We start from the raw sequence: 71233 nt of genomic DNA, 5'->3' as shown, positions 1-71233 counted from the left end.
AATACAAGTGGTGGTGTTGCCAATGCAAGCCTGCAATGCTCCAAGCAGCCGGCTTGGCTTGCCACTCCAAACAGCATGGTGGTGAGAGATGTCCTGTCTCTCATGTCAACGCTCTTATTTTATTTTGCCCCAGAAAGGGTCAAGGGGTGTGCAGTGGTGCATGAAGGCTGAGAGCATTGGTTGACATCTGATGAGGTGATAATGGCACCATGGAATGAAGGTCCTGTGCTTGCATCAATACAAGTCAAAATGATGATGATATTGTTAATAATGTAATAATGTAGAAAACTATAATATTTCTGATATGAGCTGATAGAAATGGTTGATTGGATTGAGCCATGTTTGCACAGCAGCTCTGTACATACAACATACTATATGTTAAAATGACACTTCTTGTAAAATGTAAGACAACAAAGATATCTCTTTTTATATGGATTGTATAAATATCCATCCATGTCAAATATACAGTATAGAATATATTCATATAATTATTGCAACTGTTAATGAAACACAAACATGTTATCAAGAGCAGATGTGTAGCTATTCTATTTTTATCTGCTATGAAAAATATGAAAATAAATGTGCCACTATGTGCATGTTACTCACTGGAGGTTAATTAACCTCTGCAAGTCCCAGCTGTGTAAAATCCATCCACGAACCAAATCTTTATATAGTCAACACTCCACCACATGTTGCTGTGTACCATATGCTGTTAGCTTTGTAGGTGTTAAAATTTTAAAGCAATGCATAATTTTGCTTCAAAAGCATTAGCATAAACCTGCTAAAGGGCTAACACTTGCCTTAGGTCGCTCACTAAAAGAAAGGCAACAGACACAGCTTGCACTTACTTATGTATGAGTGCTGTACACAGATTTTGCCTTATGCAAATAGCTCTTCTCATCTTGCTCAGATCAATTGGAACAGCACCATTAATATGTGAATTTTAAAATGATTAACATGCATATCACATTATATGAGAAATGTATTATATATGAAACATTTGTTGACATAGCACAGCCTTAATTTGCTCATCTTTGAGAAGCAAATACACGCTTTAAGCAACTAAAAATATTTCAATGCACCTGTTTTCTTTGGTGACCCTAGACATCTTCTTTTTTTTACCCCTTAAGCATGCAGCAGCTACAAAAACCATTAAAATGCACCATATTTAAATGCAGATGTATTTTGTCCACGTATTCACACAGCGCTCCCTTTGATATAATGCCAGATTTTCCACAGTGCAATTCTCCATTCAACATTTCTGAAATAAAATAAAACCAAAGGAATATCCACTGAGGTTGACAGCTTCCCTTTTTCTTTTTTTATCCAGTGCTGGCTGTGGCTTCAGGCACACACTCTCTTCATTACATGCATAGCTCCAATGAGACTTTGTACTTTTTTAGAAGACTGATCTTTTGTGTGTGTATGTGTGTGTATGTGTGTATTTCTGAACCTGGTTAAGGGTCTGACATTGTAAGACAGGGAGAATACTCTTGTGTTATTGAGAGATCAAAGAAAGGCATGTCATTGTGAGATCTTACATCGCTTTGCTGTTGGGGCCAATAGGCAGACTGAAACAGTGGTCTGTTGAATGCTACTCTGGAGCTTGTCAAGAAATAGTGTGTTTTGTGAGTGTGAGAGAAACACAGACACTCTTAAAGATGGAAGAATCATCCATGGATTCCTCCAACAAGCAAACTTTTCATTGCTCTGTTTTATATTGCTACCATTTGGTTCACAAAAATAACCATCACCAAAACAGCTGTATCTGGTGTATTTAAAGCAAACAGAAAAGCTATTCAAAATGTTGGAAAATGTGTGTGACATTTGAGTAAGGTGTAATAATTGCTGTTTGGTTTAATTGTTCATCTATAAGAACATTTGTGATACTGTTCAGAAGTTGCTTAACAACAAAGTGAAAGGTATGTTGCATTTGATCTTAAAACTAAAAACCCATAGCTCTGTTAGAACACATGCTAGAATGGAAATTGTAGATAGAGGAGATGGAGGCTGTAGCAGTTGAGGACAAGCTCCAGTACAAACACACCGTCTACTGAGACTGTGGGTTACAAAGGGGAATATCTTGATGAAAGGATGGCGTCAAAGCAAAATCACTAAGGAGAAAAAAAGTGAGAGACTGAGGCTGAATTAGCCTTTGATAAAAGACACCAGAAATTAGCTTGTCAGATTTTCCTCATCTAACAAGACTAATGTCTTCATAGTGAGACCACCCTGTATGATCATCGTTTGTGTCAGTGCCATAACCTCGAGCAATAGCATAACTTGTGCTCTATCCTGTAGGCTTATACATTAGTCTCATAGATTCACAGAACCAATTTTAAAATGGCTCAAATCTTCCCCATTCGGTCCATTCATTTGCACTATGCAAGCAGCACGACAGACTTATGACATAACCATCATGGCTAATGTAATTAGTCTATAGTTATAAAAAGAAAGGCGGTAATGAATTGTTTAATTCTGGAGCGGGAGTAATCCGTTTTCCTGCTTAAAAGTTCTATTATCTCATTGTAACACATCCTCTCTGAGAGGAGATGTTGGACTTGCTTGTTGTAAATGTATGTAGTGCACAATGAAGTGATGGACAAATCCTGCATTAACACATGAACGCACAGTGGTAATAACAGTTACACAATCATGCACATGCACACAAGCTAGGAGCATCATAACTCCATGTCCTGTTGACCCTGTCAGTCTGATCTCCCCCTCAGGCGATGGGGGGAGCAGAGGTGGAAGGACTCTGGGTGGGAGTGCCTCAGGTCTTTTACCGAGGGGCCCATATAGACTCTCCTGTCTGCTGGAGGGTGAAATGAGCCCAGGTAGAGCATACTGAGTAGTGGTTGGTGTAGCGAGACCAGATAGAAGGCTCTTCCACCTTTAGCCCTCCTGCATGTTTTCCAGCTGATAAATTGCATATCTGGTCTGGGAGTGTGGAGCAGGGACGGTCCATCAGTTTTTTGAGTTGAGGCACTCAGCTTGTAAGTGTGTAGGGTGGTGGTGATGCTATTTGTGGCTGTGGGGGGCTCAAAATTCACTGATTCACTTGCAGTTGATGTTCACTTGGCTATCCATGAGTGGCTCAAAATCAATCAATCAATAAAGATCAATAGGGCACTAAGAATGAAACACAGCCTAACCACTAAGATAAGCTTTTCTTTTGACTGTATCATCATCATTGGACATATATGATGTACTACTGTATGCTACATGGCACAGGCAATTTTAGATGATAAATGTAATCAAAGTTAATATACTGTAGTTTTAGTACAATTGTGGAGCTCTCATGTTGAGGCTACTTTACACAGCACAACAAACTATAAAACCTAGCACTGTTTAACAACCCAATGCATCACTTCTCCCCAAGAGCAAAAACCAACAACTTTCATTAGATTGATTTAGATGCAAATGGTGTACTCACACATGGTGGAAAATGACACTTGTTTCCTATTTTCTTACCCCCCACCCCTCCTCCTCCTCTGTGCACTGCTTTGCAAATTAAGTGGAGTGTTTGTGACAGCTTGATGCTGGCGGAAGGAACAGCAAGCAGAGCTTTGGATTGCAAATGTTCCCTGAGGGGGCTGGCCCTGGTTTGATATACTTAATAAACTTCAAATCCGACAGCCTGGCAGAGGCAGCACGCTGCTGCTTATTTCTTTCCCTTCCCACAGTGAGATATGGGGCCCTGTAGAAATGGGAATGGGGAAAGTTTAGACACTTTTCCAGAAAGGATCAGCAAAGAAAGGTGTGTGTGTGTGCGTGTGTGTGCGTGTGTGTGCGTGTGCGCGTGCGTGCGTGCGTGGGCATTTGTGTGTTTGTGTCTGTCTGTTTCTGTGTCTGTGCCTATGTTTATGTGTGCATCTGCTTGTTATGGAAGAATAACAATATATTGTAGAGGTACCATAGTGTTTCTATCAAGTAAAGAAGTACCATCAGGGGGTGGACACATTGATATAAAACCTTCATAGTATAATGAAACCCGGTACAATAGCTCTGCAGATATACTATCTTCATGAGGCATACCATATTTAAATTCTGTTGAGACTTTGTCAAAGAAGCAGTGATTCACCCCTATGGTATTTTGACATTTGTCAGATGTCATATTGTATAATGTTCCTGTTATGGTATGCATATGTGACATGTAGAGAATGAATATTGATCAATAATGATAAGTTCACCATTGACCAATTTATGTAGTTATTTAAAATTAGGGTTGGGTTTGTTTAATTGATGGATCATGCCTATTTTCAAACAAGTGTGTATACGTGAGGTATTTCTTAAGTTATATCCCAGTATAGAAATTTAAAGCCAAGACAAGAGCTATCAGCCTGACTCACTCCTAGAACATGTTAAAACTTATCAGCTAAAAGTGCTATAGCATAATCCAGCAACATCTCTCATGAGTTCCTTTTAATCCTCCCCTAGTAAATTAAAGTGAGAAATTGAATTAGAAGCTTTTCTTGTCCAATAATACAGATTTAGAACAAAGTATCTGATAGAGAGCAAATACGGCAGTCTCCTCTATTCTGACATATTCTCACAAGTCTAATCTCTCACGTACATGCTGTGTTTGATGTCCAATTAACCAGAATGCACACAACTGAATATCCCATTTAAACCCCATTATCTAGACAAGGGAATGCTCACAGCTACCTCAGAGTTTCCTGTCAAAATGCCCATGATCTGCATTTCCAATGGTGCCAGCTATTTCCAGACTTAAAGAAGAGATAAGAGGGAGTGGTGAGGAAAGAAAATAATGCTGGCAGTTATGGATTTCCACTGAAATGAATTCAACGTTTACATATATACTTTCGGCAGCCCAGATTAAAGTAAATGAACACAAACCTGGCGATAATGATAATAGATGTTGTGTGAGGCCCCCATAAGAGCAGGCATCGGCTGTTTTTGTTCCCATGGCAGCCACATTGAATTGACAGTAAACTTGGGATGGGACATTCAGATAAATCAGTCTGATGCAAAGTGGAATTCACAACCACTTGCTTATTCTAGCCATATTTGTTGTTAAACGTTGAGCCCTAACAAGCTGTCATATGTCATCTACCAGCATGCACTTGCAACAGACTGGTATGAATGGACCTCTACTATTTGTCTTCAACATATGTGGATTTCAGATTGATCAAATAGTTATAAGATTATCCAAGGATAACTACTAGTTGATTTTATAAGGGATAAGAGTTTAATTTGCATTAACATTTAAGGCACCAGTGATTATACCTATTCCAAATGGCCGCACTGCTGCCACAGTCTCCTCCTGGCTGCCTCCTTGACTTGAGCACTGTAGCTGTTTGCACTCTTTTGCTTTTCTTTGTAGTCTAGATGCAATGAAATATACAAATGGAGATAAGGGCACATGGGTTTGTGCAGTCTCTCCTTGAAAAGATTCAAGGTGTAACACTCAGATTATTTGAAGAATTAAAAAAGAGCTTAAACAATAATGACATGCCCTCTATTTTAAGCATATTAAGATCTTAAGATCATATTCTAGCTAGTTAGCTCTCAGCAAGCTATTCTTGACTCCAGGATCAAGCAACAAATACTATATTGCAATATGTTAAAATCTATTCATGTCATTAGGAGGATTATAAAATCTTTTTCCAATTCCATGCATTTTCATATTGTTTCTTTCATCTCTGAAAGACAATAAATGAATGGGGGTTCAATTTAATCAATTATCTTATTACTCCTTGTCATATGACATTGGCATATTCAGCTCATCTTGCTAAACCAACGTAACTACTCCATGTTGTTTAGCTGCAATGCTGCAGAGGCTACATCCTAAAACAAACAAAAAAATCAAATGCTCCCTTGTTAGGTCACATTTAGTCAGTTATCTCAGTCCTAGCCTTTTCTCATCCACTATCTTTAGTGCACATAAAATGATGTACAATGGCAGTTTTCCAGAGTGTGACAGAAGTTCAAACTAGCAGGGACAGTTATCAAAATCTGTCCCAGATCTTGGGGCTAGTGGTTCAATAGACATCACATTTGATTACGGATCAGAAAAATTCCAGCTGCGACTCCTAAATAGTTTAGAATAAGCTTTACCTTGGGATTAACTTGTTGTTCTTTCCCAGTGTATCCCTCCTCTATGGGGTGTGTAACAGAGGAGTTCCATATCTGAGAAGAGCCAAAAGAGGAGTCATTTTTTACATGTCCTGAAAGTTATCAATACCCGACAATTTATGTGTCCTTGTCCAAGTTCTCTAAAATGCATACCATGTAATTACTGTTCCTGGTTTGATTCTGGCTTGGGAGTGGACCTTTATTGCATTTTATTCTCTTATTCTCTCCTAATGTTTTCTATCACTATTTAATGTCATTTGTAAAAAATAAAATTTAAAGACAAAAATAAAATTAAAAATCTTTAAAAATGTGCTTTGTAATATGACAGGCATGCACACATTTTGCCATTAGTTAAGGACAGCAAAACGCTGACTGGTGGATCACTTAATGTATCCTTACACAGCAAGCAAATAATGGCCATGAATGTGGATTATATTATCTACTTTATGATTAGAATCTTTGAAAACAGAATTTCAAACAAACCAGTGACCTTTCTGCTTAATGCTGCAGAGCCACTGCAGTGAGAATGTGTCTGAAGTACGGGTGACATGAGCCTGGTAATTGTGAACCTCTCTCCCCTTCCTCCACTGGCTGTTGTGATGGTAGCCAGCGAGCGTGTGCTGAGGTTATGAGAAGCCCTACCATTCCCTCTAATAAGCTCCTATGGGACCTGCAGGAACACTGCTGCAAGTACACGCAAACGGTCTGCAAAGTGAGAGCACCAGCTACTTTTGTGGGAGGGGGGGGGGGGGGGCGCACTGTGTGAACATTTACCGTTATAGAATAATGACCTAATATTGCACTCGGCTCCTTGGCAGGTTATTTCCAAATGTAGTCAGGTTAAAATAAGATGTCTGATTCAATGATGCTGTGGCGCTAACTAGCACTAATGTATCCTTGCATGAGAGCTGGACTGGTGAGATTATGTATGCATGTGTGATGCAAGTATATTAGGAAAGACATTTATTTAACAATAATGTAATAATAATAATAATAAAAATAATAATAATAATCAGTGCTATAGTGTTGATAACATAGAACATACAACATGAAGAAAATATGAAAAACATTCCTGAGTAGAAGGTTTTTAGGTCTTTTTAGGTCTGTGCTGACCTCAGATAGTTATGAAGGATGTTTCATAAGCGTGGTGCAGCATGGACAAGTTTCTCTGCATCTAACCCTCTCAGATGCAGATATATATTTGAGATGGTATAAAGACATTTTGCATAGATGTCTTATATGGTCATCAAAAGTCAGCTGAGGGTCAAACCTAGATTAGTGACTAGAGGCCAGAGAGCCATCAAAGGTGAGATGAGGTATGAGGGATGCCTGAATCAGGTGTGGAGTGTTTCAGTTTTGTTGCTGTATGACTGGAGGAAATTTGTGCTCATCCAAGCCTTAGAGAGATGGGGACCCTGCAGGCCTTTATCTCCTCAAGACAGATGCTGTGGGGTGACATGGCTACAGAAGGGCTAGGGGGCACTTGTCATGTACAACTGTACTGTACGGTATCAAATACAGCACTCAGGTTAAGCAGAATCAGAAGGGGACCCTGCATCAGCTGCCATCAGCAGGTCACTCACAACCCTGAGCAGAGCTGTTTCAGTGCTGTGTGCTGCTCAGAAGCTCAGAAACAAAGATATGATTTGAGCAGAACTCTGGGAATGGTCTCCTGGGCACAAGTAGAGGGTTTCATCTTCCAGAGGATTCACTCAATGTATTTTTGTCTGATGCCAGTGAAATGGAGTAGAAATGGGGAGCTCCCAGACAGAGGGTCAATGACATGAGGAGGCAGAGAGGAAGAGCTGGACATCAGTGAGGGGATGTTGTTGTTTTTGGCTGTGAAAAAGTAAATTAAGTTGTTATATCACTCTTCTGTAGCCTCAATTGATGAAGATTGTGGCTTCAGGAGATGCTTTATTGTAGAAAAAAGATGCTTAAGATTGTCAGATTGTTATTAATTAGGTTGGAGTAGAACTGTGACTGAGCATTTTTAAGGGACTTTGACAAAGTCCTTTGATGTTCACAGCAAGCCCAGAACAGCTGAAGCATCATTCCTGGATACATCCAGCTGTTTTGATTTTTAGACAGGTCATGAGTGAACCAGGGAGCAGGGCAACTTTCCTCAGTGGCTGAGGTTTTTAAGGGTATACGTTATTAAGTTGATATAACTGCCAGCTACCTCAGTGTCCTTATCAATATCTGACTCAACCTTGTTTACTCTGGAGGAAATTGAGAAAAATTTCAAATAGTATTTAAAGCTTTTCTTACCTTTCTTGCATTTCACACTGCACATTGAAAAAACTTGAACAGTAACAACCCCTCCTCCCTCCTATATCCCACCCCCGCACTCCCTTCCCCTCCACCACCACCCTCCCCCTCCGCTAACGTGCACTACAATATTGATGACCAAGACAATGCACATGCACACACACATAGTAACGTGAGTGGATGGGTTGTTACAGCAGAAAGTTAAAACGTGATCCGGTAACTGTAATGTTACAACAAATACAGCAAACGTAACATTATCACATATGAGACTATAGAAAGAGTATTGTATTGATTTTAAAAAGATTTATAAAACTAATTTCCCAGAAACATGATTTATGAGTTAGTGGCAAGCTCATGCAAATTAGAAGAACAAACTGATATAAGTAGTAGTAGTAGTAGTAGTAGTAGCTTTATTGTCATTATATTGAGCGTCAGACTACAATATAACAAAATTTAGATAGCACTAAATAAGAGAGGAACAGTGAAGACAGAAGAAACATTGACTGTTGTCTTGTTTATACATTCAAGTTGTGCAAGTTCCTGTCAAGTTGATTTCTCCAAAATGATATCTCTGTCTGTTGACACATAGACCTCCACAAGATCTTGTTTTCAGTCTCCGACCAAGGCTCTCAAGCAGAATGTCAAGTGCTGAAGATGGTGGCATGGGGGCGTCAGTGTAATTAATTTTCTGGGAGATTTGGCCACTGAGCTGCAGAGCCTCTTCCTTTCATTTTCTATCAAGTCCAAAGATCTCCTTCTAGCAGCTTGTGGTTCTGCTGCAGGGGTCTCCAGTCTTATCTGTAGCCCTGTCTTATCTTTAACTTGTCCCTGCAACCTGACTGCAGGAAGATTAGCTCTGCACCTCTTGTCAGTGTCTGATTTTTCCCTCTGTGACAACAGAAAGGAGCCCAACATAAGCCAAGATTAAACTGGTTCTGTTGTCGTTCTAACCATGTTTTTCTGGAGGTCCTTCAGAGCTGTTGGCGGTTAGGGGAGAGGTCAAACCTGTTTAGTTTAAGCCTTCACTTTTATTAAATAATTAAACAGAGAGGGGAAGAAAGAAATTCCACTGACAAAGATACAGTACCAATGATATCTATAGATACTTTGCAGTATAACTCCTCTTTTCTGTTGAAGCTTAGACCATCCCCAGTGTATACTTCATAGGGATTCCTTATGTCAGGCTCTCATAAAATACAAAAAATGTGTTCTGTTAAAGCTCAGTTATGACCACTTGTACAGTGGATCTGGGTCAGTTGCTGGCTCTAAGCTGTCACAGCGAGAGGGCTAAAAGCAGGAAGTTGAAGGCTCTGATGATGGGACCTTCTGGGAGAAATCACAAGCTCAGCCAATTAGCTGCTGAAAGGCTACCGTTGAACTTTGACCGTATCTGCTGCACTTTTATTCTACAGAGATCTCATTTTGTTCATTAAGCCCTGTGTGGTATAGGCGTTCCTGTCTACAGCTTAGAATCACACAAGCATCAGAGGCAGGGCAAGACCACAAATGGTCCAATTACAATTTTACCTCAGCATTTTGACATTTAGAAGTAAGAGAGAAGAAGCGTTCCACTGAGATGTTATTGAAAAGAAAATACTATAATTGTACATTCTTCTTGAAGAAATGAAGATCCAGACAATACTGTGACCTTGTAAACGTTTCACTTCTGTAGTCCATCTGTGCTCTAATAATTTTGTATTGACATGTTGTGTATTATACTATTTTAATTCTATACAAGATATGATAATCTCCAGTATCTGAATAGACAATAGTTTATGGAGGCTTTAGCAAATCTTTTATTCCAAAGACATAAAGACATGTTTATAATTAAACAGAATTCAACTGTCAGTCCCATTTTAATGGTAGCCTTTTTTGCAGGGATATTATTGTGAATATGTGTCCTTTGCAAAACAAAAACAGTGCTGTCTGCCTCTTATTCTGCCACAAAGAAAAAAATCTGGCCGGTCAAAGCAAAGCATTACTTTCCATCATAACTGTTGGTGTTTCATAAATAAACATGCAAATTCAAGTACATTCAGCTACTGCTTGAAGCTTTAATTATCTCCATTCCCCAAAATGCACTTTAAGAATCTGTCAGTTGACCGTTTCTTCCTATGGAAAACTGTATGTAACAAGAATAACACAATACATTATGTGTGAGATGTCCTTTTCTGTCGTATTTCACTCTGACACAGTTCAGCTGTAGAAATGGACATATGCAGTAAACATATGTATGCATATGCATACACGTATGGACATATGCAAGCTGTGTTAAACTCCTCCACTTTGTTTGAAAATATTGTTTTTCTCTACAGAAAATTACAGTAAAAAAATGTTCTGGGATTAAATTAAACTTGTTGGTAGTGATTAAGCCCCGCCTCCGTAGGTTACTGTTGCTACACCTGCCAAGCTTTGCATTTTCAGCAAGAAGCACAACAGTGATAATGATGTGGTGTAATTTGAGTGCATTGGGTCTTCAATTTCACACAAAAGCAAACAAAAGAAGGCTTCTCAATTCTTGTCGACTGAAATGATGACTGTCGCAAACTTCCTGAGTTGTTGCTAGCTAGCATGAGCTAATGCTTACACTGAAACTGAGTTTTTCCAGCTGACTTGTTTAAAAAAATGTCTTCAGTATGAACATGATGGCTACATACATCACATAAAAGATGAGGCAACATGTCCTGGACAAAGTCAGCATTCTCACAACTGATGATTGGAAAACATGGAAGAAACAGACTTGTTCTTGTATTGCAGGGTAGAACTAGCAACACATTAAATGATTTCTGTTCATTTTCAAACAGTATGCTTCAATACTGAGAAAAGGATTTGAGGATTTTGATTAGTATGCTTTTAGATGTAAACTGATTTCATTAGCTGGTCTATAATGATGAGAGCTGGCCCCCATCTACCTCATATAACTCTGTACTTGATTTGGCATTTTACATCTCAGATATGCAGCAAAGTCATACTTGTTTGTACAGCAAGCAACTCTATGTTTGTGTGTATATGTACTGAGGACACAAGGATACACATAATCCTGTCATTGGTATTTAAATTGGGACTGTCTTGCGTCATTTCCAAATAGTTGACCATCTGCATGCATTTCTCTCCACCCTTAGAGGGACTACATGGCTAACAGTCAGCCCACTGTGTTTGCACAGGAACACAGTCTGAAATCTGTCATGGCCTCTGTTTATACTTAGGAACTGTACTCTTGTCTCACCTCGCTGACAAGTAACAGTTTACAAATCCGTGGGCATGAATTCATAATTCGTTTATAAACATTACACATGGATCTTTATTTTTTCTCAACTGAAGCCCAGAGAAATTTCCAGTTGCCAAATGGTCAATGATGCAAATTTTTCTGTTGAAATCCGGTTAGTTAATAGTATTTCACAACACATGCTGTAAACACTTCAGAGTATGTTGGACATCAACTTTGTGCTTTGTTGTTGTTCAGGTCTTTTCTGGGATTCCAGTAAATATGGAGGTAATTTATTGTTATCTACATATAAATGCTTAGTATTTATATGTTTATCTTAGTATGAATGTTTACATTCTTATGTAGGCTTTTATATGTTTGTTTTATGTTTGCTATCCTAATTATGACCCTAATTTTGCCTTGACAAAACCTTCCAGCAAGAAGAGCTTAAACAAACAACATAACCATACCCTATATTTGCATAAATGCACATCAACATTCTGTGTATCAACTGTTTTTTGTACTTCTCACACTACATTTACTGTAAAATTACATGTTAAGTGCCTCTAGGATGATTTTCTTGCAGCCACATTAGTAAAGGGAATAAGGTGTTTACTGGACCAAAACAACTGTTGTGTGAACAGGTGTCATAGCAACCAACCCTCACAACCACAGTTTCTCATTCTGCCCACAAAACAGGAACATTTTACACAATAGGACAACCAACCAAAATGAATAAATAAATTTAATTTAAGCTACAGATAGAAAATGATTGTGGGGCTTATAGAAGGTGATGTATAAAAATTGATATTTTACAATATCCAAGTGCACCTAATTGGCTTTAGTGTTTTGTTTCCATGGTGTTAAGAGCACACTGTCAGGGGTTTGTCTTATTTTATAACCAAACTGACTTGTGCTTAGCTTTTGTTGTCATTCCAAGTCTTTTTGATGCTCATAAAAAATGTTTAATTTGAGTTGCTTGAAAAAAAGGTTGAAATTTTTATGGTCGAAATTCAAACTTTAAAAGGACATATCATCATCACATCATATTTGAGTCAAAGTCTGACCAGAAATATATGAGTGGACCACGCAAACACCCCCCACTTGTAGGCGTGTGCAAATGATCAGATATCAGTTTATTGGGGAAATAGAAATAACTTTACAAATAGAGCATAAGAGTAAATTGAAGCCAGATTTTTTACTTTCAGCATTTTTATTACATATTTACATAGTTTACAAGCTTTGACTATGTTTAACATCAGTCATTATAACATTATATAAATGACAGAAAATCACAAAAAGCACCATATGCCCCTTTGTGTTTCTACTGACATAATGTTGGGTGTTTGATGACAAAATGTGTATTTCGCCAAGATCCGCGGACACATTACACAATTTCTGTGTGGTGAACTCGTTAAACTAAAAAAAAAAAATCATTTACCCCTTGTTGTGACAGAGGGCCACCAAACAGTGAAGGCAGCTTTACACATGTGGTTCCATTTTTAGACATTGCGAATAGACAACTTTGGAGTGATTGACAAGTAACAGCTGGGAAGGAGGATAACACAAGCCTAGAATACAGTGTCACAGGAACACAGGTGTCACTCACAACAGCTAATTAAAACAAAGCCAGCAGTGTTAATGAGAAATGATCAGTGACTGTGCTGCAGTTCTCATTTCTGTCAGTTTACCTTTGACAAACTTATCAGCTAAGAAAGACTTGGTGATTTCAAGAAAGTACACAGACAAAGGAGAATTAACTCACTTTGACTTTGAAGTACTTTTCCTCATGCTTCTGTCCAGATGTGAAAGCAAACAGAGTGAGTAATGGATTAGTGGCAAGTATAACCATATTGTATAGCCACAAGTATTATATAAGTCCTGATTTAATTTGCCCTCTCATTTATATTCAGGTATAGGCTTGGACAATGACAACAAAGACCATGCCAAATAACTACAAGCAAAAACCTTTTTTGACATGAAAGCTCTGAACTGCACTCTACTCACTCACTGCCATTTCCCATATGATGTAGATTGCCTTTGATATAGGAAAAGAAGATCTAATTTTATGATTCAAATTAAGCAATTATGGTCTGATTATTATGTATGCAAGTGCTCTCTTGGGGAAGTGCTGTCTATAGAAACTATCACATGTCACACCCCCACATTCATACCACCTCACCTCATTTACAAGGATCAGAAGAGTCCCATCAGATACAGACAATAATGAGATTTTTTTTCTCACATTGTACCTTTGATATTTACACAGTCTTTCTAAAAACCATACTCATACATTACCTGTTATTATTATTAATTATCGCTGGGTTGATAACTAGAAAACTGAGTGGATGTTACTTTTGGAGGATCTGAGTAACCACAAATCTCTTGAGTCTGTTTCTTTCACTTCTGTCTATGGTGAAACCTGCTGAGATGTCTGCATTCATGGATTTTTATGGCCACTTGAGAAGCATCACAACCAGCTGTAAACAAACCAGCGACACATTATCACCTATATTGCAAATGCTGCTTATTTAATCTTTCAGCTTAGGTGGATAAATTGATGAATGTAAGCCCATTTTTCACTTCGTGTAGCTATATTCTGATGTCGACCAACTTCTCAGGGAAATATATGGCTGTTTAGCTGTTAAATACTCAACTGTGTTACAATGAGCTCAAAGATGCTCCACTGAGTTGAGTGGAATAGTTGGGTGATAATTGTCTATGGGTTTCTCATTATCAGAAGTCCCTTTCACACAAGTAGTCATTTGAGACATGTTAATATAAGCAAAATTTTTCAACCAGGGTTTTGTAAGGGCTCTACATATTGATTGCAGGGGAATCCATGAAATGTGGTGGTATGTCACTAAACTGTCACCATATAACACTACTTTAAAAAAAAAAGCAATATCAATGTTTTAATGCAGAATATTTGAATTTATGAACAGATTGAGGTTCACACAGCAAAATGTTTTGATATTTTGTCATATGAAACATGAAACCCTGTATATGAACATGAAAAATTAAAATACTACAGTTTTGCTTGTAAAAGTTTGTTTTTTCTGCTGTTTTAGATAACAGTCCATTAAGTCATCATTAAGCATGTTGATTTGCAATTCTCATACACGAACCAGTAACTTACAGGCAAATGTGCTGCTATGACAGGCACTTGACAAACAAGTTGGCTACTACCATACTGTCCTTTTAGCTGGGTTAATGTTAACTTTGCAAACACAACAGTGGAACCATTACTGTTGCATGCTTGAAGTCCTTACATTGCTGTCCCTAATGCCTAAATATGATTCAAACTCTTCACTCAAACATTTCATACTCTGAACTTCCATCAAGGGAACCAGATCCAGATCCCAGGTAGTCATAGTCATTACGTTCTTGAGCCAATTTATTGATTATGCCTTGTAAGCGATCTCTCTCTGATTCCAAGGCTTTATTTTCCTTTAGTAGTACTCTGAGTACTTTCTTGCAGCAGAAGCAGAACTGGGTTGAATTCTGCTGAGATTGGTCAAGCTGGCACACCTCTTCTATTTTGGAGAAGTTAAATGAAAACTGGTCTGCATCTTCCCTTGAATAAACTGGAAAGAAAACAGAAGTTGTGGGTTATGACAAAGAAATGTTCCACTGTGGAAATAGTTTTACTGAACAACAACTTTCTGTTACAAAAGTAATTGATAAACTTATTTTGCATTTTTGAGACACAACTTACAGGCAAGACGCATGGAGAAATTGAGAGTGGCTTGTATGATACATAACACTCCTAAAATTAAAAGCCCAATTTTGAGGAGTCTTCTTTCTGTGAATGACACACACACACACACGTACAGGCATGATTCTATAATTCAGGTTTAAGACATTTCCATCTGAATAACTAAACTTTGACCACACTTTGTCTTCTAATGTATATGGCAAAACATCTTTGAATTAAGGTTCTTGAAGGATGATGATGACGTTGTTGACTGATGCATCGCCATTCTGATATGAAAATATGTAAATACAAACATAGTCGAGTGCCATGTTGAATATAACATCAAAGCCTTTTCTTTTGCTTTTAGAAAATGTATATGATTTCAAACTAATGAAACAACACTACATTGTCTATAAACTTAATCTTGCACTAGATTTATCTTTTTCCACTATTTTTTAACTATTTTTTTCTATTCACTTTTGCTCTTACCTGATTGTTCAGTGTTATGGTCAGGTTGCTTCCATCCTCTAATCTCATGTACATTGGTGTACTCATTGGTGTCTCCCATGTCTACCTCTTGTCTACCTCTTGTAAGAAGATTTGAATTCTCTGTGAATCTGCAGGACGTCTCCGTACTCTCTGACACATATCTGCCGTATGGGTGTTATGTCACATGTCCTTTAAAGGAAGGAAGTCATAAGTTTGGAAATAGAGTAGCAGTTAAGTTTTGTTATGGGAAATCGGCCATTTAGGATGTCACGCAACTAATTCCTCTAAGTACAATTTCATTTTCACTTCACGGTTGTAAGAAGATTTGAATTCTCTGTGAATCTGAAGGACGTCTCTGTACTATCTGACATATTTCTGCTGTGTGTGTTTTATGTCACATGTCCTTTAAAGAAAGGAAGTCACCAGTTTGGAAATAAAGTAGCGGTTAAGTTCTGTTATGGGTAATCGACCATTTAGGATGTCACACAACTAATTCCTCTGAGTGCAATATCCATTTCACTTCATGGTTAAAATGGGTATTTTGCCCTAATCATTTATGAAGTTATACAAAGATCACAGCTAGATCTGTTTTTTCATTTCCTGCAAGTGGCAAGTTAGAGGATAGTTATCATGATTAGTTGGTTGGTTACTGCAGTTTGTCCATCTGATCCAGAGCAAGATATCTCACTAAGTGACCAGTAGATTGCCATGAAATTTGCCATGTATATCTATGATCCCCAGATAATGACTTTGGGAGAATGACCCTGATATGCTTTAGCAGCTACATCACAAGCTTCCTCCATTGCCTGTATAAAAGGAATACGGACACATGTGGAGTGCATTAATAAACCTGCAACACAAATTTGTAAAAAGAAAAAGGCTTAGGGTTGAGAACCCATCCCTCAGCCATATTACTTCCAAAGCCTTGATTGCCAATTGAAAAGCAACAGGTTTGGGAAATCAGTGGTGTTATTGGTAGCTTAAATGTAGCATTCTGAATTGGCGGCATTTACCAGTGAATACACGAGATTCCATCAAGGTCTTTTGTGCCAAAACATAAGCCTTACAGTGTTTTTTTGGCCATTATGCCTGGAATTCCAGTGTAACAAACTGTAGGAGGGGTTTCATAACCATTCTGCATATTGTAATTTATAATTAGGCCTAGCATGGTTTCTGAATATTTGAACATTCATCTCATAAACCTTTTCAAATGTGTAAATTGTCACACATAATTTAGTCATATCATTATTTGTCATGAAACAAAAAAGGAGGACTATCCTATTGCACAGTGGCAGCATTATGACAAAAATTGAGTTCTCATGGTTCACAAAAATCTGAGCTGATCTAATATTGGTAAGTCACAGATATATTCAATGTGTTCAATGTTTCAGCACAGTACAGCACATGTGGAGCTAATTCACATTTATCAATCACACACACAGTGCATCACAAGAATATTAACACTAGGGACAGCTGGCTGTTGTACATTTTGTGACCAACTAACACAAGCAGGGTGTGATAAAAGTAGAATGCCTACATATGCAAAACAGCTGTCACCCTTACAGTTAAGATGTCACCATGAACTTGTGAATTACATGTGTGATAAGGCTCATACATACACTGTTCCGCTGACATTTATGTAGCCTATGAACTCCGATCCCCCCCAATTTAACATTTTCCCTAGAGGTGAAATCCAGGAGAAGAAGATATTAATATCTGTCACCTGCATGGCTGCTACAGTCAAAGCAAAACTTTATCTTTTCATATTAGAGCGTCAATGGTGCAAATGATACAAATACTGACAACACCACTCCCATATCCTAACAACCACAGGGGAACCATGATAGAGTTGTGGAGATGGATAAAATTAATGGGTGTGTTCCAATGGTAAGGGGCTGTTTCAAGAGGCTGGGGTGCATTCATACTTCAGTGGGTGGATTACAGTACAGGGTGCAACAGTGCATTCTAGTGACCAATAGGAGAATCACAGTTAGTGTGTGCATTGGTTGAAATATGGCCAGTTGGAATGATGAGAAATGTTTACAAAACTAAATAATAAAAGCTGAGAATGATCTTCATGTGTAACAGCACAAAGACCTGATGCATTTATATTTCTAATGGTCCAGATTTAGGTAAAGCTTGTTTGAGAGTGCCTTGTCCTTTAGCTGTAGGAATCATCATGAGAAGAGGCATAACTGCTTTATATTACAGCCTATTAAAGATCTGAGCTAAACTGACAATGGCAGTGGTGTTTACTCAAAATGAAGCTCATGAAAAGAGACTTCATTAACTACTAAGATGACATTTGAGGTTTGTGGTTCAGAAAATATGAGCATATCATATATGATATCTATACAGTATTTACAGCTGTGTCTATCCATGCAGAAAAAAACAATCCCAAACTCAGAGGCAGAGGCACACACATACCTCCACACATGGTCATTGCACACATTCACCAGAAAACACATGAGCGTTCATGCACACAGCCCCTCTTGCACTATTTCATATCATGCACCCCTGCACACATGTTTACATTCAATGTCACGAATTCAGATGCACCCATGCAGGAAGGCACACACAAACACCCACCTGCATGCATACAGGTATTTTGGTGCCTGAGTGTGTATGTGCATGCACGTGCGGGAGCCCAGCTTCTGAAAACAATACATAAATCACAAAAAAGCAATGGCAGCAGTCAACAATGTGCATGTGTGTGTATGTGGATGCACCCAGTGATGTATACTGTATATGCAGTAACAGGCCAAAATTCTGGCAGGAAATATAAAAACATTTTTCTGAGACTTATTTTTAATAAAAATAACTGCCTGTTTATTGTCACAGTTTGAGTATTTTTAAAATGTTTCTCCAACTGTAAGTTAGGGCTGCATGTTGCTACACTCCCTCTTTACAACCAGTGACTTCCTTTTTAAACACTATGTCACCTGTTCATAGAGTGCAGTGCTGGTTTTGAATACAGAGACATGCACATTTGTCTATGATGAACTTGTGCAGGATGACCAAAGATTCATCCTTTGTGAAGGAAATGAGCCAGATGTGGCATGTTGTTTCTCATTAGTGCCACGCAGCTCACTCTTTTCCCAGTTAAAACAAATACTCTGCCTTGACTGTGTGTGTGACAGCTGGAGATGAGTACTCAGTTAAGTGGAAGAAAATAAATCAAAGCGCTTGCCATCTTTTTGTGATGATTTGTCTAATTCTTGTCTGGAATGTCCAGGGGAGGGGAGGGGAAGAGATGGAGAGGGAGCTGGGGAATGAAGAGGATGGTATGTGTGTGAGGAAAAGGCGGAATAGAGCAAGTCAGGGAGAGAGACAGAGAGAAAGTGTGTGTTTGGACCAGCTGCACAGCAAATCTGTTTATTCTGCACAATTTGGCATCAAACACAACAGACTGCTGAGTGCCTGCTACTGCTTGTGGTGCCCCATTAAAATGGAATTTATTGCTGTCTTAAGAGCAAGCCAGAATCACACATTTTTCCCCTCTCTCTCTCTCTCATTTGCACTTTCCTTTTCCCCGGCAGTGGTGATGGTAGTGGTGTGGGTTTTTTTCCCCCCACTACTTGCAGCAGCTGTCAGACAAGTCGTCAGAACGGCTCATTACAGACCTGAATGGGCAGGAAGGGTAGGCAGAGAACACCGGCATGCCCACCTACCCGTCAGCCATCCCTGGCATCACTGCCATCTCTCCCTGTCACCTGAGGAAGTGGCGCTCAGACATCAAAATCCTGCTCTGTTTATCAATGTGGTGGCATTTCATTCAACTACCACTCAGTATGCAGCACACCCTAACAGATGCTAAACCATTTTTGGTGTTTCGTAGTCCTTCACCTTCCCCTCAGAGGCCAGTTATTTGGTTTAAAGGTGTGCCATCTGGACAAATAAGGACACATTCTTGTCATCTGTAAGCAGACTATATTGTGGTACAGGATGGCAGATTGTGACATCTCTGTTTCAGTTACATCCAGATAAGAATGACCCATTTCCACAATCTGAAATAATCAAGTCACTGGCTAAGCTTTAGGACACAATCATCAGTGTGACAACCTGTTACCGACTTAGGTTGCACTTGTAACCAGGCTGTGAACTTCTTCTGTACAGACAGCATGAACTCAGGGCCTGCATCTTGCTCCATAAATCTCTTCAGCCAATGATAAATTCATATTTAATGACCACGGCCATCGTCTGGGAAGGAGGAGCATTCTTTCATTATTGCCTCTTTCCCCTGCTGCTTGGTCGAGATAATTGATTTCTCTGTGGTAACAAGGTATCGACCATGCATGGTAGCCAGCTAAGACGGCGGTTCGATTCAAAGGAGGGGTGGAGAAGGAGCAGAGGGGGAAACAAAAAAAAAAGGAACGAGGGATGAAGCAAAGGAAGAGATACACTGAAAGAGAAAGAGCATTAAAAGCTAACAAGCCATACAATTATTTGCAGTACAAAAAAAAACCCTCATAGGCTTCAGGTGGGTGTAGATTGGACAATGACTCGAGTTGTCTTGTTTTTCAGGGGCTTTATAGGCCCGGTGAAGAACATGCTTCTGTATTTCAACTGTTCACCAGGATTGTATGTTTAATGCACCAAATGGAAAGCATATTGATCACACAATCTGTCACATAATTCACTGAAAACAGTGTCAGAAACAAATCTGGAAGCCCATTTTTCAGGCACATGCTAAGCCTGCTAAGGAAGCAGCATGCTGGTCCTGATGTTTATAATGTGTAGTGTTACACTTTTGTTCTCTATACCTGACTAATTGCTCCTTCTCCTTTGCCTATTTTCATGTGATTTCAGAAGCAAATCTGCATGATGTCTGGCCTAATATAGCAGTAAATCTTCTAAACTAGCAAGCGAGTACCACAACACAGCAGGAACCACAGATGCCCTCAAGCAAGTGACAAAAAAAACAGTATGTAAAACAGCCCATTTTCTGCAACAAATGTACATTCACAAGTAGTTGAACAAGAGACATACAAGGAGCATTTGTCTGGTGGTTAACACAGCTCTTAACTGTAAAACATGTATTGATTAGATATATATGATCAGATGGGTGGGTTTGACTGGCAGTTATTGAGTTGACATCTCTGAGGTGCTGACATTATTGGCCTTGACCACAAACAGGCAGACACATACTACATGCTACACAGGCTAGTGTACATACTCTACAGTCAATCAGTCAATAGCAGTAATAATTAAACCTTATGAATTGAATAATGTATTGGTGGTATCCAGCTTCCAGAGATGGTAATAGCACTGTTGTTTCCTTTGGCATCACTGCCTGCAGTTCACTGTATAAATAGAGGAATTAAATAGTGCTGTTGTTGTTGTGTGTTTACCAGCTTACATTGTAATTTATTTAAGAGCTCTTAATTGGACTAGTTACTCATTTGGCCCTCGTGGTCCCACAGCAGAGTGGAGCTCCATCACTGCACACTGGGGCATGCTGGAATATGGAGCTACAGAGACACACTGTACACAGCCAGCTGTTTGATGTCTGCAGCCGCCGAGCGTATGCTGCACCGTACAGCATAAATAAACACACAATCCCCAGATGAGAGGACAGATCGACACACAGGAGACCTTATTTCAGGCTAATGAACTATTAATGCTGATTTGAAATTCAAACATTTTGGAGGGTCTTCCTCTGCAGTCATTCATGGCTCTGTGTGTGTGTGTGTGTATGCGAGAGAGAGAGAGGGAGGGGGGCATAGAGAGAGAATAAACTAATTTGGATGAACTCTGTACACCATATTTTCATTCTTTTCCCCCAAACAGCAGAGCTTGGTTCTCAAAGGGCCTGGTGTGTTACTGAAATTTGGCATTGTATGATGCCATATAAAATGTATGTCAATGGATTCAGCCTGGCTTAGTGCTCTCAACAGTAACTGTTAATGGAATAACTATAAGATGTATAAATGATCCTTGCTTTAATTCATAATAATGTTGGACCTCATCGCCTGCCCACTCAGCTCGATAGATTATGGAAATAGCTGTAATGACTATTGGAACAATGAGCTAAATTGCATTATCATTCAGTGCTGTGTCGGCCTTGGAATAACTGGCGCTGTGCTTTTTGCTCTTTCGCTGAAGATCTTGCATAACAATGGCCAACATTCAATTTTCACCAGGAAAATGAAGATGAAGAGTGTTAAACATGAATGAAGGTTTTAGACTGTGAGAATGTGGCAGTAATATAACAGTAACATATTTGCAGTTAATAGGGTAACACTAATCCATGCACAGGTATAAGATGGTTGAATTACTAGCAACAAAACCCACACATCCCACATGTATGCCTCATATGCAATAGGGCCTCATTTCAGTAGGGTTCATCACCCCATATGCTTCTCGCATGCATGAACAGCACACACCAAGACAAAAGAACCAGTCTTTTGATGTTTTATTTTTAGCTCAACTATGGACATCTGTGTGATCTCATTTGAGTCCCATATGAATTTAATTCCAGTCCACTTGATCTTTGGAGAAAGTACATCACTTAGACAATATTTCTTTAAAGAAACAGAACCATTACATGACATTAATGTACAAGAATGTATAAAATACATATAAAATATTGCTGTAGTACAGAAGTATTAAAAAACTTTAGAACCACTTTAGAACTATTTTTACTGGCAAAAAAGACTTGGCTGGCTTTGGTTTTAATAAATACATTTTGTCAACATGAACGCTTCTCCCCTAAATAACAAATACTTGAACCAGTATTATTATCACACTAAAATCTGGAGTTGAAAGTGGTGACGGTGAGGAAATATTCTCAGAGGAACAGTAGCCTTTGTGCATTATTGATGAGAATTGGAAACTGTTACTGTGGCCATAATTATCTAAAAAATTCTGTGTGTATACAAATCAGTTTTCACATTCATAAATTAAAACTCCAGATTTTTTCTTTGTGATGACCGACAGATCTCAGATTTGTGAGGGAGAAGATATTGACTGAACTGTCATAGGTTAGAGGAATGAATAAAGGTTTTTCAATTATCTATTAATATGTCAGAGTTAGGAGTGTGAGTAATACTAACTGGTTGTGTGCATAATATAAATGATATCATCTTCATTTGTTTAGGCTTGCATTGTCAATAGTGGTGCAATAGTAGCCTCTAGTGGTGAAACTAATATTTACTCAGATTGTCCCATAGTAACAGTGCAAAATATCACATTATTCCCACTAATTATCATTATTCATATTTCAGTATTGTTAAAGTGTATAAATCTGCATGATTAGTATGCATGTTACCACACAATCAACATAAATATAAAGCAAAATCTTCAATCATGAAAACAAAATGTTGGTTTCAGGACAATGACAAACCAGTCAAGCCAAGACAAGTGACACTGACCAATAACAAAATTTCTCTCCTGTTTTTTTTTTTTTTTTTCAATCCAGCTGTGTATGTCATGTGTGCCTGTGCATCCTTAATGCTGTGGTTACAACCACACGTTCAAAGATGGACATACACCAGTAAATACATCAGCTTAAGGAACATCACATCTAGTGTTAAACAGAAAACTAAAATCATTGAATTAGAGTGGTTGCTTGGTCATTAAAGCCTTGAAACCTTTTACAATCATATAGGCGTTACCACAGTTTTGGTCAATAATAAATCATTAGTAGTCAAAAGATATAAAAACAAACTTCAACACGTGTATGTGCAGGAATATTTTCAAAGAAAAAAATTCTGGTTAGAAAGACTCAAAGGCTTAAAAACACTTGAATAAGAAAATCGATACAATTGTTACATGCTAAAAGTACAGTAGTTGTCCCCACATTATTGTGTTAATATATATTCTGTTATTGCAGTGAATTATCGAGAAGTACAATATGGGTGTCATATTTTTTCCTCCTTTTTGCCATTACTTCAGCTGTGGAGAAGCGAAGAAATTGCCCTGGCGGTTAGAAGCAGCTGATGCTTTGCTCTTGCTCCCAAATCTAAGGGTGAAGGTGGGAAGGGGGGAGAAGTGGAGGGGATATTAAGCTTTGTGGTAATAACTGTGGCAAACATAATGTTATTATTAGCTTGGATATTAGGCTAAGCTATGTATGAAATATGTGATCTAAGTCTGATTTGTATGAGATGATAATGATGTGTGTGGAACAGTGATTGAACTTACAGTGTGGTACTTGAGAAGGTGTGCATCATACGTTGAGACAGCGAACTGGAGGAAGGTGTTTTGGTCATCATCTGGTGCTCAGGAGTGGTCACTGGTCCCAATATGCTCACTGTAAATACATGAGATTAATACATCTTCAGTTTGATACAGTGACTGTTGGCTGTTGATCAAATATGCTGAGTGAGAACAAGTGCTACATACAAATGGAAAAGTTGGTTTTAATGTCTGTTGTTTTAAATGAGTTAGTTATTAAAAACTGAAAATCAAAAAAACTAAATTCTGAGAGGGAAACTTTACCAACAATGTGGGTAGTACATGTAAGTGAACAATGTTTAACTTCCCTCCGTGTTGCCTGCACAGACCTCCCCATATATTTGTTGGCCAAAGTTCAATGAGTGACAAAAAACTCATCTGGTGGACTATGAACATCTGCTTTAGACTACAAACTGCATTTCCACATTTTCTGTAATCGTGCCATTAGGGATCTCACAAAACACCCTCAATCATGCTTTACTAAAATGTCACACTTCTAGATACTTTAAATATCAGTATATTTGGAAGAAAACTAGTTTTATCATTCAAGACACTGTTCAATCAGATTCAATAGTGTCTGGAAGAGGAAGCAAAGAGAAGTAATGAACAGTATGGAGGAGGAAGAGAGGTGACAGTGAGGATAATGGATAAGGAGAATGGCAAGAGACAGAAAACTCACCCTTGCATCAAACTTTGCAGTACTTAGGTTAACATTAACGAATATTATCAGACTTTGCCAACTCTGGATACAGAACAGCCACTGTGTCACCTGGTTGTAATAGGATTTTCCCTTAGAGCAATATCGAGAATTTATAGACTTTGTCTCAGTTTTCAAAAATGATTGCTTTTTTTCTACTACATAGGTGACCTAGTTTTTAAATCACAGTATTTTTCCGTTATTCCACCATTCATATTTAGAGAAACATTTAAATCTTGTTTACAACAATGTACCTTTCAGTAATTTACCTTTGTGATCTGGAGTATCAACATGGTGAGCATTGTCCATGCCTAGATTATCTGGATAAGCATACCGGCTCCAGTAGCTTGCTGGAATACTAAGCAAGCGCTCGATTACCTGGAAAGACAGAAAAGAAATACATGATCAGTTGTCAAAAAGACATGATCTGTGGTCAAAGCATCTCAAAAGAAAACACTGATGTCAAAGTAAACAAAAGCACACACAAAACAGAGACCAAGTTAAATTTTGTGCTTCTTTATAAACTAGGGCTAGGGCTCTGAACATCAAGAGTTATTCTTTATTCTCTTGTACTTTACCCTTGGCTGTCTATTTGTGTCATGTAAGATGGTCATAGGGTCTGGATCAGGAACAGCATGACCCACGAGGGTAGGGCCAAACACCCTGGCCAGGTTGGTCACATCCATCTTGGTATCCACGCACTGAGACACCCTGGGGGGAAAAAGTGGGTACATTTTAAACGGTCTTCTCAACAGTGAAAGCTGACATGTAAAGCAAGAGGTGTCTGTCTCAAACATCTGTGTCTTACATCATGGGTTTACAAGTAGTTGTTTACACGACTCCTGACTTATTGTCGGAAAATGATAAGAAACAAAAAGAAGATAACTGAGGAAACAACTATATGCTTCTCAGGACTGTTGAAAAGCCAATAGCGATAAATACTTTTGCAGATGAATCATCATGCAGGCCAGAGTGTCTCGGTTGGGTTGAGGCAGCCCACTGATGGTCTGGTACAGCATGGCAAGACTGTTGTCGTCATCCTTGATTTCTGCAAGAACATTAACATCAGTCATTTAATACACATGTAGATGGCTGCTCCATTTATCCAGTGCGTCACTCAATTCAAATCCAGATACAGACAAATAAAGAAAAAAACTGTCTGTAAGTGATTCTACAAGTCTCAGAAACTAACCGGCTGCTTCCATGAAGGCTTTGTTAAGCTGGAAGGTGAGCAGTGGCTCTGGAAGGTTTCTGAGGAAGTCTTTGAGAACGCCAGTAATGACGTTGATGTCTTCTACTTTGTTCAGAGGAGGCAGAGTCTTTCCTCTAATCATCTTCTCCTTCAGCTCTTTCACCAAGCGCTCGTGGCCAGAGATTCTGTACAGGCCAACCTGGAACAAGGACAAGATAAAAGAAACTAAGTCTCATTGTTTGGTGCTGTGATACCTCACTACTGAATAAAATGACTAATTAAACAAATAGTATCTCTTTTAGTTGCTCAAGGGAACGAAACAGAGAAAAGCATGAATGTGGCAAGTAAATAAGAACTTAAATGAAGCCTGTCTCACCTCATGTAACCCTCTGTGTTCGATCTCCTTAATACAGTAGATAACCAAAGCTGGGATCTTGGGGGAGGTGACCGGAGCAAAGTCAGCCAGGGTGTTCTGCACACAGAATACAAATTTTATAGGTAACATGACAGAAACAGGAATAATAATGAAACATGATGGAGTGGAAACATGCCACTGAATACTGAAAAACAGGGTACCTCTGTGTTCCTCATGGGGGTACTAACAGCTGTAGGATTACAGGGCAGAGGACAGAGGTTACGACACTCGGGATGGGTCACAACCCTGCAATCCTGGCAACGAAGATACATTTTTCCAAACTTTGTTCTTCTTCCGCATGGTACACAGAACTCAGACTTTATCACCTTAGAGAGAGGACGAAAAGACCAGATTGTCATATAGAACCAGGCTGACAAGATTACGCTTTGATGAACTGAACAAGCCTGCAGTAATGATGGAGGTGGAGACACGGTCTTAAATTAAAATGCTTAACTGTTAAAATGGTAAGAATGTAGTCTTACTGTTTTGGAGACAAACTGGTGAGTCTTTCCTCCGACATTAAATCTGGGGGATCTTCGTCGGGCTGGAATATCCAAGACTGGTGTGCTGGGAGTTTCACTGGTTGTTTCAGACTGGTTAGTAGTGGTTGTATCAGCCCACAGTGAAGACCCTGAAGAAACAATCCCATTGTGATCACGTCACACAACCCCGAATGATATTAAACACAAGGGTTTTAACTTTGTGAGACCAATCTACTTATAAGAACCCAAATACAGAACCAAAAAAAAAAAGGGAAAAGAATTCTCACCACTCTTCTTTCTGCTACGTGTCCTGTAGGGCACTGTCTCAATGGTGGAGACGGCCTCAACAGTGCCACCATTTACAGGCACGGTGATGGTGGTTTTGGCCACTATAGACTCATTCATCTGCATTTTATAAAAGACATTTTTTATGAAATTTTCAGCAAACTGATGTACATTTGAAGAGAAATCATGGTACACACACACACACACACACACACACACACACACACACACACACACACACACACACACACACACACACTATTGAGCACAGCCAGCTGCAGAGGTCAGCATTACCCTATCTGATGTGCGTCCAGTGGAGCGAGGTTTCTTCAACGCCTGTGGAGGAACCTCAGAGAGTTTTCTGGAGGAACGCTGTAGATTACAATGTAATTTTCAAATAAACACTTTTTATTGAATGACTGCTCAACAAATACCAAGACAAGCAGGTGTTAATGTATTGAAGAACATGAATAAAACTAAAAAGTGCCTTTACACATAACCTAAAAACAAGATTACTTTATTATCAATAACAGCAAACATCTATTCAAAATGTGAGTAAACGTATGACTCACTCGTTTCTGGCGTTTCCGCAGCCTCACAGTCTTCATCGCAGAGGAATCCCAGTCCTACAGGAAAAGATTAAAAACAGATCATAGTACAGATCAAGGCCAATTTATTATTGGTGTCTGAAGACGGTTGTCCCGCCATTTGATCCTTACATCAGTGGACCTACTACAAATACAGTACGGAAGTTTACGGAAACATTCAAGAAACTGGGTCAACATACCAGAGAGTCGTCTGTTTGATCATAGCTGATGTCTGATAGCAGGGAGGCTGATTCATCAATGGTAATTAACCTTTAAAATAATCAAAATCAGGATTTAATCTTAATCAGAAGTGTTTCATGTGTCCACAGCTAATTGCAAAATGACATCATGTATTGTTCAATTACACAAGCTTAAATGTAGGAACCTTTTCACATATTGAATTTGATTTCCCCACACTGTTCACTATGAATATCTCTAGATTTAGCCAAAAAATGACTCTGCACTCTGTCAGATAAATTGGATAATGGAGTAGCCTTGCTGTTTCAGAACCAGATGAGAGGGTCTCACCTTCGGCTGGTGTTGAGGTTGGTTTTAGCAGCCTGTGCTGCCTGTGAGTGGGCATTGAGGAAAGCCAGGGCGGAGCGTTGCTCCTCACTCAAGTGAACACTGCTACCGTTGTTGTCTGATATCAGCAGTTCCCGGATCAACTGTAGCTGCCGCTCCTTTTACATGCATAGATCAGCAGGTTGAGAGAGTTAGGTCCACACATAAGAAAACACAAAAAAGGATTAATATACTGAGTTATACTGAGTATTCGCTACTTAAAAAGTACTCTCATTTGCAGACCTCAGAGGTGACCTTTACCAAGCACAGTGACCAAAAACATTATCTGAAGATTAACTTCTAGCTTTTTTCCATTTCTAAATACTATGTATCACATTAACAACCATTCTAGTGTACAAGATTTATAAACAGTGTTGCACGAACCAGCTTCTCATAGACTGACTCAGCCTTCTGCCGCCGGCGGATCTCCACATCCACCTGGTTGCGAGCGTGTTTTAGCTTAACCTCCAGAGCTCCCCTTTCAGTCTCTGCTTTAGTCAGCATCTCTTTACAGGAAAGCAGCTCCTCACCTGCCCGCAGCCACTTCTTACGGCAATCCTCAAAGTTCATTGCCACCTGAAGGAACTCTAGATAAGAGAGCAGAATATCAGATTGTTGTGTTGCTGACAAGCAGAATACTAATTCTCTCTTGGTGGCTGTATTATGTTTATAAAATTCGATTAGGTTTCATTTGAATGGCAATGGTGCCATCAGGTAAGACAGCAGACAAAAACACAGAGTGCTTTACTGAATGAACTAATGAATGACGCAGCTGTCCACTTAGCTAAAATGGAAATGTCCTGCATTATGTGAAATACTGAAGTGGGAATTGCAACGACTTCCCCTTTTGCTATTTCGCTCCAATGCTGCGTTCCTTTACGACCCGTCCTGGCCTGCCTTTACATACTGTACTGAAGAAGCTCAACAGTGCTGCTTCTGCAGTCATAGTCTGTGATTTATAATTTATTTCACCAACTGATGCATTTTGGAAAGGAAACCGAGGAAACAGCACAACAGCAGGAAAAGCTTGAAAAAACGTACACCAGACATGTACCTAATCTCTGTTATGTTTCAATGCCAGGCCTTTGAAGAGGTGGCAAATACCAGAACATAGAGTGGAAATAACTTACGTGGCTCAATGCCCTCATTCACGCCATCCATCAGGGCTCGCAGGGTCTGGAACTGGTTGTTCAGGTTCACCACAGACGGCTCCATAGTGTCTCACTGCAGCAGAGTCAAAGTTAAATAAACTATGACAAGTGACTGGGGAGGGCAATAAAGTTAATGTATGTTTTAGTTGTTACCGTTTAATATTGTTGCTAGTCTCGAATGAGCCGTGATATGATCAAACATTGGTAGTGAGTTAAACGAAGACATGGATCTAACGTTACAGTACTAAAGAGAAACAACCTTCTGTTTCACTTGAAACTTCTGTTTCAAATGCTACTAACGACCACAAAGCTAATGTAGTCCCCATTGTACTCAAACTACTAATGTTAAACCTGTTACTGTAAGCGAAATTAATCGTACGCTAATGCGAAGTTTACTGCGCCAACAATGAAGCTAACTTATCAGCGTGTTTGCATTAACCTTAGCATGTTTGTATTAGGGACCTATCGTTACCTTAGTCAGAAGACAAAATACAAAAAAACTTCAAATTACCTGTCCAATATATTTACCGTGAGAGTGTGGTTGGCATGTAATGTAACAACGCCCGATGTTAAAAGCAGATGTTAGTTTATTCCCACAGCATTTGCAGCAGAGCCACACCTGCCTGATAAAGTTAGCACATACTTCTTGAAAGTTCAAAATCAGCGCCGGTTTTCTTCTTCTTCGTCAGCTGATCTGGTGGACAGCAGATACACTCTATTGCCCCCACAGACCCAGCGCTGTAACTGCAGGGGAATTTCTCTCCTGGTTTACAGCTGGAGGACCATGATGACAGTATTATCCACTAGTAGGCAGGGTTGGGAAGGTTACTTTGGAAATACAATAGGTTAAAGATTACTGGTTACTCTATTTAAAATGAATAAGTAATGTAACTATTTTAATTACTTAATTGAAGCAATGTAACTTATTACATCTGACAAGTTAAATATTCAAAAACCAAATAAACCCTCCTTCTGAGCAAAATCTTAAAGGTCTGACTTCAGATGTAACTGTCATTAACTGTAATTTAATTACACATTTTTTCTCAGTAACTGTAATGGATTACAGTTACATTTATTTTGTAAATGACATATTATATGTAACAAATTACTCCCCAACACTGCTAGTAGGTTTCCCTATGAGCAAAGTATGTGTTTATTATCTGCAATAAACATATATTACTGTAGAGGACATCAGGAGTCTCAGACAATCCTTATTTGTGCAACTTAAAAATCAATATAGCATTATATAGTTTAATATAGAGCATAATTCAATCAATAAGGGGGTTAAATTATTTTCTTTTAAATTACTGTCATTTCCTTTTTAATTTGACTCATTCATTGAGTTAATATATTTAGGTATATTCATTACTCTTTCTGCTGCTCAACTAATGATCAATAAATGGACTGCTTTGTCATCATTTCAAGACTGTTTTCCATACATTACATTGTGGATGACATCCATAATACATTATATTGCTCAATATAGTGACCAAGTACATACACAAGTATATCTCTCCATGTACTGTATAGAAAGACAGCTAAATATTTTATGTCTTGAAGCATCTCTGGTGGTTTTTGACATGGGATCTGTCCTTGAGATCTCTTTCTTTTAAATGTCTACATCTAACATTACTTGTGCGAAGTAACTCCATTAGTAGTATCAGTTATGTTACTATGCTTTGATATGGAGGACATTTTTCTGCACAATGAAAAAAAGGAAGATGAAAGTAAGATTTACTTGAGGCGATTAGGACAGGTATCTGTAATAACTGCTCTGCTTTCATTTCACTGTCAGTGCAGTTTGGTGAAATTGTGTGTGAAATCATAAAATCCTTTGAAACAGTCAGTAACTGTGTCCTGTTGTCATATTGTCATGGGCTTGGCACATGGGATGCACACAACAGCATCATTAATCAGCCTTGGATGGCATATCTGGGTATAGCAGCAGCAGCTCTTCTGAGCAACATTTAATGAGGGTGACACACAAACACAAACACACACATAAGTGCGTGTACATGCACGCACTAAATCAATTACAAACAATTTACATTTGTGGGTCTGCAACACATTCAAAACTTTAAATAACTCAGCAATAAGTTATTAATGATTTCTCTGTGTGTGCGTCTGATTAAGCATTATACTTGCCCTCAGAACAGTGTGTGTGTATGTGTCTTCTGACTACTGCAGGTCCATTAAAGTTGATTTCAAATTATAAGATCTGTCAGTCAACGTGCGCTCTCTGTCTTTGTCAATTGTTCATCTCTGTAGACTTCTCTTTTTACACCAATCATTGTCTGTACTTTCTTGAACTGAGTTGACTATTTCTGCTGTCTGTAAGTGTAATCTGGCATAAACCAAGCACTGTACCAAGAGAATCATTTGCCGTAAATTTTTATGGTAAAATCAATTTGTATTATATGGCAGTTGCCTCTCAATCTGTTATTTATCAGATAAGACAATATACTGTGGAAGGCATGTTACAACTTTGTTGAGTTTATTCACACAGGCAGCATAAGTCAACATACAGCCCCACCATTTTTAAGTATTGCTCACCTGTAACTTGCACTATAATACCTGCCCTTATTTTCTTTCGTTTACAAGCAGTTTTTAAGACAGAGTGTTTACCTGAATAATGAGTTCAACGATTTTTTTAGCTGTCTTTCTAAAAGGCTCATAGATACAGCAACAACAACATCCAAATGTCATAAGAGCATCTCAGTATTAAGAGGCTCTAATGCACAGAAGTTTGAGAGGAAGCACCTGCGGATTGTGCTGACAACAGGGTTAGGCCTCCTCAGTGGCACCATTGATAATGGATCCACAAACAGCCTCATGGGAAACACTTGGCAGATATACATCTACTTAGGAGGATGCATTGAAGCAAAACACATCATCTATACATCCTGTGCATATTTGTGTACACAAAGCGAGGGTGAAGGTTTTCGGTCTGGATACAGATAAATAAAACAAGCATTTGGATACTTATAGTTCCCAGTAATATGCATAGTTTCTGTCCACTTTGGTGCATACCTCATGAATAGAGAAAAGTGCTTATTTTTAAACAGAAACAAAATCACCCATATCTGGAAATGTATAGGGTGTGTACACAATAAAATGAACACCTGCAGATTTTAATGCAATCCAGCAGTGTTGCAATAACTATAAGCTTTGTGAAGCTTGTGCTTTTCAATATAATGTTAATCTTGATTGTTGAGAATTGTCATGGAGGTGTCACAGAACTATTTGGTCATTTTGAGGCTGAGGTTAGTGGAAGAGGTTGTGGGTTGTAACAGATTGCATTGCAAGGTGTTTCTCTTATTTTGTCAACAATATAATGCAATATTTTACATTACATCCTAAAAAATAAATCAACACCTTGCAGAAGCAGTCTCCACAAAATCTTACAACATTACAAGCTCCACAAAGGTAGAATTTATTATGGAGGTACTGTGATGAGATTCAGTATATTTTACAGGTGTTCATGTTCGTGTCAACCCCAAAGAAATTTAATAGTATTGCACCAAATATCAGTTTAAACATATGTTCTGAGTTAACAAGATATTTTTACAAAATGGAATGTCAATGTTTATCCCCAGATGCCAGCTTAATCTGGTGGCAGGTGGAAAAGCCCTGGCCGAGTACAGTGAAAAGATAATGTGCGTAGGTACACTCCAAACATCACCCCAATTGAATTAGAAGCGGAATCTCACACTCAAAGTGTTTACTGGAAAGGGCTCCCTCTTTCCTCAACGGCTCTATGGCCAAATCATAAACAACAAGACCTGCATCTTCCATTTGTTGAAACCTGACACTTGGTAAACACACTCTAAAGCCTTAACACATTCATGAGTGGATTTGACACTTGCTATTTTCCATTTTGAAAAATGGGAGGGGAACTCTATAAAAATATTATTTTTTATTGATTTAAGCTTGAGCGCTGTATCTTGTTGCTTAAATGAAGTATAAGAACTTTCAAACTAAAAGAAAATATGCTTCTGTGGTCAGAATCAAGTACTACTTATAAATTGTAGATGTAAAACTCTTATATACTGCTAAAACAATTATCTTACATGTAAGAGAAATAAGCCCTGTAGATTTCTCAAGGGGACGGCAAAAAAAAGAGAAGAAAAATTATGATTACAAAATGTCAGGCAGTGTTCCAGACTGAAGCGCATTCACAATGCATTTGTAACAGTGTTTGTCAGAAAAGAGCAGGCAAACTGGGGGGAAAAAAGAAACTGACACTTTTGCATTGGCTCAGTATTACTAGTTTCAACATATGCTCGCAGTGTTATGTTAGAATTATTGAAAACCCCCATCCTTAATTAGTTCCTCTTGCAGCCGGCTGAAATAATTAAAAACATAAATTATGAAATAAATGACAGTAAACGAGGGGGAAAAACTTGGCATGGAAGATAAGTTTCAATTTGTTGTAACTGCATGAGGGAGAGATTCAAATGATTATAAAGTAAGATACAGTTCAAATAATTTTTTTTGAAGTCATAAATTATTGTGCTGCATGCAAAGAAGTCTGAGGACGTACTGAATCTTAACTGGCCACGGATTCAGCTTTAGGGTCCTATTGTCACAGTCTCTCATCTATTAATCTCCATGAGAATGGCGTGCAAGTTCCTGGATACAGCATGTAGCTGCTGAAATTAATTAAAAAACAAAAAGATAAAATAAAAACAGACAACAATGTTGCCTCTCTGTGAGAGTCTTCATGAGCCCACAGTGCAAATGGGAATGACAATGATGAGAATGATAATCACTGCAGTGGCAATGAGTGCAAGCAACTTGCAAATCCTGGCCTTGCGGAGGTCAGCCTCTTTACGCCTGAGTAGACCATCATAGCCTGGAGTGTAGATGTCGTCCATCCAGAACTCCATGTTGTTGGGGTTAAGAGACTCCTGGCCCTGAGGGACATGACGTTGTTTAATACGTTTCAAAAAATATATGTTTATTTAATAAATCTCCCAGAATGCCTAACTTGCCTGTAATTTAAAAAAAAATTAATGGACCATGATCACTGATTTATGGTTTGAGACATTGCAGGAATAATATTTGAATGCAATTAAACATTTTAACTAATGTAGCTATGTGCAAATCAATATTCAAAGTTTACCTGTAAATCAAAAGGAGAGATTCGTGCCTCTCTGTCGTCTACAGTCCAGATGGGCCTTCCTCTCCCTTCAGCCAATCTGGGCTCCACAACCTTCCCAGATGTTAGCCCACCAGTCAGACTGCTGTCTTTTTGGCGGAACAAGGATGAGTTAAACACTTGTTCCACCAGGCTGGATGACTTCTGGGGCAGTAGGTTAGTTGTGCTACTTAATTGATCTGCCTAGAAAACAAAGTTGGCAAACATTATTAGAAAAGTTAACCATTTGCTTTAAGTTATGAAACTCATTTCAAAATGGAAGTATTAACTAAAATTACTGTAATCAGCAAACATACATATGAATTAGAATGGTGAGCTGTGTGTCTTTGTAAACAGTTCACTATACAGTATTACTCACTGTCAAACTTCAAACCAATATCCCACAAAGAGGCCTTCACAGCTAGTAAACCAACCACATAATCACCCATGTCTGCTCAAATATACACAATGCAGCTACAGGTCCAATATTTACCCTCTATATGCCCCCCCCCCCCCTCACACACACACACACACACACACACACACACACACACACACACACACACACACACACACACACACACACACACACACACATTTTTACAGTCATCCTGTAATTACAAGCACACAGATATATTGACAATTTTTTTGTTAATATGTTACTTAATTCTATCTTCATATATCATATAAAATATGGAATAACAAGCACGCAATAGAAATACTCAACCTGTCCACTTTTGCCATGTGACGATTTGCTATCTTTACTTTTTGAGTATGACACTCTCCAGTCTCTTGCAGAGTTCGACACAGTTGGCTGTTTCGAATCAGACACACCTTTCTCTTCCACTTGGGTTTTGGATGCACGGCGAGACGCTACATCCTTCTTCCCTTCTTTCACCCCTTTTGAATCTGTCTGACCTCTGCTGCTTTCTGTTTGCTCTCCAGGAGTGTTCCATCTGCTCCAGTCCAGACTACTAGTGCTGGTCCCTGGAAACAAATGCCCAGATGCGGACAGAGGTTGGGGGTCTGATGAGTCAGAAGGGGTTATGGGGTGGCTCATAAAGGAGGAGACACCACTGAGAGGCTCCAGCCATCTCCCACTGGTGCTTTGTCCACCACCACCAATAGGCTGCTGGATCTTTTCATCTAGACGCTGCAGAGCGGACAGCACCTGGGAAATCTCAGCCTTCACGTCATTGAGTGACTCCAGTTGTCGTTCTATCTGGCTCATACGGAGCAGTAGCTTACAGACACTGGCTTTCATACCATCATCACTGCTTTCCAGAGAGTGGAAAAGCCTTTGGAGCTGACCTAGGCGGCCGCGTCTGGCCTCAGGGGTGTCCTGGTTAATGCCCCCGGATCCATCACTGGGGTGCAGGACTCCAGTGGAACCACACATGCTTATGTCATCTAGGAAACGAAAGATGGCACTGATGTCATCTTCACCAAACTCTGGGTCATCTAATGAGGTCATGAAAGAGAGGCGGTCTGCATGGACCAGGCTACGAAGGCGTCTGGGGTCCGGTGTGTCTGTTTGGGTTCCCTGAGCCTTGACTCCATCGCCTCCACCTGGCAATCCACTATCCCCACTGTCACCTCCTGAAGATCCTCCCAGACTGCTTATAGCAGGGGTTGATCGTCTTGGAAATTGTGATTGTGATTCAATTCCCATTCCAATGCTGCCCAGGCCTATCCGGTCCTCTAGACTGTGACTCTTATTGCTCCAGGCGGCCCTCTGGCTTCTAGGAGGCTGGAGGTGCCGGGGAGACCACTCTGTCATTGACCCTGGTCCAAAGTATGTGGAGTCCTGTAAGTCGTCAAGGCTCTCGTGTTTAACCCGCTGCTCTGGCGATTGGTGGGCTGTTGAGGGTGAAGGGTAAGGATTGGGGATTTCAAAGCTGTGGTTTTCAAAGCCTTTCTGCCCTTTGTTGGGACTTGGAGATTCACTGCTAATGGTCACCTGTGGTATTAGAGGTGGCTGGTTGTGGAAGTCCTTCCTAAAGATGTTTCTTTTCTGGTCAACAGATGCTCCTGGCTCAGCGTCAAATACCTCCATATGAGCAGATTCTCCACTTGACTCACTGTCTGTCTCCAAAGGCAGGTAGAGATTCTTCATCACCTCGTTGGGAATTTGACCACTAGAGTACAAAAGTGTGGTGTGAGGCAAGTCAAAAGAAACAGCCCTCGCCCTTGTTGGAGGGGAGGACACTAGTGAGATGGGATCTGGGGGAAGACTGGCTCGCTTGCGGGCCGAGTAATTAGGTCTTGGAAACAGCAAGTGCTGGTCGATAAACCTGCTACTGGAATCAGAATGGGCACGTGCTCTTTCTTGGCCAGAGATGGTCAGCTGGTGGATTCCAGGCAAACTGGGGCCTGGGGATTGGTCAACAGGGAGGACCGTCTGGGCTCTCATTGGTTGGCCGTCATCAGGGGCCCCGCCCGTCATCTGGATAAGATTGAAGATGGTTACAATATCAGCAGCGACACCTATGGGTGATAACCCCTGGCCTCTGGTGGAAACACGGTCTCTGAAGAGAGTGGCTGGGAAACAGGGATCCCGGCTGGCAGCAGCAAACAGCAGACTCCTGAGCTCGATGAGGTTCTCTAGGTCAAAGCGGGTGCTGACCATGCGACAAAGGTCCTGGAAGGTCAGCCATTGGCGCATATTGGCCAGTTCCTCCAGGATCCCCAAAAGGACCCCAGGGTATTCCTGCTGTAGATTCGCCATGGCTGCTCACCTAAGAGGCAAAGCAAAGCAGTTAGAAAAGGAAGGCAAGTTTATTTTCAACAAGGCAATGTAAAGTCACATAAAAAAGTCATTAAAACAAGATGTAAAAAGAATTATAAACAGGATTGCAGGTGCATGTAAAATTTAAAGACTAAAAGGTGTTCACAGTGTTGATGAAAATGAAAGTTTACAGTCCTTTTTCTCACCAAAGAAAATCTGCCTTTGAATTCAAGCATTGAATATTAATATGTTCTACATTGCCTAATAATGTATATCATGAATAGAATAGTAAAAGAATAATAAAGCAGTAATAAAACATTGTACATTACCATGTTGTATTGGTTTTAATATGAGACGTTATCATTCTTCGTGGTTATTATATTTCATGTTAATAGTTTTAGTAGAAATTGATAACACTCCATGTAGAGTGAGTTAAATCACAAGTTTGATAGTGTTTAACAATTAGTAGTTTTTCAGAAAGCATATAACATCTGAAATATATGGATGGCAGAAGATTGTCTCAGCTGTGGTGGTAAAAGCCATTTGAGTAGGAATTTGGATAGCGACCTTATTTTGGGCCCTAAAATAAACGATCATCTGATCTGATGACGCCGTCACACTGCTCACATCTTTACCTCACTGAGTGGACATTTTAATCTCATTTCTACTTACAGCGTCAGGGCTTGCCCTCATAACCGTGGAACAATGCGAGATGTATCGATGACAGTACTAACAATAATTGAGTAACTTTGTTCCATGTAGTCAAGCTGTCTTTGAAAGAAGATATTGATAAGACGGGAAATGTGTCCTCTGAACAGGCGCAACGAGTCCTCAGTTGTGTTTGTGTGCCATCTGGGACAATAATAAAACTACAGTGTTGCAAATGCATTTTAGGTTGTAAACGTCTTACTAAGGAATATTTAGCGTAGATGAGCCTAGGTGATTCTCCACTTACCTGATCTATTGAATCAAAATGTCAGCCACACCTGCGTCCATCAAAAATGACAAATAAGATCTGGATCTTATTTGTCCAGATTGATCCAGTTTTACGCAAACAGCGAGGACATATTCCAGATAGATGCGGGTCAGTTCATATTGCCATTCTCATTTCAAGGGCTTCTGTGTTTGTAGCTGCGACTAGCCTACAGCCCAGGCAGGAAAGGAAAAAATTAGAAATCAGGTCATCTTCCCACAAGTCCCTGCAGTCCCCTACGGGACCTCAAAATACATCCAAACGGTTTCCCCTCACGACAGATCAGCGACGACACTTGCATACACCCATATTTCTAATTGATATATAGAAGGAGAGACACTCTTGGCAGGACAATCCAGTGTCTAATAGTGGGTCAGGTCCAGGAGCATATTTTGTCAAGGTGCCATTGGAATAATTGGTTATGTGTGCAAATTGAGCATAGAAACATCAGATTAAAAATTGATGTCTGCTAATTGACACTCCTAAAACGCCAAACTGTCAGTAAACCATAAGGACCAGGGTAAATTGCCTGCTAGATTGCTGCCTACACACAGCTGTCTGCCAGACTTCAGCCCTCCTAGACTTTTCACCATTACTCTGCATTATCATCCATAAAGGCTTGTACTTAAAACCCCATTAGGATAAGAGAAGGGCAAGGCTTTCTTCGCTGAGTAGTAGCACTCTGCTACAATCAGAATGGACATCTCTAATTCACCCGACAACTCACAGAGGAGCACATCCATCATCCTATGTACTCAGTGGAATCACTGGGAATCAATGCAGTGAATGAGCTGTGTTATGAAAAGCAAAGCGTGCGTGCAGTAGGTAAAATGTATTACACCAGGCCTGTCAAATGGCATGTGAAAATAACAAAACTCAACAATGCATTCACAATAATCTACTTTGTTCTTTTTGAGAGATTTATATGATTTGATGGTATGTGCCATTTACTGAGGGGAGTGAATGAAGAAATGACTATGTTGCCATTTTTTTATCACCAAAAACACTTAACAATTTGTAAAAAGGAAAGTTACAATTTTTAATCATTATCATCATTAACATTTAAGGACAATACTTATGTAAACATTTGAAACCAGATTGGAAACTCCATTTTTATATAAATAAAGAACAGATCCCTTAACATACTACCTTCTTACAACAACACTGCAACCAAAAGTAGTTGCAAAACTTTATCGAGAATCAACAATAAAAATAGGAGGGTAGCAAAAGGCCACCATTGTACGCATATGTAAACACTACTGTGTGAAGATTTCAGCTCACACGAGACTCGAGTTCACTTTTCTTCTTTTTTGTAGGTTTCACAGCTGGGGTTACAACAGTTGGAGTCAGTGACGGATTCAAGGCTGGGTCTAGTGCTGGGTTCAGGGCTAGTAGGTCCAGAATGTTAGGATTCTCATCACCTGTTGAAATTTGACATCGTGAGGGACAGCAAACAGATAAGTACAGCATACATATCTTTACACTGTAGGGTAAGATTGCTAACCAGTGTTGTCCTCTTCACTGGGTTCTTGATCTGGACTGTGGAGAGAAACTCGGGCCAAGGCTGCCAGCTCAGTTATGAAGCTTTCTTCTGCCTCCTAATGGACACAACAACACAGTGCTTACAGAAAATAACAGAAAGCTAAAACACATGAAGGCATGAAGCATACTAACCAGTAGCCGTCCTTTGATCTTTTCTATGGTTTGATCCTGGGCTACTTTCCTCTGCCTCAGTTCCTCGCACATCATCTCCTGCTCCAGATCACACTGCTCCAACACCCTCCTTTTGTGGAGCTCAACCCTGATACATACACACAAATAAAAAAAGAAACTATGCTTATTTCATGTGTTTTAAGAGTTAGAAAATGAAACGGATAGTGGTATCAAGTCAAATATTACTGTCAAAGCCAGGTTTATCGTACCTCTGTTGAAACTCGGCAGAGGTGGGTTTCCTGCCCCAGTTCACCAGCTCTCTCAGCAAAGCTTTGCTCAACTGACTGCTGCTTTCTTGCTTCTCATTCATATCTGGAAAAGTTAATCTCTCTTAAATCAAAGCTGGAGAGTCAGACTTTTGTCTTCCTATTATGGCAGTGAGAGTAATTACAAAAACATTGTTGACACGCTTACATCATAGGCTCCCCCATTTCCTACTGCGCCCCTACTATTCTGGCTGTTTTGAGCATCACACAACCCCTGCAAAATGACTCATTTCACAATCAGATTAATGATTCCATTCCGTTAAGTTTCTGGTGCGCATGCATAGTATGCATTCATCCAGCCAATGTGGAAATATCAAAACTGACACCATATTAAAAACTCTGTATACTGTAAAATACAGAGAGATGTGCCTAGTGGTGATAGGCTTAATAAGCATTGTGTGAACTTGTTTGGAAAGGACTTGACTTAATCTGAACACCCATTTTAACTTGGGGTTTGTTTTATCTACTGAAAACTGTGTTTATCAATCAAAGATATTAAGATACATCTTTTATAGATTTATTCATTTGGTAAATTCACATTTTCCTGTGACTCATCAATGAAACGCATTACATAAGTAGTGCCGACTGATAGAAATGTCAGCAGATATTAGCCTATCCCAGATATATTGTCATCTCACCCTGCTTTATGTTTGACTGATCTTCCTGTAGTTTTTTGGTGATGTCCTGTAGGTGGGAATAGTAGCTTTGGACCAGTGCAGTGAGAGAATCTTTGGTCACATATACACTCTCAGATGCAGCCTCTGTCAGGTGGCGCTAATGAGGAAACGCAGGTTAAGGACAGAAATATACGTGACAAACTCATCAGACAGACTACAGGGATTTAACTTTAAGTGTTGAGAGATTAATAAAATATCCTAACAATGAAATAACTCAAACCCTACCTTCAAACCATTGTCCTGTTTACAGGTGGGCTGTGACTCAGTGGGTGGGGCCTCCATCATCTGTTGGATGGCATGGCTGAGGGCGTTACCCAGCACCAGCTGTGCATGGCCCTGAAGAAGCTCTGTCCCTGTTTCCAGCTCAGACAAAAACTCCTGCTGGAAGCTGTGGCCCACCAGGTGACTCTCTGGACCCAGATGCCTCTCTGCTAGGCTTGCACTGCTATTCTGTGATTGTTATGACACCAGAACAGCTGTGAATTTGAGCTATGACCAAGTTCTCTCAATCAGTTATACTGTAGCACCCTTATTGCAGTTGGCATCTATTGAGAATGGCTAAAAGAGGTGCTCAAAAACACCCAGAAACAAATTACATAGAGCTTCTGTAATGTGTACTTTCCCCACCTTGAGAGTTGAATTAATACAGGTCTGGTTTTTACTGGGATCCTCCATTAGCAGAGCTCTGAAATCAGTCTGAGAGAGCACCTTCAGCTTGGACAGCCTCATCTCCTTCAGTGTGTGCTGACAGAAGTGCCTGACCACAAAGTACCTCCGCACTGCCACCAGCAGGTGCTCATGTTTCTGTTCTATAAGGCTCCCCACTTGGCTGAGAAAAAGATCATATTGCAATATTTTACTAAAACACATGACCACAGATTCCAATACAAATGGAGATGGATATGTAGGAGAAAGCTGCAGTGTCAGATAATAGAAAAGCTTTAGGTATTTTAATAGAGATCCTCCAGTTTCACCTGTTGAGTGTGTAGCTCTGTCTGATCACCATGGCTCGCAGGATCTTCATCTGTTGTTCACTCAGGTGTTTGAGACAGGCCTGCACCAGAGCCATCTCCTCATTCCATACCTACAGAAAAAAGGTCACAAACAATGAAAGAAATTTAGAATAATAAAAATTACTAATGTCTCATACACCTGAATTGACCATGCATGAAACAATGTTCAAAAATTAAAGTGCAGAAAGAAGAGAGGCTGTACGTATCTGATCCCCAAGAGTGTGTCTACCTGTCCATCTTTATCCAGCTGTGCCCTCATGTCCTCTAGTTGCAGCCTGATAGTGTTCTCTACCTGCTGCAGCTGTGCAACCAGCTCCTGCTCTAGATCCAACCACAACTTTTCACAGTGCTCAGCAGATATCTTTGACTGGGCAGGGATAGTGAGAAAAATGTCTTTGGCTAGCTCTCCAAGCCTCTTCGACCAGGAGGTACGGAGTTTCTAAAGATAAATAATATTTATGTAAGAATAATGGATACACACACACACACACACACACACACACACACACACACACACACACAAAAAAAGCAAAAAACAATATAAAATCTCTCACCTTCCAAAGATCACAAAGAGCTTCAGCCACCCTGTTGTCCTGCTGCAGCTCCAAGTCAGAGAGCTGCTGCCTTTGTTTCATCAGCAGCTCCTGATACACCTGGAGGAGATTTATAATAGTAAAGTTAACAGTGGAGAGGAGGTATGAAACCCAACCATAACAATTATGAACCAGAAGTTGTTCATGACTGCGTTATCATTCCGAAAACTTAATTAACTGCTGGAGTCTACAGTCATTTGCGTAACCTATTTAATATGCAACAGTGATCCAACAAGTTCTGACCTTTGTGAGCTGCTGTAGGTCACTATGAGTCTGTTTCAGTTCCAGGGCACAGCTCTTCTCCTTGGCCTGGCTCCTCTGAAGCTTCTTTCGCTTGGACTCCATTTTGCTGCACTTTTCATTCACCAGTTCCTTTGTCTTCCTCATGCAATCTGGAACATAACCGTTGAACTTTAAGATGATCCTGACAGGTTGTGTTTTACCAAAAAATAACAATAATAATAATGATAATGCCAGTTTGTAAAGCAGTTGTGAATGTTGATAATATATATTGCTTTTGTTATAAGTATGTAGTACAGTGTGTTAGTTTGGAGTCAATGCTACACTACATCTTTCAAAAAAAACATCTCTCACATCAGTCTGTGATTTTAAAACATCCCAGGAGTTATTAACAGTCATTTAAATTATATTAGCATGTCTGTGTTTCTACAGTAACAGCAGTAAATGTCTGAAATATGCTGAAATATGTTGCGTGAGAGTCAGGCATAATATTCAGTGCAGTCCTGAAAGAACTTGACCTTATTTAAGAAGCTAAAGAGGATTCTCAGAAAAATGGTCTATTTTGAGAGGGTAAGTTTTGAAAACTAGGCTAGATGTTGTCCACTGCTACGTGCCACCAGCAGCTTCTACATACATTTGGTTAGTTTCTCAGAGAACTGTGTTACTACGTTCATTCATTCATTTGTAATAGTGCTTACTATCAAACCACATTTTTTCAATCATCTGTGTGGACCTTATAGTACCTGCTAACTAATACCTCAATTATCATTGTCTTAGGTCAAACTGAAACCACTTTCACTCAATTCATCTCACCTTCAGTGCATTGTTGAAGGCCTTCTGTTAGAGTGCTCTGAACTTCTGAAAGTATCTTTTCCATGTGGCCAAAGGTCAAGACATCATCGCTTGTCAGCTGCTCCAGTACTGTGGCTATCAAGCCCTGCCTCAAAGACACTTCCCGCCTTAGCAGGGCAGGTTGGGATTGGAGAAGCCCTGTCAGCTCCTCCCACCACAAAAGCTTCTGCTGGATCCTCTAAGAGATGTGAAGAGATATATTCAAAGAGCTACACATTCAGTCATTAGCAACTTTTTGTTTAGTTCAGCCATTTTTTTCAAATGATGACACAATGGGTGAGATGCGAATTGAACCATGCCAGCCAATAACTTGTGTTGTTCACCTTTACATCTGCTTCTTGTGTGTTCATCAGGTGATCCTCTACGGAAAGAAGAGTCTGGATGAGAGAAGCAGTTACATTCTGCGCTTCATCTGGAGTGAAAATGCTGGTTTTCTTTAGCAGATGCTGGCACAAGTCCTCCACCTGCTTGCTAAAACCCTTTGACTATAAAGAGGACATTAGTTTAGTTGCACAGAAAAGTGGTACTATATGATTTTCTGAGTTTTCTCTTCACTATTACCATTTGAAGGCCATGTTCAAGAAGATCTTTCTGAGCTCTCTCTATTTCCTCTAAAGTGCAGGGTGCATCAACAGGTTTCTCGCTGGCAGTGTGGCCTGCTGGAAACTGTTTCTTCAGCTTATCCAGTTCCTAAAACGACAAAATATACTTTCAAATGAATTAAAGGTTCAAGATTAGTTTTTCTATATACCATTAACTGTACGATGAATTCAAACCATGATATGTATTAAATGCCATTCGTCATGTGGTACTACCTTTTGCTGCATGTCAAGAATATTCTTGGAAAAATCTGCATCTTTTCTGTCTTTTGGGAAACGACCACTGAATATTATTTTCATCATTTGAAGAAAAACCTATGGCAAGAAAAAGATATAATTAGAGAGAACACAAAAAACATTTGACTGTTAGACATTGGCACACTTAAAAAAAATAGACTGATATAAAGTATAAACTTACCAGACATTTTTCTTCCTGAAGCTGAGAGCAAGTCTGTTGTACATCCTGCAGAGCCAAACAGTAAAGGCTGATCCTAGCTTCAAAGCTGCAGACAAGAGCATTATCAGGCTTTTTAAAAATGGGTACATGCATATTGTAAGGTTATAATGTATTGTCAGTGTTTTCAAATCAGAGTTACCCTTCCAAAGTGTCAAGAGACTCCTACCCTGTTTGTGTAAGTGTATGAGGATAGTTAGAGACCCTGATGAAACTCTGGTTCTGCAGACTCTTGGGAACCAGTGAGGAAGAGATAAACTGACTGCTGTCATCATTGTCCTGCTCTTGGCTCAGAGACTCTCCATCTGTAGAGGAGGATGACTCCTCATTTGGCATCGCTGCCAACTTTGAGTGCTCATGTAGCGAGGGATTGGATGCACCGTCTGCTAAAGGCTGCCAAATACAATGAAAAGTTACAGAAAATATCTTAGTATAATGTCAGCAGCTGCTTTTTTATGACTTTTTCTAATTTTTATTAGCCGTACATAGTATCTTCAGTATCATGCAATATGTAACGTATCATTACACACAAACTGAATATAACACATCATATTATACATGCAATTGCAAGTTTCCTCTGCACTGGTACCATATTATGGGAACATTTGCCATGATGCCCTACTCTACTCATTACTAGATATTATATGATGGTATTATTTGTGTATAAACTAAAACAAAAGTTTAGGAGATTTTCATTGAGTGTTACTTTCTGCATGGATTTGGGCATTGTGCTGTGTAATTATGATGGACTTACTCTGTATTTTTGGTTGATGGGGTAAACCACCTTTGCTCTGGATGCAAAAGCTGCCACATCACTATTCATGGGTGGCTGCACCTTCTCCTGGTCAATGAGTTAACAGACTCCATAGTTAGTGAGATGTTAATATGTAAACATAAAAAATGCTACCCTGAATGCAAGTACATATTTATGTTAATGCTGTGCAAACTGTACCACACAACCTTATTTGTTACTCAGCATGAAGTTTACCAGTTATTTGACATCATTTTACAATTATAAGTGTTATGTAAATGTACACTTGTGCCAAGCTACAATAAGACTCAAACAGTGTTTTGGGTATTACAGGGAGTAATCCTTTGTCATTGGCTGTCCCACTCGGAGCCTCCTTTCTGCTGTTGCTGACACAGTCACTTTGGTTGTTGTCCAATTCCCCATCATCTGGGTCAAGTAGCCTCCTTGCGTTGTAACCCTGATGGGATTGTATTAGAGTATGGGAATATGTTGTTTTGATGAACATGGACACAGAAGGAAAGTGACTGGTGGTGGTTACATCTTGCATGCATGGCGTTTGCTTACTTGTCTGGTCAGCAGCAAAGGCTTCAGGCAAAAGACATACAGCAGAGCAGCCGCTAGTATTCCCGACAGTCCTCCACACACTGTAGCCACTGTCAGCAGTCCTGTGTATATGTGCAGAGACTCGGCGAAACAGACCAACACATCAGTGTCGCAGTCTCCTATCTGCTCCAGCTCTGTCATTTCTTAGTAAACTCACCAAACTGTAACTGTGGGGAAACTCTGAATCCTAGCATTTTGTAGGATAACACCTCAAGCCACTCGACAAGCAAAACTCATCTCCTGGAGTAAAAAAAAAAAACAGCTCTGGTTTTCCACACTGAGATTTCTTGCACATATACGATTTTAAATATTTTGCTCATATAAAACGATTTAAGTTTTCAAAAAATAGCTATGGCTCCGATTTGCAACAAGCTCTTCTACCAAATACCTTTTTTTTTCCTTTTTCCGAAAGGACAAACTCGGTGATTATGCTGCATTCAGGTACTCCTCGGATGGTCCAAGTTTCCGAGTTGGGAAGTCTTCCGATTTTGGTAATATTCATGAGTTTTTCAAAGTGGTAATGTGGAAAAGGCATGGACACGAGAAAAATGTGTACCCATACAAGTCCACATGAGTAGATTCCCCAAAACCACTAAAATATTGCTTTACCTGACTTGTTATCGTGGTTAATGCTATTAAATAGCTATGTACAGTTATCACCAAATACTATCTTACAAATTACATGTGAGAAAAAAAACATTGATAAGCAACACGTGAGTTTTCAAAAAGTTTCTTGCCATGAACCAAACATTTACGTTCGTTCGCCATGTTTCTCTGCGAGTCATGTATCGACATATTTGACGACTTTCTGCGACGTTTTTTCCGACTTCGGGGGCGTTCACATGAATTTTCCCGGTCAGGGTCTAATTTTTCCGATTATTCTGATACTACATGAATGCTACATTGGTTTAGCTAACGAGTAGACGGAGATGACAACGCCTTCAATATAAAAGTACAAAATGATCCTTGTAGGAAAAAGGACGAATTGCTATGCTGGATAATATTCCACGGTTACAGAAAGCAAGTGTGTTAAATATATAATCTATTTTTTATTGTTTTTTCGCATGTTTATGTGCCAGTGATCTAAAGTTTCAATCATCGTACTGTCTCAGCTATGTTGTTTTATCTTGAAAGGCAGTCGGAAACACTCGTATGTACTTTATTGTGCTTAACATTGAGGAGGAGTCGTTTTTCCCAAAGTTTTGGAAATATTTGTCGAAGTTGAATAGCAACGGAAAAAATATATTTTTGGCTGTATATGCACATTTAAAAGGTCGTCCATAGTTTTTCTTTAAGTAATAACGTAATGTGCGTGAGAAACGCAGCTAAACTTGATGTTTCTCAGGGAAAAGCCATGGAAATGTTTTCCTCTCAGCCGCGGCGACATCAGAAACAATGCAGTCAGTTAGCTAGCGGCTCTGCTCGATGAGAGCAGAACACCAAGTAGATGCTTCAGGTACATTTTATCGCCGAGATTGTCACGATATGGGGCTTTTTCCTGATTATCGAGGTGTCATGTTGGTTTTCAACTCCTCTGTATCCCCGTTGGTGTCATGATGACACCCGGCGTGAGACGCATGCCGGTGTTGTGGAGGACGGGGCTGGACATCAGCGTTGTCATAACGGTACCTCTCAGGCTACGTCCTGGTACTCAGCACCACCATCACAACTTGTCTTGGAGAACCGTTTGGTGAGTAGCCTAACAATCAGTAGTAACAGAACTTTTTTATGTCAGGAACACAGATTTGGTCTAATCAGTGTCTGTTGATTCAGTCAACACTGAGGATGCTTTTTGTTTGTAGGTGCTACTAAAGCTACACATCAGATGTCCCAGGTCTGGGTTGTATCCCGAAAATTACGAATGAATATGTATTTTGTTATATCCCTGAATCAAATCAATATTTTGATTAATTTTATGTAATCAGGCCTATAACAGATATTTATTAGCTTCGAGGGATGTTCTTGTTTATGCATGCTTGTAATATTACTAAATCTTTAATGCTGAATATCCCTCTTCCAGTGTCAGAGGCTCTCCAGTATCCATGTAACTCAACATGACCCTGGTGGGAAATCAGAGCAGATGCTGCTTAAAATTGATGGTTTGTTCTCTTTTCTCTGTTCCTTTTACTTCTATGCACTAACAATAAAGAACATATCAAATGCCTGAGCAAATGTCATAATAGTTAAATACACTCTAGTTGTGCATTGTATTTAGTGCTGTAGACCTAGAGTTGATGTATTGGTGTTATGGCAAAGATTATAGTCACCATTATTGTAGTTAATTATGAGATCACAATTGTTTCACACCATCACTGGAAACATCATTCATTTATTAAACTTTTAAAAAGAAATTTGTGTTTTTAATAGTGGATTTCGTTGAACTTTAAATATAATTTAACAAATTCAATAAATGTAAAAACAGGAGATAAATAAAACAAATTCTACTGTTTTTTGTTCTTTGACCACTTTTGTGATTGAATTTCAGATAAAAAATAAATTGGTCTTATTGCTTTGTGGTGCAGACATCACTCGATCACAAATCTTGCAGCTCATTGGACTCATTGAAACCATAGTGTTTCCAAACAACTGAATTGATTTTTACCTTTCTTGTTGACCACAGACTCCTTTTCTGTCATCTTGGCTCTAGCTGAACTAATCATGCCATATAGCTTGGCTGAGCGTGAGTTTGGGCTTTTTAGCGAGGGATGAACATCTGCAGCTGTAAAGGAAAGGGCTACGCTGGATTTATAACAAAAGACAAACACAGACAGAACACTGCGGAATGGGATGTGGCACGATAACAGCTTTATCTCAGATATCTTTTTTTTTTGTAATTGTTAGATGCCATAATCTCTCAGCCCTAGTGGAAATGTCAAATTCCATGTGCTACCTTATTATGTATTTATGTTTATTTATTGTCAATTTTAGCCTCTATAATTGTGCTTAACCAAAGTTGTTAAAATGTCCTCTATATTCCTGACAGGTACAATGGAAACATACTATGTGCCCATGGTGTTTACTGCAGAGGGGTCTCTCTCTTCTTCAGCCCCCTCTGGCCCATGGGGACACTCGTTTTTCACTCCATTTAAATACATTTCAAACATCTTACGCTTTCGGGGCCGCAGAAGCACACTCACCAGATACAACCCCGGCCACACTCTACCTCAGGTGTGTTTCAGCTTTATTACTACCTATCTAAACTATTTTTAATATTAAATTGATAATTATTAAGTAAGATGTCTATAGCTCTATAATATAGACTTTCCCTCTGTACAAGACTCCTGCAGGCGACTGACTGTTAACATTTAAAAAGGGGTTTTGTTAAGTGAATATATGTTGAATCAGCATTCATAATGTAAAATGCACATTAAATTATGTGAAAATCTTGCATGTCTACAGCATTTTACATCCTTTCCAAATACTAAAATTACTGCACACCAACCAAAGAAAGATCATCAACTTTAAAGTAACTTATTATACTGTGTTGCATGTTTCTACAGGTTCAGAGTGTGGCGCCTCCATCTGCATTTGGGGTCAAATTTTCTAAGTGTGCAGAGGTATGTCAGTATAATACTTTCAATTAGCACTTAGCTAGATGCATGACCACATCTAATCCCCAAGTGAACATTACAGAACATTTAATAGCAAACACTCAGTGATTCTTACTTCTCCTTTTCAATCATGTGTGCCTCAGGCGAAGCTTGACACCGATCCTCCTCAGCTGACATTCTTCCTGCTGATTAAAAACATGGGCCCTATCGGTGGCACTAACCTGTCTCAGGTGGCTATCCGGGACTCCATATCTGGAATAGTGCCGGTGAAAACTGAAGGCAAGGTTGTGGAAAGAGGCTACCAGACGTTTGCCATTGATTCACTGGCTGGTAAGTCAGAATTTTTTTTAAAGAGGATTTTTAACATGTCTTGTTTTAACTTGAGTTGAGTTCAAATAAATAACATATTTAAATAATATAATAACATAATACTGATCTTACCTTTTCAGCTGGATCCCACATCATTTACAATTATACAGCACACATAAGGAGTCATAAGAGCGAAGTCTTGAACCTTCCAGCTTATCTCACCTTCTCTAACGCCTCACAGGTATTTTTGTGCCGCTCCATTTCAGCTGTCTTCAACTTGAAAAGCAATCTCCCAAAGTGACAATTGCATTAACCAAAAACCATCTCTGTTTTTAGAATTACAGTCTGATAAGATAATACCTCTGTTCTCATTGTTTACTCAATCCCATAGAATGATGTCAGCATGTTTGGCCCGTTAACAGCTAATCTAACACTGAGGGTGAATTCAACTGATAGGGTAAGTTGTAAGCACCTGACATACACCTGTAGTGTTCACTTAATTGTATGTGTACTCTTCTAATGCTTTCAATGTTGATGATGTTTCTGTTGTAGATTTATCCTAACCATGGTGTGCATTTTGCTGGATTTGTCGGTGGGTTCTTTGTAACTTTGATGCTGTTGTCGCTGGGGTTTCTGGCCATGAACCTGATAGGTCTCAGAACCAGACTGAGCCTTCTTCAGCAAATGGTATCACACATTAAAAAAATCTAAATCACCTCTAACCCTTACTTTTATTAAAAATTGGTTGATCATTGTTCGTTTCAAAATGTGCTTAGTTTTGTTTGTTTACACATTGTATTTCCTTGACTCAGAGAAACAGAGGTGATTCAGACCCAGAGTATGCAGACTGCAACATGAGTGAAACTATCAAAGATGAGGCAGCATTTGAAGACAAGATGGTAGACACCATGGTGCTGGAGGATCCGCAGAACATGTACCAGGCTTTGGAGAAGTTAGTAGACCAGTCTTTATACATTATATTTTTAATCTCATTTAATAAGGCATTAATTGTAAAAAAAATTAAAAAAAACACCAACAAGGGAAATACATTTTTAAATACATGAATGTGTAATTTTATGTTGGTATGTTTCCTCTTTACATCAGAACAGAAGTTATGTTGGTTGTTGCTTGAAAGAAACATGGCTTGTTTTTCTAACCACTGACCTACTGTTCCACCCAAATGAGTATTCACTATAATATCTAGTTCAGTTGCAGACTATAGTGCCATTAGTGCCATAGTGCCATTAATGTCTCACCTTCTTTCTCTGCTAACTCTGCATATTAAGCCTTGAAATGTCTACACTGCTGCGTGCCACCAATAACCTGGAAGCCACTCGGATTCAGATCTACAAGGACGTGATGTCCTCATTGTTGGGCACCTTGCGGTCTCGGGGCCAGGCCAGTGCCCAGGCCCAACAAAGGCTGCTCAGTGTGCTCCACGGACAGCTGCTGGGCATGGAGGGTCGGCTGAAGGAGGAGCGAGGGGCCCGCATGGCGGCCCTGGCTGGCCAGTGTAACCTGGAGACTCGGGAAGAGATGGAAGCAGAGCACTGCAGGGAAGCTGCTGAGAAGGCCCAGGCAGAGCTGCTGTGTCAACATGCAGATCAACAGGTCGATCCACCACTTTTATACTGTCAATAGATTTCATTGTTATAAAATTCTTGATTGTGATAATTATGATTTTCTAGCTTGTAGAATCCTTTTGGTTTATTGCTTTTTATGACATGCTCTCACTAAACTAAATCACATTTTTGTATGTTACCAGGAACTCCTCCAGTGCAGTGTCCTCCTGGAGAAGCTGCACAAGCTGAGCCAGAGTCAGCTCCAGCGCATCCTGTTGGTCCGACATGAAGAAGCCTCAGCAAAGGTCCAGAGGCAGATTATTGAGTGGCGCCGCGTGGAACTCCACAAGATCTTCTCTGAGGAACTGGAGGAGGCCACAAGGATGGGCGAGTTGGAGAAGAGCACAGCCAAGAGTCTTCAGCACAGTTACTTTGCCTATCAGGTAAGCAAAGTAGATTTTTAGATAAGTGGGATGTTAGAATTTGTCATTTAATGTCATGCTCAGTAAATAAAATAGATAAGACATAATTATGTATGTGTTCTGTTTATTTTCTTAATCTTTAAAAAATGTGTAGATGTTAAATTTAGCAGATACCATAAATCAAGGAGTGCATATTTTGCCAATTCTTTCTCTTTTCTGACCAGGATCAGCTAGAGGAGGTGCTGGATGTGGTCCTTGCCAATCAGCGCTATGTGCTAGCTGAGAGACATGCACAGAGGAAGTTCCTGGTACACAGCCTGCACAGCCTTAATAGTCTGATTTCTGACACCTTCTCCACCACCTCCAGCAATTTGGACAGCTGGTTCACTCACATCAGGAGGTTAGTACCTATAGTAGTTACCAGTGCTTCAACACAATCTGCTATTTACACCTGGTTGCACTATTACATTATACTACATTTATAGGCCGCAAAGGTGACCAAGTAAGTTTGAGTTTTGTTCACAGTTCAACCTTGAGCTCTAAGCTCATGCAAAACAAGTAAGCTAGACTAGAGGTTTTTTTTTTTTAACTTGACATGTCTTTTCCACCAGAGGGAGTGCAGTGTCTGCTGAGCAGATAGACCAGCTGCAGGACAAAGCCAAGAAAGAGCTGGTGATGGTGAGGCAGAGACTGGATGAGGCACTGAGCCAAGAGAGGAGAGCCATGCGGTGTGGACTGATTAAGAAGAGGAGGGAGCTCATCTCTGAGTTGGTGAGGAGCGTATTTGGGGTTTTATTCCAGTGCATGTGGACTCATACCACAAAACATGTTGCTCATTTCATTCCTCTCTTAATATACCACTATTGTTAAATCCTGTTTCTACCCTCTACAGCTGAGGGTCCACAAGCAAAGACAGAAGGATCTGTCAGATCTGTCTAAGGGTCTGGAGGAAAGGATAGAGGTAGCCCAACACCTACACTGTTGGCAGAACTTACTGATGGCTCACAACTTGGAGCTAGCTGAGCTTATCAACAATCTCGATGAGGAGGCTGCCGCTGACATCCGCAAGGTGCTCAGACACATTCACTTACAATTATTGAGCGAAACGTCTTGAAAAAAACATAAAAATACACACAAAATGATAGAGTTGAGCTTCATTGAGTTCACTCCCTGTCTTGATCCTTGATACCTTTGCTGTAGATGACCATGCGTGTGATCCAGGGTGCCATAGCAGAGCTCAAAGCCATCCAGCCTTCTGCGACCCAAACCCTGCTCACACTCTCTCCTCCAGGGATGCAACGCTCCCTGCTGCAGGTGGAACCAGAGGCAGCATCAGGGCAGCCTCAGGGACAAGGAGCGAGTGCTCTTCTGCAGGGCCAGGAGAGGCTGCATCAGGAAGGCAAGGCTGCCTTACACACCCTCAGCTGCACCAGGGAGGCTCTGCAGGATGCCATGGAGAAAGAGCTGCAGGAGCAGAGGCAGCTCAGGGATCACTGCAGAGCTTTCTTCAGGTCAGTGATATTGTATAGTGATGCATTTCTTTCCTAGCCTAGCTAATGCCAGACCCTACCACAATTGAGGTACGGTCTGGTGAGGAGCCGTTCATTTCCTCATATTTGAGGCGGGATCAACAAATGTCGATCAAATGCTTCTGTCCAGGGGATATAGTATAAATAAAGTTCTATGTGCTTCAACACAGCCGTTCAAGTGATTGTCTTCTTTTTCTATGTCTGCTCTCAGGTGTTTGTGCTCGTCCCAGCTGACCCTGTCTGAGGATGACAGGCTGAGGATGAAACTGGAGTTTCAGAAGTGTCTGTCTGTGATGGACCGCTGCTTGGTGCTGCCTCACGCCATCTCCAGAACCAAACTCCACACCGCCCTGGCAGCTTGGAGAAAAGACAGCGAGCAACATATGGTGAACATATAATGACATATAATTAAATTTAGTTTATATGTTCTAAAAGCCCCAGGCGACTGCTAATGGTCCTGTGAAGTATTATTTACCTTGATTTGTCCAATAATTTAAGACATGTAAATGTTATTGAACTTGGCATGGTGATGAGAACAAGCAGCCCCCCCCCATTTTTAAGACCCACATACTTTATGTATATTTGTAGTATAATTACATATTAGAGGTCTCATTGGAGTCAGTTGACAGCATTTGAATTTTTCTGTGCTTCTGCTTTGTCGTTTTATACAAGGATGTCTCTATGGAAGCCTACTCAGTTTTCTTTGTGATTTGATGATGATGTTTTTGTTTTAAATGTCCTCACAAGACAATTCTGAAGGTAACGCAACATGAACCCCAAGGAACTAAGTTACAGCAAAAGATAATGGAGCATTTAATGTTTTCTCAAATGAGAAGTGGTGAATGGCGGCTACCAGTGCAAACCACACTGCAGTCAGCCTCAATTGTGTGGCAGCTGGATGAGTGTACATTATTATTCAGAAATAATAAAGGTCTCCACAGAGTGGTTTTATTTCTAATCACATCATAACAGCACGCTTGGAGTCCTTTCCCAACCACCTTATGGACATTATGGTTTTTGCAGATGAAACCACAATCCAAGGGAAAAACCAGCGAGGCCAGGCAGAAAACAGACACATCTGACCTGCTCCATTTCCAGAAAAAGCTCAAGGAAAGGATTCAGCTGTTTGAGAAGGAGAAGGAGATGGAGAATGGTGTAATGAAGAAGGTAAAGGACAGAGGGAGGTTCAATTGTCACTACTGTCTACCAATATATTTATTTTATACTATATCTAACCCTTCCACTAAGCTCATACAGTAGCAGAAGCCATAATCCTCAAAATAAATGCATGTACAGTGTGGTTTGGTTCTTCATACAAGATGATTAAAACTCATCAATTGTAAATTTGGCAGGTGATGGAGGAGATGGGGAAGGAGAGAGAGGATGATCTGCGCTCTCAGGCGGACAGTTTGGCGATGCAGATGGCTACCATCCACTACCAGAAGGCTGAGAGGAGGACTAAGGTCTTGGAGACCTCCAGAGCCATGCTCACCCTGCACAGTCTGCTCATTCATCAACTCAGAGAGAGAAAGAGCATTGAGAGACAAGACATGGCCCAAAGTATACAGAGCCACTGCTTGGTAGGAGATACTTAGAGTTAACCTCTGTGCTGTTGCATTGCAGAATGTTTTTTGGGCTGCTCACAGGGATTGAGACACAGATTAAAGGTATACCATGCAGTATTTTTTCGGGTAGTGTTTGTAAACACACAGCACGGTTTTGTTTAAATGCAGAGCTCTATGTTGTCTGCTGTGACCTTTCTGTTCTGTGTGTGTGTAGCTTAGTCCCACCCTTGATCAAGCAGGCATACAGACCTATACATCCATGACACAGAGAGCAGAGTGGAGAAGAGGAGAGACAAACACAGTAATGAGACAGGGATGTAACCTGATTGCTACACTACATGTGCTGACCTCACACCCTGTATGCTGTTATTGGCTGGGTGTTACACACCCACTGGTTGATGACCCAAAATGTCCCAAACATAGTAGAATAAAAAGGAAAGTCAGAGAGGTGGGGTCTCTGCAGATAAATACACAGCCACACACTTGTAGTGGGTCAAAAGTGATGATTGAGAGGGATTATATTTGTGTGACTCTATACATTGTTTGTTAGGAAAATCCTGCATAGTGTACCTTTTTACGGTTCAAACTAATATTTGATTCTCAGAAAACATCATTTCTATTCTTATGTTTCCTCTGAGGTATTTACTTTCTCATTGAATTTGCAGACTTTTAATTCAAGTGTTAATTTGACTCTTTTCTTCAGGGCCTAGAGGAAGCTGAACAACAGCTTCAGAAGGAGAGGACTGATTTCGAAAGCCTGAAAATGTCTCCTCTCAGAGTGAAGGCAAATCAAACACACCAAGACGACTCTGATGAAGGAGAGGAAGGCGGAGAGGAGGAGAGGCTGTTTCAGCTAAGGCAGGATTGCAGGATGATGTTCATCCTCCAGGAGGCACTCTACAAGTGTGATCAGGTCATCACACTGTTGGCTGAGAGGTGGGCTGTTATGTCAGTTTTTATCTCGGGAGCAGTGAGGAATTTTGTAAAGACTTCAGGTTGACACAGACCATTAAATTTTACAGTGTTGAAACTCTCTGGTGTTTTTTAGGTTGCAAGAGACGACTGCCAACAGCCAAGCCACAGAACATTTGAAAGAACAAATGGAGCTCAAGAGACTTTATGCGAACTGTGACCAGGTCTGAGTTTTTCCTATGTTTTTACCTTTTATTACAAAAATAGAAATGACATGGGAAAAAGCAGGGCAAACCTATCCACATCCACATCCCTTATGTGTGAATGCTAGTAGAAGAAATCTGTACTTCAGATGGCATTATGCCATCACTCCTGTTTCATTTTAATCCCCATAACATTTAATATGTTCACCTCTCTTTATCTCAGGACCTGGAGTTTGCATCTCAGCTGGTGAAGCAGAGTCAGGTGTCTGCTGAGGTTCTCCTGGAGACCCTGCGTCTTCTCCTCCCCACCCTGCCTGAAAGTGAGCTCCTTTCTGTCACTGATGCCCTCTGCCCCAAACAGCACCCCACTTCATCATCTACAGAGCAGGAGCACGCAGGGTAAGAACCAGGTCTTATCTACTGGGAAACACTAGTTTTAATGCTGAGCCACTGACCTTAGAATCTAACACTTAGAAACATTTGCACCCCAAAATGGACAGTGTAGCCTTTATTTTATCAGCAGTTTAAAGTTAAATCAGGATTTAGCTGTCTGCAAAAGGTGTCAGGGCTTTTCTACTTTTAAAGTCCTGGTCATAGTTGTATTTTTAGAAATTATTTATGTCGGGAAACTCAATACTTATTTAGGTCATTTTGGACCAGTTAGACAAGAAACCGTGGGATATTTCTTGTTCCAAACACCACTCTTTTGCTGAAAACAGGGCAGGTGGTCATTGGAGCATTTTAACAAATACTTTATCTTCATTTAAAATCTGTCTGGCTCTGGCAAATTGTACATTTTGCATGTGCCAACGAAAGCTTTTGTCTTTCATTGGTCTCCTAGTTTGTGTTATTTTTTCCTTTTATCAGGAGAAGAGAAAAAAACAACTTGGATACATTTATGAGGAGGCCAGAGTCTCAGTAGTTTTAGCGCTGTGGTTTAAGATAGTAATGGGGTTTTTTTTTGGGGGGGGGGGTTTAGATGACTTTTTTCAGGCTTTATGACAGGAAACTAGAGGTGGGGGTATGACATTCAACACAGGTCCCCCAGCTCGGAGTCGAACCGTGGATATTGTGGTTAAGTGGTATGTGCCTTAACCATGAGGCCACCAGGGCGCCTAGAGAAAGTAGTTTTTAATGAAGTCACTGATTAAATAAAGTCAGCATTGCCACAGCGGCTGGTTGAAGCACTGCCATCTCCAAGCAATGTTTTAGATTTACATAACAAAAATACTGTTTGAACACAGTTCCACAGGGGTCATTTCACCTGAGCCAAGATGAACAGATAAATGATTTTACTCATCATTTAATTTCCCTCTCTTCCTGATTCGCTGGAACATTCACGTCTGGCCTCTGCTAAGTTTGGATTTCATTACTGATGAATAATGAATGTCTCATGCATGAGGTCTCATTGGATCTGAGCTGTCTGGCCACACGACAAGAGAAGTTTGGAACAATCTGCAAGACATGTGTTTTTCTTTTCTTTTCTAGTTTTTTTGTTTCTGCTGTTTTGTTTGTTGATTCAAGTTTACCCATTACTGAAAACAGCCTAAGATCTTTTTAATGTGAATTTAAATAAATAGTGGGATGTGAAACTCAAATGCCCTAAATGTGGAACTAACATTTTAATTTGAAAACATCTTGGATCTGACCAGCCAAGGCTCATTTACTGCACTGTTAAGTGTGAGATCTTTGATCAAATGGCTTTATTTATAGCAATGCAGTCGTCTGATGACAGTAACCGAATTAAAGGCCAGAAACAATACTTCTGTTACATGAAGGACTGTGTGGAAACACACAAAAAATGATTAAAGGAAGCTGAAATGGACCGAAGGTTTATCTCTTACCTGACCTGATCAAACTGGCTTGTTGGTGAAAATGGTCCATGTTAGTTAGTTAAAGTACTTTAACTCATTTCTGTTGAATTTCTCCCTGGCATCCTTTCTCAGTTTGTCCTCCCTGTTACCTTCCAGTTTGATCATTTGCCACAGTACACTGTTTAAAAGCTGAAGTGTGCTCTGATATGGATTCTGTGGCATATTGTCAACATGTAACTAATCAAACACCAGTAGAACCTGAAATACACTGAATGCAATAACATGTAAAGAAGCAGTGCAGTTTTTACTTAGTTTACTTTTGGTTTTTATGTCAGGGTCTCAGATGGTTAGGTTTAAATGACCATTGTTAGTTAAAGTGAAGTGAACATAAGTTGGATTGCAGTTGTCAGTTTCATAATATGATAATAACTTTCTGACCAGGTGTGCCGTGGGATCTAATCGACTTCTACCTGTCAAACTGAGAGAAGATGTGGTGCATAAAAGTATGTCAAATATGCCAAGCTGCTCTTTGGACAGACAGAGGTAAGTTCAACACATTTCTGTGTTTTGCTGCCAGCTGCTGTATTAAAACTTGATGTTTCACTATCAATCAAGACTAATTTGTAGGTCAGCAGTCTCCAACATCATAGACAAATCCTTTTATTGAAGTGAAATATGCCTTTCATCATCAGAGGACTTTAATAGCTGGGCTGCAGTGACTGCATGCATGAGGTAAGCACTTAACAGTTCAGTCCCACTAACAACAGCTCCTTTGTCCTCCACATCTCACAGACTCCAGGAAAAGAGGCAAAATCTGATGGAAAAACTACTCCCCAGTTCCCGCCTCTCAGTTACAAGAGATGTTGCACCACTGCTGGTAGAAGAGAAAGGAAAGGAGGACAGTTTTACTAAAGCACAACCGTCTATTTATAAATCAACCATGACTGAAAGCACAGTGACACAGCAACACAGTGGCACTACAGAAGAAAGTGTCACAGAGGCAATGAATGAAACATTACACAGCTCAGCGCTCTCTGCCAGCACTTCACTGGGCAGCCTCGCAACTGGGGAAAGGTTGTTCGTTTTTCGGGATCCACCTGAATCACGAGAAAGCACGTATGCCCCCAAGAGGAAAAGAAAGAGGAACTTTCTCAATCTGAAGAAAAGCTCGGTGGCTCCAACAAACCTACCTTGAGATTTACAGACATTTAATATTGCCAGTTTTTTCCTTCCATCTCCATAATGATGGTACTTTGTTGATTTATGGTAAAAACCCAAAATAAACCAATAACTTTCATATGTAGCACAAACTTTTTTTTTTTAAATGTTTGATGTAGTGTGCAGCTTTGTTTTTAAGTAAAGACATCTGATTTAAACTGTTTCCAGAGTTATTTCATTGCTCAGTACTTCAGATTGTTTATAGGCAGTATGATGTGCAAGGTCATACACCGGTGATAGGCTATGATGTTGAAACACAGGTCATGCTTTTGTCTTGAATTTACTTTTTTTTTAATTTATTTAAATGTTCACTAATCTACAGAAACATATGTTCTGAAAAGCTTACACTTAAATAAAACTCCTGTCTGTAGTAGTGAAAGGTACTAAAAACCCATACCAAAGTCTCAAAACTGCAGATACTGAGCTTTTCTAGTCTGATGTGAGGACTCCCAAACTTCACCTGAGCCTAAAACATGTACTTGAATCTCATACTGAAACAGCATGTAGGTGATAACACAGCCAACACTGCACTAACAGAGCTTTGATTTACTCTCCATAACGCAACAGATCCCAAATGTTTTTACTCAGCCTTTGCGGCGCTTCCACGTCACCGTCCATCTGTTTTTTTTGTTTTTCCTTTTTTTTTTTTTTCTACTACTCCATCCTTTAAAAGTGCTGCGAGCCCCCCACTTCACTGTTTGGATCAGAGTTGAGTGCACAGGCAGCTGGAAACAGTCCCGAGCAGCGTCACAGCACAGTTTATCCAACATGAGACTGGGACTCGTGTGTTTCCTCAGCTTTGTGTGGCTGTCGGAGTGCGCGCCTCCGACCTGCTACTCCAGAGCGCTCGGCCTGGGAAAAGAAGTGATGACTCTACTGGATTTTATACACACCTACAATCGCACGGTAAGAGCTCCTTCCTTTTATTGCATTGTCGCCTTTTGCAGGAAAAAAAGGCTGTTCAATGCAAATTTTAGTGAATCCTAACGATAATGTTTGTTGTATTGGCAGAAAACGTGTGCTGAGGTCCTACCAACGATCTTCATTGATGTGCATGTAAGTTTTTAACATCAGTGCTATGCTAAAAGGTGTGGGAGACACAGGTGTGTTGCTGGAAGTGGGTTTTATTGAACCTGGTGGAAACTGGAAATTGTTATTTTTTTCTCTTTTCCACTTTACAATAATTTTCACTTATTCAATTCCACAAAGATATTAGATGTTAGGAGAGTTCTCTGATGCAAAATTGACTGATCCCATTTGGGTAATCCCAGTTAGTACACTCTCACTATATGTACAGGGAGCTAAATCAATGTAAAATGAATCAAACCAATATAATGTGTTCTTTTAGTTTCTGTGACAAAATCTTATCTGATGCATCCATGCCTTGTTGTTTGTAAGTTTGAGGGTTTGTGAAATTGGAATGAATTAAATATTTAAGAAAAAAAAAGAAAACCAAGTGAATTTACTCCATCTACTAGGTGTTACTTACAGTCTGTGTGGTCAGGCAAAAAAACAAAAACAAATTGACACTAGTAGTTCACACTTGTGGCTTTATCTCTCTAGAACTCATGCGTCACAACCAAGCTCCGTGATCTTCTCTACGTGCTGCTGAACCATCCCAGCCAGTACTGCAGAGAACGTCCCAGAATGGTGCTGCTGAAACGCAAAGTCCAGAACTTGCACACGATCATCACAAGAATTTGTTATCGGGTGAGAAAAAAACATTTGCAGCGTGTTTGACCTTGAGATCCTTGAGTTTTTTGAGCTTGAGAATGACTTGATCACATCACATGTTCTTTGTTTACTTGGCAGGACCTGGTATTTTTCACAAATGATTGCGAGGCTATTGATACTGGACACAGCAGCCCTTACTTGGGAGAGGACAGACTTCAGCTTCTGCAAGAGGATAGATGAGGAGAAGCACGGAAGAGGAGACAACAGATGCACACTGGCCTTTAACATTCATAAAAACTGCAATATGTAGAATGGTAAAGCATGTACAATAAACAACCAAACGCTTATTACATTACTGTTTCATGTTCTACCTATAGTTGTTTGCGTTTGTTAGCTGCAGACTCATGTTAGTGGACATGTGTGGTTACATTCCAGCAAGGAGTGCAGAACTTTCCACAGGAAATTTGCTGAATGCCAACCATGCCGATGGAGACCTTGAAATAATAAAGCAATAAGAGATGCTTGTGAGTCGGGCTTAACTGCTGCTTACTTACTAAGGCTGATCAAAGGTTCAAGTGTCATTAAGAGAAATATGTCATGTTGCCATAACCCTTGGTCTGACTAACATGTCTTAAAGGAGCATTATACAGCATTTAGTAAACATTTGAAGGGTTGAACATGGTGGTTGAGAATGTTATGTAAGAAATAGATGTCCTAAGCATTGCTCTCTCACAGTTGTTACAGTGTGTTCCTTCAGAAGTTTCTTGCATCCAATGTGTTTTTACTATTGTTTTAAGAAGTTACCACAATGCTGCTGCTGCTGCTTGTACTCAAGACAAGTCAATGTTTTCATGTTCTTAAGCAAAATGGATATAAAATAATGGAGCTCTCACTGTCAGACACAGTAGAAACATTCAGTTTTTGTAGTTTACTGTGCCTTCTTTATGTACTCAATGACAATACATTTCTTATATTGTGTAATAAACCGCTGTATGTATCAATTTATCAACTTGTTTTGGTTGATTTATGTTCTAAAATTGTCTCCAGAATGTCTGCTGGCTGCTTCTGAGAAACAGCACATGAGACAATACTGGTCCATGTCCACTGTGTGAACCAGCCACAAGCCAAAGATGAGTAAATTGTTCTATATTTAAATGTTAGCATAAAATAAGTCTGATGGAGGTCCATGACAAAATGACCTTAGTTCTCACTTGATTTATTACCTCAGTAACTTTCCAAGAGAGTTTATGGCTTTAATCGCCAGTTTCAGGGCTACTCCAATACAGCATTATGTTCATTTTGTAAATATGGAGCCCATTTTATTTAAATTTGACAATAAATATTGGTAACATATAGTACTTTGCGTGTCTACGATGGGATTGACACAGCGATAACGTGTGTTACGTAACATACAGAGTAAACGTTCTCAATTTTGGTGTGTTTTCGGTCCGTGAATGTTAATCATAACATTTTGGTTGTACTCAATGATTCTCCAAGGAGTCGGATGTTTTATCCAGTAAGTATATTTTGTTTAAATTGTTTTTGCTAGCAAAAATTAGCATTAGCATTATCACAGTTTATTAGAAAGGGTTGTAGGATCTTTTCCTATGTCCCATGAATTCTCCATCACATCTGTTTGACCTTGTGACGTGTTATCAAGGAAAAGACTATAGGATGTACTTTTTGACCATAGCCATTTTGACTTTAAATGCATCGTGCTAATAGCTAGCATCAGGGTGAGCTGCACCCTCTCATCCAAACCATATAATGGACGTAACATCCGTGACGTCACCCATTGGTTTGGACTGCTGCTAGTTTCGAATCTAGGCAGCGCCATCTTGAGAATTTCAGGTGCATGCTGGGAAAAAAAGAACACGGATTCTACTTATATGGGCATGAGGCGGAGTCATGGACGGAAGTATGGGCGGGACTAACGGCGGAGCGGGGAGGCTGCGATTGGTTGCGAGGGCTGGATCTCAAGGACATTGGTCAATCACCCTGTCAATCACAACGTAGCCACGTAGCCTGCTTTAACTTCAAGTTAACTTCTTATCACTTCTTCTGGCTCCAAAAATCCAAGATGGTGATGGTCAAAATGGACGATGTCAAGGTAGCTACATCCATTATTTTTACACAGTGTGTGGTACTGTCTGAAGTTGTGGGTGAATAGTGAAGGGAGGTGAGATGATCTGATACAAAGGCAAATACTAAGGCACTGAAGGACTACTCTCTGTGAAGCAATAAACTGTAAACAGAGGTTCTGACTGAATACCTGTTGCTATGATTACTCATTATACTTATAGTTAGTAGAGTAAATGGGAATAACTTGTGTGTGTGTTGTGTGTGTTTTTTCAGATCATTTCCAAGAAATGATTGAAAAGAAAGTTTTTCGAAAGCCACAAAACATTTGGATGGATGTGAAAAGATCAATCATGAAGACAGAGGAGATGGTGACTTCCACCTGCATGCATGTTACAAACAGCAGGTGGGTTTATAGTTGTATAAAACTGTAGGAAAAGGTAATATAATGCAGAGTTCATATTTAATATATGATTAGTTTAGTTAATTGGTATTTGTGTGCAACATATAACTGGTTTATCCTTCATAGAGGACAACAACTGTCATCACATCGTTTCAAAGTAGATCTAATGGATTACAATGGTGAAGCAGAGGCCAGGCTAATATAATTGTACCAAAATCAAAACTTAATCCACTTGTTTGATCTTTTAAAGCATCTTGAATCTTGAATCTTGAATCTGTATGTTCAGTATGTTACAAACACTCAGTTTCTTCACAATAGAACTGAACATTGTCTGTGTTGTGATATCACCTTCTTATAGCTTACTTATTTAATCTGTCATTTCTTCCAGATAAGGGTTCTCATGGTCATGAAATTTCTGCAAAAGTTATGAAATAAGAAAATTGTACCCCAGGCTCAGAAAAAATTTAGATTTAAAATAATGTTTTGGAAAACGTTTCAATATACAATGTTTAATGTATACACTGTACACTGCTTAGAAATCCCAAAACAGGTACATTATGCATTAGGTGTCAATCAACACTAGTCACCTGTCACAAACTGCATCTCCATGACCGTTGAAACTTCACCTTGTATCACGTGATATACATTGGGTGGTTATCTGAGTGAGTAATGTTAGCATGCACTTATCCACAAAGATGCCTGGAGAGCGTGTTGAATACTGTATGGCTTTCAAACATAAATATAAACTTGGCTCAAGAGAGAGGGAGTCCCCAGCAGCACTGGATGTAGGCTCTGCACCACAACATTTGACACTGGCAACATTAGGGAAGCAGCACTGTCAGCCATGCTAAAGTGAAAAAGCTTTAAGAGAAACCAAAAGGCCACCCAACAGACTGCCAGTGTCAGCATATATTACATGCCTGCTGAAGCCAGCAGAACAAGCATTGGTATAGCTGTGAGACTACTTCAAGTGATGCTATTGCTGCACCCAATGATCTGCTGTCAGCTGAAGTGATGTGGGCACTGAAAACTATGGACTCACATTATTCTTACAGGCCATGTACTAACACAGGTGACATTTTCAGAGCCGTGTTTCCCGACAGCGGAATAGCCACCAAATTTAGTTGTGGGGAAAAACAAAGTCCACCACATTTGGATTTGTGCCCCACTTCAAATGGTTTATTGTCAGAGAGGTGTCCAGACAGGCTGGTTACATAATGATGCTGGAGGAAAGCCTCAACAAAGCTCTCCAACTCAAACAGATGGTCCTGCACATCCAGATTTGGGAATGGGGGGCAGGTGAAAACCTGGTTTGTAGGGTTGGAGTTCTTAGGGGACATAAAGTGTCCAGAACATCTCAGAGTGGATGCAAAATATACTCTCCAAAACTGGAATGAATAATCTTGTAATCAAATACACCAGCTCTGCCTTAAATTAGAATTTTATGAAGATTATGCATTTTCAGTTTTTGTTGTACATTGTCAGAAAGGTGATCATTCTACTTGATGTTTATTATTGAGATCATAGTGCGCAGTGGTGGTATACTGTAGTGCATTATATTGAAAAGTGTTCATAATATTTTGTCCTCTCCATTAACATACATGGGGGGGGGGGGGGGGGTGGAGGGGGTTAGGGTTGGTTAGGTTGGTTATATATTTTAAACAATTTAAATAATGCCTTGGAAAGGGGGTAAAATAGTATGTAAAAGTTTTGAAAATTCACTTGTAAAATTGTGTGGGAACTATTATGGCTGTGTTAACTGCAGCAAGTGACTCTGAGACTAGAGCTGCCCATATGGAAAAAATACGACAATGAGGACTTTTCCAACAAGAAAAACAAACACAACACAGCATTGAAAGAACTGTTTTCGGTTTGTGTGTTTGTGTATTTAAAAAAAGTTAAAACAATGTTTGTTGCAGAAAAGCATTTTCACCGTTTTTCATGTGACTTTTTCATGTTCTTCAGGAGATCTGAAAGTTTTTAGTTGTGGCAAATGTACTATTATTGTCAGGGTGAATTATGTGGAATAATGCATTTTTAATTATGGAGTAGAATAAAGTGTATTTAAAGGATAGTGTGCCATTTTTATAGTCTAAAGTACCTTAAAATCTCCAACATATGTCATTTCAATATATTAAGGTATAACTAGCTACAACTTTTAGTACACTTACTTTAACCTGTTCAACCTGTTAACAATTGAACGCAAAGTGCCTTTATTTTCAGTGCATGAAAACATACTAAACTGCTTTCAGAGAATACAGTATAGTATACTTTTTTTCATATTTCCAACACATTTTAATTTTATTTTGAGTGCAATAAAATGGCGACTGTATATTTTAAGTAAATGTGTTTTGTTTTCAAACTATATTGGCAATATGAAGTATATAAGTTAAATTATAAATTCAATGTCAGTATACTTTTTAGCCTATGCAAAATGATACTTCTGATGCATTCTGATTCTGTATATTTTAACAGTAAGTGTAGAAGTTTATTTGTGAAAGTACCCTAAAAAAATACAGGAAATATATGCATTTAATGTATTTAAGCGTGCCTTAAGTGCAACTTTCAGTGTATTGAGTACAGCTAAAGTGGTTTCAATTCAACACGTCAAGTCAAGTATAGTAATTTTAAATATTTATGAAGTACACTGAAGCATTTGAAATATACTTTAAGAAAATTCAAATTTAAACAATACAGAAATATTGTATATTTTTATTGTGCTGTTGATTGCGTGATCTTGTGCATTTATTATTATGTTTGTCATTGAAGGACACAAATACAGCTGTAATTTGAGCAAACATTGTTTCAATTAAAGTATAAAAGCATTTTCACTCTGGAAGCCAGAATAAACTGATTCATTAACTGTGAGAGAGCAGTGTGACTTAACACAAAGCACACTCTGTTACATTCAACAGGCCAAAACGAATAAGCCTCCCAAGAGCAATAAATAATGGTGCTGTTGCCATTATCTTACATTCAGTGTTTTGAATTAGGAGCAATCAGCTATTAGGGAAAAATCTGCCTCCCTGATTTAATTGATGGCCTCTGCTGCCATCTGTTGGCATGGTTTAGTACCTGCATGTAGAAAAGTGGTTCCTCAGTAAGTGTTGCTGTGATTTACGTGCCATGTCGACTTTAAACATGCTACGCTTGACTACAGCTAGCCAGAGTTGAGTCAGCCTCGGGTTACACATTCCTCATTTTTAGTAGTGACTACTTGTCTATGATTTCAATGAACATTCAGCAGGCTTTACTCATACCATTGTCACATGTGCTCTTACCAGCAATATATTAAATGAAAGAGATAATCATGAGAATGACACATTGTCCATGTTTGTGTTTTCCTTAATAAAATGATTTTTGACACCAAGAAAAGTTCTTAAAGTGGGATCCATTCACTGTAGCATTACCACATGACAATGATAATCTTCCTTGCATGATTGGTTATGTTAAGCAAACAAATATTTACCCCCTTACTCTCACCTTGCATATTTGCTGAAGCATTGATCGCTTAGGGATACAGGCCCTGACTATCTTTTTTTTGTTTTGCTGGGTTTTCCTGTTTTTACTTAGTGCTGCCAATTAATGTTATGCATCACAAAAATACACTCAGTGGGGAAATGAGATCTTTTACATTGGCCCTGAGATTGCATTTACTGCACTGATGGCATATATAGCTCCTGAACCATGTCTACTATTTCATGTGTTAGGCCTGCAGTCTGCTTTATTACTTACTACATGAAGTTTTACTATAAGTTCTGTTATGATGCATACAGGCTCACTGTCACACTGTCATGACTTAGTGGGACACTTTGACAGAATGGAGCCATTATTAATGTTATTAGTAACACCTGTGTTTGTCCTACGCTCGACAAGTCAAAATGTCTGCTTCGACAAAGGATGAGGCCAGTTGCGCTGTTGTGTATGAGTTCAGTTGAAATACATTTAGTCATCTTGAGGGTTGCTATAGTACATTTATGGAGGAACTGTCCTATTCCTATCTCAGGAGCAGTAGGCACCTCTGAAGGCTGTTGGACAGGCAGTCTCTATACAGGTGTTATCTGTTTCATCTGCTACACTGCATGTTGAAGGATTAGCTGCAGAGGGAGTTTGACAACAGTTTAATCTGCAACAAGGTGCTGCTGGTTGGCATAAATCTATCTATCTATCTATCTATCTATCTATCTATCTATCTATCTATCTATCTATCTATCTATCTATCTAGCTATACATCTAGCTATACATCTAGCTATACATCTAGCTATACATCTATACATCTAGCTATACATCTATACATACATACATAACTGATGCTTTGCTATATTAACAGAATTCAACCTTTTCCTCTTATTTCTATGATTGCAACATTGTTCTCAGGCTGTAATAGGCCTTCATTCAAGCATGTGACCATTACTGTCATCTTATTTCCTGTTGATCCTCATACTTTAAAGAAATAATTAGCTTATTTGTTTCAAGATTTAACTTGATAACAGGGTTGAAGACTGTGCATGTGTGAAATCTGTCAGAACAGAGTAATACCCACCTGTCCTCCAGGCTCCAGCCATAGTGTTGAAAAGATCGAAAGTATTTCCTGTTGGTGGTATGAATGGAGGAATGTTCAGTGTCTTTGAAAGAGGCCTAAACATGTTGGTAAGAGACACAAACAACTAGTTACAATAAATTGTACTTAATAAGTCATAAAAGTCCCAGCTACTTCACTCTTGTTTAGAATATGTTTTTAATCTTACAACACAGACTAATCATTTTATAGCTTTTGCACTTTACGTTTAGTTTGGCTCGTGTTGCAATAGGCATGTTTTTCTTTTAGTGCCAAGAATCAAGTTCTTGCACTTCTGAACTATAATCAAGGTCTGAACCCCTCACAGCTAATTAACTAACCCTGAAAAAATGTTAGTCAGCAGCATGTGGCTTGTTAAGAAATCAGCCCACAGTGTGGTTATAAAGCTTAATTGCTGTGCTTATTGATCGTCATTACAGGGCTGCAGAATCCAGGTTATTTTGTATCATTAAGGCAAAACGAGAACAGAACATTTAAACTGCAGGCGGCCAGGTAATTTAACAGTTTTATGTTCTGTGACACTGCACCAAAAATGCTAAACGCTGCACCATTAAAAACAACAACTTAGCCGAGGGGTGACAGTAATCATTCTCTGCTTTGTTGAAATAAATTACCTTGTAAAGGACAGATCAGAAACCTATTTACATTAAAGGATCGGTGATGCATGTTTGTGATTCAGTGTTGTTTATGGGGTTTTCAGGCAATTTTCCATCACATTTAGCACTTTTATTGCATCTTAAAAGAAATGTTGCCTCATTAGTCAACATAAGAAAATGTTTCCCCCTTAATTTACAATAGATGATTGGCACGGTCTCCACACACCACTTGTAATTATGCTGCTCAGTAAATTTGGCTGTGGATAGTGGCTCGTGTTATAGAGTTCAACCCACACTGAGAGTCAAAACTCTCACATATTAGACCAAAGTTGCCCCTCCTGTCAACAGTAAATGTACCTTATAAATGCACAATTGTTCCATTATTTACATGTTGGAGTAATTATTCAATGGAGGGTCACTGGGAGATTTCTAGCAACAGAGGAAGGTGAATAAGGACTGTTCGAAGTTCCAAGTTAAAGTCAGTTATTTATTGTTGTAATAATTAAATCAATTCACAGGTGAATAGTGTCATGTTATCTCTGTGGTTAATAACTTCAACCTTCAAGTCTAAGTGCCAAAGTCATGAAATCAGGTCAAACAGAAAATAAATCTTCTGCGGTACCGTTGCCCTCTAGTGGACACTGCAGGTCATGAATCACAAATTGTCTCAGATTGCCTCAAATTGCCTCAAAGCAGTTTCATCTATAAGCATCAGTTTTATCATCATTTACTCGAGCTGATAAAAAAAAAGCTTTGAGTAATTAAAAAGTGCGTAATAAAATGCGTATTATTAAATGGATGTAAAGGCATGTTAGCCAACACAGTCTATCTGATTGATGTACTGACATCCTTTTGATACAACTGACTTTTACTGCAGCTGGATAGTTGCAAAGCTGACTTTATTGTAAGTTTACAGAATTTATTTTTTAAAAACATATCATTGTTGTAATAGTTCTGACATTCCCCTATATGAGAACATCTGGTTTTGTGCAGAGCTGGTTTTTATAGATATGTTCAGTATAGTCAGCCGCAAGAAATTGGTGATGATGGGAAATCTTTTCTGGCGGCTGAACCTTGATTTATAACACAGAGGCTGCATTATTAATCGTATTTACTGTAGTGGCTCTGAAAGAGAACTCCCACTGTAATATACACGCTTGGAGTTTCATGATGCAGAAATACTGGCGAGGCCAAACTAATACAGTCAATCTATAGCTGGAGGAAATGTGTTTAGATTGTAATAATGCATTTTTCCTCTGTCAGAACCAGAACGACTTTATTTTAGTCCCGGCTGTCTCTGTTTGGGCTGAGAATTAAAATTTTGTGAAAAACAGATAAAATACAAATTGCTTTTTTTTGCTCTGCAATTAAGTAAGAACCCGTAGCCCCTAAATGTTAAGAAATTAAATTAATTATGTAAGTGAACTCACAGCAACATCCAAGTCCAAAGACCAAAGATTTAAAGGTCTCTTTTTTTGCCACAAATATTTAAAAAAAAGTTGTTATCGCCATCCACTTTGCACAATAGCCTGTGTATATGTAAAAGACCTAACCCTGCTGATTCATGTAAAATGGTCCTATCAATAGGCTTTCATCTTTTCAAATGACTTTTATAGGGTGACTCTATAGAAAGGTCAAAGTTAAACTCTTTCGTCTCTCGAAACGAAAGAGCCTGTTGTGTGATGATGTTACTCCTTCTCTGAACAGAAGGTGGTGGTATGGTATCTGAAATAAACAAACAAGTTACTTTTGCTTTCTGCATTTTTGAGAATATGGCCTAACATTGGTGTATACGCTCATTTCACCCGCATTTGAAGTTGCTGTAATCATGTATTGTGTTTGCCTGTAGTATTTTTTTTTTTATAAAAAATAAGTAAATAACTTTTTGACTAATTTTGTACTTTGAATACTATAACAGTTCCACCTGATGAACGTGCAACTCTTGACATCCAGGTAAATATATCAGCACATCATTTTAAATCAAATGTAACGTGCAGACTAACGTGGTTAAGGTCAAATATGCGTAACAGAGTTTATGCGTAAATAATCTGATAATATGATACAGTTCTGAATAAAGTCATGCGTCCAGTAATTTTATTTCTGGTAAATAAATAACAATAATAATAATAATAATAATACAGGTTTTTCCATGTATTCGTATCTTGATTAAAATAATTCTGTCTCCGCTGAGATCATTAAAAGGGAAGCAGCAGTTTTAACAGAAGGAAATAAATGTGTGATTTACGTTAGCCTAAATGTGTTGTAGTAAAAATAGATACATTTCAGTGTTATCACCCAAAAGCTCACAGAAGCCTTTAACATTAATTATCGACACTGATGCTGCGCTGAACTGGCTGGTATAAAGTTAGGTCCTGTTTTTCAGCACATACACTACATAATAGAATATTTTCTGAAATTGATGAAGGATTAAAACACGTCATCACTTTGTTATGCTGACAACATTTTTTTGTTTGCTTTACAACAAATAAAGGAAGTAACCTAAATTATTCAGCCTATGTAAAACCAAGCGTATCCATGACATTTTTATATAAATATCCAAAGCTCTATACTGAACATCCTGATCAATCGATAATCATTTATCTGAGCTGTTTAGGCGACTTCTAATAACCCATTCACCTTTCTTTGGGGATCAGTGGGTTTTACTGTGGAGACTAAAAGCCTCCTGTGATCTTTTGGATGATATAAACAAGTGAGTTTTGTTTGGGAGCCGGGAACAAAAGAAAAGAAAGAGTTTAAAGAAAGGACGGATCCCCTTTGGCTCTTTTGTGTCAAGTTTCTCTTCTCTTCAGAGGGAGCATTCATCCATGTGATTGAAACTTATTGTCGCGGCTTATGTATTAATTCATGCCCCGTGGATGAAACAGAGTAGAGACTGTCTGAGG

At 39.4% G+C, this 71233-nt stretch overlaps 5 protein-coding genes across 5 annotated transcripts; 2 read left to right on the top strand and 3 right to left on the bottom strand.

Moving 5' to 3' along the window:
* Nucleotides 1-23582: 23582 nt before the first annotated feature.
* LOC128355771 (rac GTPase-activating protein 1-like) lies at nt 23583-29382 on the bottom strand. The gene is made up of 16 exons (XM_053316113.1): nt 29292-29382; nt 28546-28748; nt 28126-28280; nt 27798-27867; nt 27583-27636; nt 27305-27382; nt 27013-27130; nt 26726-26874; nt 26405-26569; nt 26205-26300; nt 25829-26027; nt 25579-25684; nt 25215-25347; nt 24906-25014; nt 23907-24015; nt 23583-23724 (listed from the first exon to the last, which is right to left on the bottom strand). Exons 1-16 carry the CDS (start codon nt 29374-29376, stop codon nt 23649-23651), a joined length of 1905 nt encoding a protein of 634 aa, XP_053172088.1. The 5' UTR covers nt 29377-29382; the 3' UTR covers nt 23583-23648.
* A 4651-nt stretch (nt 29383-34033) lies between these two features.
* On the bottom strand, nt 34034-37180 carry minar1 (membrane integral NOTCH2 associated receptor 1). The gene is made up of 3 exons (XM_053316413.1): nt 35180-37180; nt 34438-34656; nt 34034-34228 (listed from the first exon to the last, which is right to left on the bottom strand). The coding sequence occupies exons 1-3, from the start codon at nt 37178-37180 to the stop codon at nt 34034-34036; spliced, it is 2415 nt and encodes an 804-aa protein (XP_053172388.1).
* Nucleotides 37181-39382: 2202 nt separating this feature from the next.
* On the bottom strand, nt 39383-46055 carry LOC128355824 (evC complex member EVC). The gene is made up of 20 exons (XM_053316186.1): nt 45876-46055; nt 45643-45768; nt 45315-45401; nt 44730-44953; nt 44525-44609; nt 44323-44421; nt 44069-44197; nt 43831-43992; nt 43469-43685; nt 42659-42807; nt 42377-42475; nt 42052-42261; nt 41784-41893; nt 41437-41638; nt 41035-41259; nt 40771-40906; nt 40076-40178; nt 39828-39954; nt 39658-39751; nt 39383-39574 (listed from the first exon to the last, which is right to left on the bottom strand). Exons 1-20 carry the CDS (start codon nt 46053-46055, stop codon nt 39426-39428), a joined length of 2913 nt encoding a protein of 970 aa, XP_053172161.1. The 3' UTR covers nt 39383-39425.
* Nucleotides 46056-47538: 1483 nt separating this feature from the next.
* Nucleotides 47539-59082, top strand: LOC128355815 (limbin-like). Its single transcript, XM_053316177.1, has 23 exons — nt 47539-47604; nt 47935-48013; nt 48898-49082; nt 49415-49471; nt 49609-49795; nt 49915-50015; nt 50166-50231; nt 50327-50461; nt 50587-50726; nt 51061-51385; nt 51540-51779; nt 51983-52158; nt 52370-52529; nt 52651-52827; nt 52959-53269; nt 53499-53673; nt 54311-54454; nt 54640-54867; nt 55556-55788; nt 55901-55988; nt 56191-56366; nt 58223-58324; nt 58574-59082. Exons 2-23 carry the CDS (start codon nt 47995-47997, stop codon nt 58974-58976), a joined length of 3828 nt encoding a protein of 1275 aa, XP_053172152.1. The 5' UTR covers nt 47539-47604; nt 47935-47994; the 3' UTR covers nt 58977-59082.
* Nucleotides 59083-59767: 685 nt separating this feature from the next.
* Nucleotides 59768-60913, top strand: LOC128355958 (cytokine-like protein 1). Its single transcript, XM_053316346.1, has 4 exons — nt 59768-59905; nt 60011-60055; nt 60563-60709; nt 60812-60913. The coding sequence occupies exons 1-4, from the start codon at nt 59768-59770 to the stop codon at nt 60911-60913; spliced, it is 432 nt and encodes a 143-aa protein (XP_053172321.1).
* The last annotated feature ends 10320 nt before the right edge of the window (nt 60914-71233 follow it).

The sequence above is a fragment of the Scomber japonicus genome, chromosome 3 (assembly GCF_027409825.1).
Source record: "Scomber japonicus isolate fScoJap1 chromosome 3, fScoJap1.pri, whole genome shotgun sequence".
NCBI lineage: Eukaryota > Metazoa > Chordata > Actinopteri > Scombriformes > Scombridae > Scomber > Scomber japonicus.
This window is presented reverse-complemented; position numbering and strand designations above follow the sequence as displayed.

Excerpts from the sequence above, each read along its gene's own strand:
- LOC128355771 (XM_053316113.1), bottom strand. The coding sequence starts at position 29,376 with ATGGAGCCGTCTGTGGTGAACCTGAACAACCAGTTCCAGACCCTGCGA. Across the intron at positions 27,383-27,582 it reads TGCGGAAACGCCAGAAACGA|CGTTCCTCCAGAAAACTCTC; the intron begins GTGAGTCATACG and ends TGTAATCTACAG. Across the intron at positions 25,348-25,578 it reads ATGATGATTCATCTGCAAAA|GGTGTCTCAGTGCGTGGATA; the intron begins GTATTTATCGCT and ends TTTTCCCCCCAG.
- minar1 (XM_053316413.1), bottom strand. The coding sequence starts at position 37,180 with ATGGCGAATCTACAGCAGGAATACCCTGGGGTCCTTTTGGGGATCCTG. Across the intron at positions 34,657-35,179 it reads CACATGGCAAAAGTGGACAG|GCAGATCAATTAAGTAGCAC; the intron begins GTTGAGTATTTC and ends TTTGTTTTCTAG. Across the intron at positions 34,229-34,437 it reads TCTCTCCTTTTGATTTACAG|GGCCAGGAGTCTCTTAACCC; the intron begins GTAAACTTTGAA and ends CATGTCCCTCAG.
- LOC128355824 (XM_053316186.1), bottom strand. The coding sequence starts at position 46,055 with ATGACAGAGCTGGAGCAGATAGGAGACTGCGACACTGATGTGTTGGTC. Across the intron at positions 45,402-45,642 it reads ATGACAAAGGATTACTCCCT|GAGAAGGTGCAGCCACCCAT; the intron begins GTAATACCCAAA and ends CTCATTGACCAG. Across the intron at positions 44,198-44,322 it reads TTCTTGACATGCAGCAAAAG|GAACTGGATAAGCTGAAGAA; the intron begins GTAGTACCACAT and ends TTGTCGTTTTAG.
- LOC128355815 (XM_053316177.1), top strand. Across the intron at positions 50,727-51,060 it reads ATGTACCAGGCTTTGGAGAA|CCTTGAAATGTCTACACTGC; the intron begins GTTAGTAGACCA and ends CTGCATATTAAG. Across the intron at positions 56,367-58,222 it reads ACAGAGCAGGAGCACGCAGG|GTGTGCCGTGGGATCTAATC; the intron begins GTAAGAACCAGG and ends CTTTCTGACCAG.
- LOC128355958 (XM_053316346.1), top strand. The coding sequence starts at position 59,768 with ATGAGACTGGGACTCGTGTGTTTCCTCAGCTTTGTGTGGCTGTCGGAG. Across the intron at positions 59,906-60,010 it reads TACACACCTACAATCGCACG|AAAACGTGTGCTGAGGTCCT; the intron begins GTAAGAGCTCCT and ends TTGTATTGGCAG. Across the intron at positions 60,056-60,562 it reads CGATCTTCATTGATGTGCAT|AACTCATGCGTCACAACCAA; the intron begins GTAAGTTTTTAA and ends TTATCTCTCTAG.